Below are 70502 nucleotides of genomic sequence, written 5' to 3'. Positions count from 1 at the left end.
CCATCAGTGTCCTCAGGATTAGGAGGAGGGGCGGGGAAAATAAAGACAAGCAGGCCAGTGTCCAGGGAGCGCGTCCCGAGCAACGGAGTCAGGTTTCCCGGGCCTTGCTGGGCTCCCGCCTGGGGTGGGCTGTCGGCCAGGATGCGAGAAGGCATCTGGGCAAGAGCAAAGCCAACCAGCCCACAGCCAACCGTGGACAGGCACAGGTGCTGACAGAGACCAGTCTAAACTGCTGACTTGCAGATTCGTGAGCCAAAGAAACAGCGACTGTTGTGTCTAAGCCCCCACACGTTGGGATAGTCTGTTATGCAAAAATGGCTAACTGACACACTAAGAAATCCTCAGAGTCAAAGCAAGGCTTATCCTCCTCCCCGAAAAGAGGGGTGTGCAGTTGGAGTTAGAAATTCACTGCCCCTCAGACACTAGGCAGGCTCACAAGTGACTGAAGTGGCTCACATAAGGGCCTGTGAGGGTACTTAACCTATGAGAGGTGGCACACGAAGTGATGCTAACACGCGCCCTTTCTGAAGGGGTAGCTCGGACTCAGAACCAATCAACTGTGGCGAAATACAGGCCTCACGTGGTCAGAATGTCCAGTCTCTCGTAAGAAACTGAAAATTAGGCCACATTTTATGAGGGGAAAACTTTTAGTCCCATGTAAAAGAATAAAGTTAAGTCTCCTATCTCACGCCATATATAAAGTTTAACTCAAATGCATCAAAGGCATAAATACAAGAGTTAAAACCATTAACCTCTTAGAAGAAAACATATGGCTAAATTTTTATAACTGTATCTCACAAAGGATTCTTAGCTATAACAGCAAGAAAACAAGCAATAAAGTAAAAAAAAAAGGTAAACTGGACTTCATAAAAATTAAAACCTTTTTTGTTTCTAAGGGACATTAACAAGAAAGTTAAAGACACTGGTATGATGGGAGGTGTCGCAGATCATCCCTCTCCTAAGCGACTTGTATTCCGGAGATACACAGAACTCTTAAGACTCAACAATGAAGACAATCCAATAAATAAGCAAAGACTCTAAACAGGTATTTCTTCAAGAAGATATAAAAGAAAATAAACAATCAGCTAATAAGCACCTGAAAAGATGCTCAAGGTCATTCACCACCAGGGAAACGCAAGCAAAATCACATACAAAAGACTTCAACTTTCAGGTGGTATTTCCTTTAAGAAAAACCACAATTAGATTTTTAAATATTTAAGACATCATAGTACAGGTGGCATGTGGTTCGACCAAAAATTACGCAGCAAAGCTACAGAACCCTTTGGTTGGGACCAAGGTCTCTGCTCGTGTCCCCGCGTCCTCGCCTCCCACTCTGACGGTCCTCCAGCCCTGAAAGCTCGGTCGCTGTGCCTCCGGCCGCCATTACCTGCCCTGCGTGCAGCGCCAGTGACCGTGCTGGGCCCGCTGCGGGCTGGCTGTCTAGGCCACAGACCTCTCAGTGACATCCCATGAGTCCCGCATGTCTCCTCGCAGAATCCCAGCAGTAGCCCACTCCTCGCTGTCTTTGAGCCTCCCCGTTGCTTCACTGCAGACCCCTGCAGCCCTCCTCCTGCTCTGCACTGCGGGGCCCGGCGGGATGGGCTTTGTCAGACCTGCTCCCTCCATACATCCTCCCCAGCTCAGCAGGCTGCCCTGGCATCGGCCAGCACCCAGTCACTGGACTCCACCCTGGGCGTTAGCTTGCTCTCAGCGTCTCTTACTCCCACCCGGCAATGCCTGAATGTATTTTTCAAACCCACGCCACTCCTGCTTAAAGCAATTCAAACAGCTCCTTCCTTTCGACAAAGGATGACCCCCTTTAGCCTGGCCATGGGTAGCTGAAAAATGGCCCCAAAAGATATTCAGATCCTAGTTCTTGGAACCCGTGAATATTACCATAAATGGCAAAAGGGACTCTGTGGATGTGTTAATCACATCCCTTAATGGGTTTAAAACCCATTTAAAACCCTTAAGGGGTTTTAAAAATAGGGAGATTATCCTGGAATATCGAGGTGGTCCTTACATTCAATCACAAGTGTCCTTCTGAAGGGAAGGTATTGGGAGACTGAACTACAGGAGGCAGAAGATAATGTGACCACTAAAGCAAAATGAAGGTGGACAAAGGGCCGTGAGCCGAAAATGCAAAGTCTATGGCTCTGATAGGTGACAAAGGCAATGCAAGGCCAGCGGAGAGCCTGACAGGAAAGGCGCAGCCGCCCGCACCTGACCTCAGGCCCTGACCTCAGGGAAAGTGATTCCAGACTCCTGACCTCTGGAACCCCAAGAATCAACAGATTAATATAGATTTCAACCCTTCACATGCGTGATAATCTGTTGTGGCAGCCAAAGGATGCTAACACACTGGACCTCAAAGCCCTCTGCTTCCGGTCCTCGGCTCCCGTGGTGGCAGGCCTCCAAGATGGACCGCAGTGGTCCCCAGCCCCCGTGTAGCCTCCTCCTATACTGAGCAGATCTGACTTATGTAACTGATACGATAATTCAGAGAGTGAATTCTGAGCCCAGGTCACAAGACACTGTGGCTTCCACCGAGCCTTCTCTTGGGTCACTCCCTTTGTGGGAAGCTGGGCGCCATGTTTTAAGAGCGCCCAGACAGCTCCAGAGAGAGTCCCACATCAGAAGGGAGAGAGGCCTCCTGCCAACTGTCACGGATGAGCCGTCCTAGCAGTGGACCCTCCAGCCCCGGTCAAGTCTTAGGTGACAGCAGTCCAGGCTGACATCTTAACTGTCATGAACCCAGGCCAGATCCACCAGCAAAGTCACTACAGGATCCCTCTCATCGGAAACTGAGGTAGTATTTATTGTTGTTTTAGGCCACTGTGTTTCTCATTATTTGTTACCCAGCAACAGATAACAAACACACTCTCTCTCAAGCCTCTCACTGCTGACAGATTCTCTCCTTGACTGAACTTTAGTCTGGCTCACAACCCTCTTCCCAATAAGCTTTGACCTTTGGGCTTAGGTGTCCATTTCTGCATCATTCAGTTTTATCAAAAATCTGGTCCCATTGGTTTCTTGGGTCCCATTGGTCCCAAGAATCCTACCCTCCATAATCTGATCACTCTTGATATCTTTTCAAAGTCCTCATCCCCCACAGCCCTCCAAGCAACATCCCATCATTCGCCCTGATTCAGCAAGAACCGTTTTAGGTCGGTTTAGCAAGATATGCAGATGACACCAGTCTAATGGCAGAAAGTGAAGAGGAACTAAGGAGTCTCCTGATGAGGGTGAAAGAGGAGACTGAAAAAGCTGACTTCAAACTCAACATTCAGAAAACCAAGATCATGGCATCTGGTCCCATCACTTCATGGCAAACAGATGGGGAAACAATGGAAACGGTGACAAACTTTATTTTCTTGGGCTCCAAAATCACTGCAGAGGGTGACTGCAGCCATGAAATTTTTAAAAGATGCTTCCTCCCTCAAAGGAAAACTATGACAAACCTAGACAGCACATTAAAAAGCAGAGACATCACTTTACCAACCAAAGTCCATATAGTTAAGTGAAAGTATTAGTCACTCAGCCATGTCCAATTCTTTGTGATCCCATGGACTGTAGCCCACCAGGCTCCTCTGTCCGGAATTCTCTTGAATTCTCTCAAGAATTTCTCTTGCCTGGATCAGGCAAGAATACTGGACTGGGTTGCCGTTTCCTTCTCCAGGGGCTCTTCCCCACTCGGAGATGGAACCTGATCTCCTGCATTGCGAACAGACTCTTTACCAGTAGTCATGTATGGATATAAAGAAGGCTGAGCGCCAAAGAACTGATGCTTTCGAACTGCGGTGCTGGAGAAGACTCTTGAGAGTCCTGTGGACTGCAAGGAAACCTAACCAGTCACCCTAAAGGAAACCAACCCTGAATATTCATTGGAAGAACTGATACTGAAGCTCCCAATCCTTTGGCCACCTGATTCAAAGAGCCAACTCATTGGAAAAGACCCTGATGCTGGGAAAGATTGAAGACAGGAGGAAAAGGGGGTGACAGAGGATGAGATGGTTGGATGGCATCACCAACTCAATGGACATGAGTTTGAGCAAACTCTGGGAGATAGTGAAGGTCAGGGAAGCCTGGCATGCTGCAGTCCATGGGGTCGCAAAGAGTCAGACAACAACCAAAAATTACCTCTACCCCCACTATAAAAATACCACGTTTGCTTGTTGTATTCACAGTTGAGCGCAGTTCTATACTGAAGTCTCTTTCCCCCTATTGCAACTGTGCCCAAAGAAAACCTGTTTTTACTGCTTTAACTATGGCCCAGCTCTGATACTCTTTGACACTGCTCACTCTCTGCCCCTTCCCCAGGATCCACAGCAAAAGCAAACAAAAACGTGGTTGCATCTCCTACACATTTGCAACAGTCTCTGAACACTATGCACACCTAGGATTATCAACAGTCTCACTTGGCATACCAAATCTGAAATAAATGCAAAAGCCGGTAGGCAAGGACAGAAGGACAGAAAGTCTGGAACTTAAGGAATTATACATTTCTTTCGGTTCCTGCCACGTGGAGTCAGCACTGTATGGAGAACACGGGCAGCAGCCACTTTGTCTAGAAGGGCCGGAGCTTTCAAACAGGCGCCTTCCCAGATGCCATTGGAGACTGCTCTGAACTGAGTCCCCGACAGCCCGGCAGGGGTCAGACCCTGATAGTCGCTCGCGCCCCAATAACGCGGTGTGTCCTTACCCAGGAGGCGGTGCCCGGGGTTTCGGGGAGCGGGACTCTGGGTGGGTGTCGGCTGACTCCGCACGCTGAAGCATCTCTACTCCAGTTTCTAAGACCCATCCTCACGGTGGACGGCCTTCGGGGCGAGGGGCAGGGTATCGGCGGGGGGCCAGCCTGGTGCTCGGGAACGAACCCAAATCCTTTCCCTGAACGGAAAGGCCGGAGGACTCGCGGAGCACGCGCACTCGGGGACGGGAAAGCCCGGGTTCGAACCCAGACGCCACCCCTCACCAGCTGGGCATGTCAGCGTACCCCAACCTGGGCTCCAGTCTCCCCGTCTGCGCAGAGGATAAGGCCCGACCCTGCCCACCGTGCGCCGTGAGGGCTAAAGGGGTAATACCCGGCCCGAGGCCCGCTGCCAACGTTGTTTCTGTTACTATGACTGTTCCGCCGTACCTGGAGCCGTTCTGCCGGCGGCCCCGTAGCCATCGCCAGCGCCGCCGCTTCCTCCTCGGGGTCCATCCTAGGCTGACAGGTAGAGGACTGGTGCCCGAGGCGACCCTGAACACGAGAGCCGTCCCCGCCACAAGAACCGCAAGACTCACAGCCCGCTGGACAATGGCGGCCGCGCCGGGGACACCGCAACTACAAATCCCAGAAGACCGTGCGGCACGCCGCAGCCCCGGCCAATGAAAGCTTTCGTTCGTCAAGCCTTCAACCAATGGGAGCCCGCTGGCTTCGGGCCAATGGGAGCTTCCTCCCTGTTGCCCTGCGGCCAATGGGAGCCTCCATCCTCCGGCCTCCAGGCTCCGCAGGCGCGCACCGCGCAGAGCCGCGGGCCTGAGTGGGCGGGGTTTCTCTGCTCGTGGCTGCTGTGCTGCGGCTCGTCGTCGTGGGGGAGTCCTTCTCCCAGTCCAGCCGTTCCGCAGCCTTCGCCCCCGGGTCCCCGCCTCCAAATGCCAGTCTGTGCCCCGCGGCCCCTCTTCCAAATGCCAGTCGGCAACCTGGATTGCCACAGCCCTTGAAATCCGGGGTCTGCTCTTCCAAGCCGGAAACACGGAGGAGGAGGGCTGGGGCTTTCCTAGTTTCTTTCTGGATTGTATACTGTCGTTGTGCTCAAAATATTTCTATGCTTCAGAATAACACGAACGTTTAAACGTTTGTTACTGGAAACATTTTGAGGAGCAGTTACCCAGAGCGGGCACCGCTCGAGATCTGAAAGCTGATCTTGTTCTGTTTCTCGATTGGGGGTGTTCACTCCCTTGCCATGGGTCATATCCCGGAGTTTGTTAGAGTCTGTTAAAAAATTACTAGAAAAGAAGGAAAAAGCAGATGTTCACCAGGATGCAATCAAATAAGAATATTTACTTGACCATTTACTGTATGCTAGGAACCAGGCATACCAAGCAGAGGACAGAGACCAGGATGCAACCAAATAAGAGTATTTACTTGCCCATTTACTGTGTGCTAGAAGCCAGGCATAGCAAGCAGAGAACAGAGGTACTTGCCTGCCCTCACAGTGGTGCTGGTGTAGAGGGGAGCAATAAAGCACAAACATGGCAAAGGGGTGAACAGCCACGGTCACTGCGGGGATGGGGCAGGCGGCCTCCAAGGGACCTGAAGTTTCTGCACTCTCTCCCGCTCCTCTTTTCTGCCCTTGAATCTCCGCTCCTCCAGTGACCCCTCTGCTCTTTGCTGGGCATCCTCCCTGCAACCCTATCTGGGGCCCAAACCCAAAAGGTCTGCAGTACCAGGAGGAGCATGTGGTCAAGCATCTTCCTTCACCACAGAAGGTGCCTATGGAAAGCACAAATCAGGTAGCCTCCAAGGAGACCAAATCTGGCCTCTATCAGGAACCCGGCAACATTTCCTGGCAGTATCCCTTTCTCTACAGTCACGGACTGATGAAACATTAGATAGCATCACTGACTCAATGGACATGAATTTGAGCAAACGCTGGGAGATAGTGGAGGATGGAGGAGACTGCGGCGCTGCAATCCATGGGGTTGCAGAGTCGGACATGACTGGTGACTGACTTTTCTCCTGGTCCTGTTGAATCTTGGATATATGATGTTTTCCTGTTACTTTGATTGTTTCTTTTCTATTACTTGTAGTTTTGTTTTCTTTATTATAAGTGTTAGTCTCTCAGTCGTGTCCAACTCTTTGCCCCATGGGGACGGTAACCTGCCAGGCTCCTCTGTCCATGGAATTCTCCAGACAAGGATACTAGAGTGAGTAACCATTAATTTCCAGGGGATCTTCCTGATCCAGGAATCAAACCCAGGCCTCCTGCATAACAGGCAGGTTCTTTACCATGGGTTTTGTCTATTTAAGTAGTTCTCAAAGTGTGGACTAGGGACAACTTGGGAGATTCCTGAGATCCTGTCTATGAGTCAGTGAGTTCCAAACTAAGTTCGTGATAATACTTCCCCCCCATTCCCATTTCTCACGAATGTATGGTAGAGGTTTTTTTTAAGCTTCTGAATGAACAATATTGGGGCAGACTGAAGGTGTCAAACAAAGCTGGATACTGGTTAACTTGGTGAAAACAAATTTTATTCAGTAACTGCTGACAGAGGAGGCAATAACTGAGCTCCATTTGAATGTGTACGGAGGTGATTGGGCTTTTAAAAAAATAATAATTTTATTTATTTATTTGTTTATGGCTGTGCTGAGTCTTCCTTGCTGTGAGGGCTTTTCTATAGTTGCAGTGGGCAGGGGCTGCTCTTTGTTGGGTGAGCAAGGTCCTCATTGCCGTAGCTTCTCTTCTTCCAGAGCACATGCTTCAGGCGTGAGGGCTTCAGTAGTTGTGGCCACCAGGCTCTAGACTGCAGGTTCAGTAGTTGTGATGGGGGCTTAGTTACTCCACAGCATAGAGTATCTTCCCGGGCCAGGGACTGAACACGTGTTTCCCTCTTTGGCAGGCGGATTCTTTACCACTGAGCTACCAGGGAAGCCTGAGACTGGGCAGTTGAAAGGGAGAATGAGGGAATCAGAAGGGGGAGTGTGGGGGCTCACATGGAAAACCACAAAGGGTTGCTCAGTGTAAATGTGATTAGGTCAGCTGCATCAGATGCTGGGCATTCTTGAAGTTAGGATTCTGTCTGTTATGCCCAGAGTCCGAGTCCCCAAAACTGAGAGAATAAGACGTCCACAGCAATGCAAAAGCATAAAGGGGTTTTATTGCCAGCCTGAGCCAGGGCTCCCGTCTCATCCAGCGCAGTAGAGTCTTGATGAGAGCCCCCAGCCCAGATTTACAGCAGTATTTCTAAGTTTAGAACAAAGACAGGGAGTTGGCATGGGTTGATTGGCTGCAGGGGTTTCCTGGTATTTCCTGATTGGCCAGTCATCATCCCTCTGATTGGCCAGACTTATCATCTCTCTGATTGGCCAGAGTTACCATCTCTCTTATTGGCCAGAGTTACCATCCCCAGAAGCATGGCTCAGGGATTATTTTTGGCCTAGTGCACCTCTCTGAGCCTGTCATGGCTCTGGTGAGGTTGTAACACTGTCCTCCTGGAGCCTGGAGACAGAGGCCCCATCCTTCCTGGTGGTTGCATTTCTAAGGAGTGGCCTTCAGGTCCTTGAGAAAGACACTTCAGAGTTAAAGGAGATACAAATGCATTTCAAAGGGACAGAGAAAGGTTGAAAACTGCAAGCCGTTTTTCGTCAGTGCTCTAAGGTGACTCAGTGGTTAAGAATCTGCCTGCCAGCACAGGAGACACGAGTTTGACCCTTGGGTCAGGAAGATGCCCTGGAGTAGGAAATGGCAAACCACTCCAGTATTCTTGCCTGGGAAATCCCATGGACAGAGGAGACCGACGGGCTTCAGTCCAAAGGGTCACACACGGGCATGCCAGGTCAGGAGACTATTCTCAGGTGATGGCTGGGAAAAACACCGTAAATTCTCCTAGCAGAATTTCTTAAGACATAATAACGAGAGGTTGGGATCTCCCTAGCAATATAACCTTATGCCGCTGGAAGTCATGGTGGACTTTGGTCGTCTCTTAATACAGGCATTTGGACTGAGTTCTCTCTCCCTGCGCCCCTTGGCACTGCGAGGCTTGCGGGATTTTTAGTTCCCCGTTAGGGATCAAACCTGGGCCCTTGGCAGGGAGAGCATGGAGTCCTACCACTGCACTGCCAGGGAATTTCCTGGACTGAGTTCTTATTTGCTGAGGGTTCTGCAATCCTCAAAGGCATAAATCGTCGTGGAAATCCAGATGCCTTCAGTCAGGCCAAACATTAAAGAGATTGCAAAAATAAAAAGCAGTTTCCTACCTTGCTAGCTGGGTGACCTTAAGCAGGCTTTGCACCTCTCTGAGCCTCAGATACCTCAATTGGAATGTTAGCTACCTCAAAGGATTGTGATGAGGGCTAAACAAATTAATGATACATGCAAAGAACTTAACATAAGCCTAGCCCAAAGTCAGTGCTTGATATATAATACTTGCTCCTGGCCCAGAGCAGTTGATATGTAGTACTCCTGCTATGAGGTGTATGTGTGTGATACGTGAGGTGTGGTGGTGACTGGGATCCCTCACGCTGCCAGGTATAGGCTCCTGCCAAGAGGTGGCCAGACGGAGAATCCTCCAGTGTGGATGGATGAAGAGGCCATTTTCCAGAGGGGATGGCTGGATGGGGGCCTCAGTGTGCAGTGAGCACAAGGTGGTCCCTCCTCACTGACTCTGAGCCCAGCACTGTGCAGAGGGTTTCCACATGTGCAGGAGACACAGAAGCCACCCTTGCGTTATCTGCATCTCCCCCACCTCCAGCTAGAGGGCTTTTCCCACATGTCCCATGTCTGAGAACAGAACGGGGCATGGCTCGGTGACATGAGAGAAGCTTCATTTCTCCTCCAGAGATGAAGGGGAAAGATCACGGTGCGGCAGCACCCCTGCAGGTTCACTAAGAGTTCTGCTGATAAACTCAACCTGGACATCATTCAGAATGCTTAGTGTTAACATATATATTTGCATTTTATATTCAGGGTGTCTATAGGAGGAAAAAAGGGTGCTAAGCCTGGAGCAGTGCAAATGGGATTTACATCAATGTGATGGAGTAACTGCTGAGGAATGTCGGCTGGGGTCCAATCTGTTCCTGGAATCCAATCTCAAGCAGGAATTGTATGACCCACATGCTACATCCACGTGTGTAGATAGTTAAGTTCAGCTCAGTCACTCAGTCGTGTCTGACTCTTTGCTACCCCATGGACTGCAGCACGCCAGGCCTCCCTGTCCATCACCAACTCCCAGAGTTTACTCAAACTCATGTCCATTGAGTTGGTGATGCCATCCAACCATCTCATCCTCTGTCGCCCCTTCTCCTCCTGCCTTCAATCTTTCCCTGCATTAGGGTCTTTTCAAATGAGTCAGTTCTTCGCATCAGGTGGCCAAACTATTGGAGTTTCAGCTTCAATATCAATCTTTCCAATGAATATTCAGGACTGATTTCCTTTAGGATGGACTGGTTGAATCTCCTTGCAGTCCAAGGGACTCTCAAGAGTCTTTTCCAACACCACAGTTCAAAAGCATCAATTCCTTGGTGCTCAGCTTTCTGTGATTTTGGAGCCCCCCAAAATAGTTTCCCCATCTATTTTCCATGAAGTGATGGGACCAGATGCTGTGATCTTAGTTTTTCAATGTTGAGTTTTAAGCCAGGTTTTTCACTCTCTGAAACTTTCATCAAGAGGCTCTTTAGTTCTTCTTTACTTTCTACCATAAGCGTGGTGTCATCTGCATATCTGAGGTTGTTGATATTCCTCCCAGCAATCTTGATTCCAGTTTGTGATTCCTCCAGCCCAGTGTTTCTCATGATGTACTCTGCATAGAAGTTAAATAAGCAGGGTGACAATATACAGCCTTGATGTACTCCTTTTCCTATTTGGAACCAGTTTGTTGTTCCATGTCCAGTTCTAACTGTTGCTTCCTGACCTGCATACAGATTTCTCAAGAGGCAGGTTAGGTGGTCTGGTATTCCCATCTCTTGAAGAATTTTCCACAGTTTGTGGTGATCCACACAGTCAAAGGCTTTGGCATAGTCAATAAAGCAGAAATAGATGTTTTTCTGGAACTCTCTTGCTTTTTCAATGATCCAACGGATGTTGGCAATTTGATCTCTGGTTTCTCTGCCTTTTCTAAAACAAGTTCAGAGCTGCAGTTTAGTTTTGGTTGCACTGGGTCCTCAATGCTGTTTGCAAGTTTTTCTCTAGTTGAGGCAAGTGGGGCATACTCTCTAGTTGTGGTCCAGGGGGTTCTCACTGCGGTAGTTTCTCCTGTTGAGGAGCATGGCTCTAGGGTGCATGGGCTTAGCTGCCCTGCAGCATGTGGGATGTTCCTGGGTCAGGGATGGAATGCGTGTCTCCTGCATTGCAAGGTGGATTCTTAATTGGACCATCAGGGAAGCCCCCAGAGCTGCAGCTTAAACAGCTTAGTGGAACAGATACTATAAATACTGTTAGCTGTATTCATGTTTAAAGAGACAGAATGGCTTGAGAAAAATGGATTGACACAGCAGGCCTGAGGCTGCAAGTTTTAGGAGATCCTGTGTGCAAGCCTGAGCTTCCCAGGTGGTGCCAGTGATAAAGAACCCACCCTCCAATGCAGGAGATGTAAGAGATGTGGGTTCAATCCCTGGGTCGGGAAGATCCCTCGGAGGAGGGCATGGCAACCCACTCCAGTGTTCTTGCCTGGAGAATCCTGTGGACAGAGAAGCCTGGTGGGCTTCAGTCCAAAGAGTCGGACATAGCTGAGTGACTCAGCACACACGTGTGCAAGCCTGATCTCGGCTGGCATCCGGGAACTTGGCCTTTAGTGTTGTCTGTACTGTGCCTAGACTGTGGAGACAATTTCATTCACACTGAGCATCTGCTGGCCTCCTGGGGGTCTGGATTGTGGTACTTGCTGGGCAGGTGTCTGCTTGCCTGGTGCCTGCTGTGCTTTGTATGACCCCTCAGGGGAAGCACAGTGTTGAGAGCTGCACACAGATTCACCCAGACTTCGCCTGCCTTTTCCCTTATGATCCAACTGCCTGCATCCCTGTAACACCACTGCCGTAAATCTCAGCCATGAGCACAACTATATGCTGAGTCTCATGAATTCCTCTAGAAAGTCTCCTGATGTGGGAAAGGCCTTGCGAACCCACAACAGTTCCACTGCTGGCTGTATCGAAAACATATTCAGCAATATTTTGATATCTCTGTTTAAAAGCAGGAAGAATGAACTTCTGTTAGAAGGAGCCCCTGGGTCATATGTAACACAGGTGTGGCATTTTGGTTTATGTTAGTTTCTCAGTCGTGTCTGACTCTTTGCTGCCCCATGGACTGTAGTCTGCCAGGCTCCTCTGTCCATGGAACTCTCCAGGCAAGAATACTGAAGTGGGTTGCCGTTCCCTTCTTGAGGGGATCTTCCAAACAAGGGACTGAACCTGGGTCTCCTGTGTTTGTGTGCTCAGTCGCTAAGTCGTGTCCGACTCTGCAATCCATGGACTGTAGCCCACCAGGTTCAGACTACGTCCATGGGATTTCCTAGGCAAGAAAATTGGAGTGGGCTGCCATTCCCTCTTATATTTAGGGGATTAAAAAAAAATAAGCCACAAACATGTGAAACCAACAAAAATCAAATAGATACACGGATATACAATTGTGAGATTACTCTTTACAATGTTAAAATGGGTCCAGGGACCTCTCTGATGGTCCAGTGCCTAAGACTCTTAATGCAAAAGGCCTGGGTTCGATCCCTGGTTGGGGAACTAGATCCCATATGCCACAATTAAAATTTTGCATGCCACAACTTAGAAAAAATAAAGACCCCAAATGAATATCAAAGATCTCACCTGATAAAACTAAAATCTGGTTTTTAATTAACTAATTAAAAAGACTGGCCCAGCAAGCTGTTCATTCTAACAACTCCTTTCATGTGTATCTTATGTTATGTTCCAATTTGGAACCACTGGTCTCTGGGTATGAGAACCATTTGAGAAGAAAGGTATCAGGTTCCTATTTCAAGTGAGCCCGCTTCCTGGCCCTGGAAGTGTCTGCTGTATGAAAGGGTAAAACCCTTCCCAGAACAGGACCTGAAGCACTCATGTGTACACAGCAGCTGCTGTCCTTCCATTCCTTCCTGCCCCCTACAAGCATCCTTGTGTGATTCCCAGAGGGCGAGACAGAGGAGCTTGGTGTGCTAAAGACCATGCGGTCGCAAAGAGTGGGACAAGACTTAGAACTAAAGACTTAGCAAGGTGAGAAGGCAGAGATGAAAGCATCCGCAGATGGCTGGGGCTGGTTAATGGCACACTTGGCTTTGGGATGAAAAGGGGAAGAACTAACAATGATGATGAAGGTCCTTGGAGTGGCAAAAGAAGGAAGCCCTTGTTCTGAAGCACAATACAGCAGATTCTCTAGTCCCTCAGAATTGTTTTCCCCTTTGTCAGAACATAACTCATTCTCTACTCTATTTTTTTGCTGGCCCACAGCCAGATACTTCAGTTCAGTTCAGTTGCTCAGTCGTGTCCGACTCTTTGCGACCCCATGAATCGCAGCACACCAGGCCTCCCTGTCCATCACCATCTCCCGGAGTTTACTCAGACTCATGTCCATCGAGTCCGTGATGCCATCCAGCCATCTCATCCTCGGTCGTCCCTTTCTCCTCCTGCCCCCAATCCCTCCCAGGATCAGAGTCTTTTCCAATGAGTCAACTCTTTGCATGAGGTGGCCAAAGTACTGGAGTTTCAGCTTCAGCATCATTCCCTCCAAAGAAATCCCAGGGTTGATCTCCTTCAGAATGGACTGGTTGGATCTCCTTGCAGTCCAAGGGACTCTCAAGAGTCCTCTCCAACACCACAGTTTAAAAGCATCAATTCTTCGGGACTAAGCCTTCTTCACAGTCCAACTCTCACATCCATACATGACCACAGGAAAAACCATAGCCTTGACTAAATGGACCTTAGTTGACAAAGTAATGTCTCTGCTTTTGAATATACTATCTAGGTTGGTCATAACTTTTCTTCCAAGGAATAAGCGTCTTTTAATTTCATGGCTGCAGTCACCATCTGCGGTGATTTTCGAGCCCCCCAAAATAAAGTCTGACACTGTTTCCCCATCTATTTCCCATGAAGTGATGGGACCGGATGCCATGATCTTCGTTTTCTGAATGTTGAGCTTTAAGCCAACTTTTTCACTCTCCTCTTTCACTGCCAGATACTTGAGAGGAGAAAATCTGGAGTCTCATGGACCGCCCTTCAGTGAAGCTGACTTTCCTGCTCCACCTGTGAGTCGACAGCTCTGCTGGGGCGGCTGTGACCTCCACTGCTGCAGCCCCTCTTCACGAGTTCCTGACTGCAACCTTTCCCACTCTGCACCTCCAGGCGCTGTCACCTCACCAACCTGCAATTAACAGCCTCCCCTACTTGCTTCACCATTGTGGGTTTACATTTCAGCCTTTTTTATGGACGGCTTCCCAGGTGGCTCAGCAGTTATAAATAAATAAATAAATAAACAAACCTGCCTGCGAAAGCAGGAGCCATGGGTTTGATCCCTAGGTCAGGAAGATCCCCTGCAGAAGGAAATGGCAACTCACTCCAATAGTCTTGCCTGGAAAATCCCATGGACAGAGGAGCTTGGTGGGTTACAATCCACAGGGTTGCAGAGTCTGAAGCAACTAAGCCCACATATATATATTGTTTTTTAATATGTTGCTGAGTTGACCTTAATCAACCATCTGCGCACAAATTTTTATGTGCTGTAACATTTTGCATACATACTGTTTTTGGTCCTGTTTTCACTTCATTTGACATTTTTCATATTGCTCTGGACTCACTTAGTCAACCTAACTGAGCAAGAAAGTTAGAGCACAACAGAGGCCCTGAAAAACTGAGTCTACTTTTAACTAAAATAAAAAACATTTTACAAAACTTTCCATCCTTAGCACTCCTTCAATTTGTGTTTATTGCTGGCTTACACTGAGCATCAGTTCAGTCAGTTCAGTTGCTAAGTTGTGTCCCACTCTTTGTGACCGCATGAACTGCAGCACACCAGGCCTCCCTGTCCATCACCAACTCCTGCAGTTTACTCAAACTCATGTCCATCGAGTTGGTGATGCCATCCAGCCATCTCATCCTGTCGTCCCCTTCTCCTCTTGCCCTCAAATCCCTCCCAGCATCAGGGTCTTTTCCAATGAGTCAACTCTTCGCATGAGGTAGACAAAGTATTGGAGTTTCAGCCTCAGCATCAGTCCTTCCAATGAACACCCAGGATGGATCTCCTTTAGAATGGACTGGTTGGATCTCCTTGCAGTCCAAGGGACTCTCAAGTCTTCTCCAACACCACAGTTTAAAAGCATCAATTCTTTGGTGCTCAGCCTTCCTCACAGTCCAACTCTCACATCCATACATGACCACTGGAAAAACCACAGCCTTGACTAGATGGACCTTTGTTGGCAAAGTAATGTCTCTGCTTTTGAATATGCTATCTAGGTTGGTCATAACTTTCCTTCCCAGGAGTAAGCGTCTTTTAATTTCATGGCTGCAGTCACCATCTGAAGTGATTTTGGAACCCCCCAAAATAAAGTCTGACAGTTTCCACTGTTTCCCCATCTATTTCCCATGAAGTGATGGGACCAGATGCCATGATCTTAGCTTTCTGAATGTTGAGCTTTAAGCCAAAATTTTCACTCTCCTCTTTCACTTTCATCAAGAGGCTTTTTCGTTCCTCTTCACTTTCTGCCATAAGGGTGGTGTCATTGGCATATCTGAGGTTATTTATATTTCTCCCGGCAACTGAACATGGCTGGCCCCAAATTTCATCTCTAACACCATCTTCCTCATGTAATGGTTTCTTCTTAGGTGGACTATTTAGAGGTCTGTGTCAAGAATATTTTTCAGTTCACTACCGTTTCCGGGAATGTGTTACTGGGACAATGTCTGATTGAGATTGGTTGGTTGTTTGGACTACAAAAGATTATCTGGTGGGTACAGCTCCAGTCTGTGTTTTCTAATTCCTGCTGAGAGCTCTGGCAATGTTTTTCATCAGTGGTCATATTCATAGCTTCTCACCTAACTGCAGAAGTAAATATATTTTAGTGTCCAAACAAGTCCTTCATGCTGCTTTTGGAAACTGTGGGCTCCTGAGTTTTACTGCTAGAGATTCTGATTTAGTAAGCTGAGGGTAAGCTTGGTAATGTGCAGTTCAACACACACACTCCAAGCAATTCTGATACCTGCAGTCATTAGACTACAGTGACAGTCATACCTTGGTCATCTCATGTCTAGTAAAGAAAGTCTGGCAGTGAGCTTTTTCATCTTGACTATTCACAGGGTTTCTTCCCTACGAGTCTTCTCATGTTGAAAAAAAGACGTATTATAACTGAAAGCTTTCCCACACTCATTACATTCATAGGGTCTCTCCAGTATGGTTTCTCTGATGCCTAGTAAGTTGGCTAAAGGCCTTTTCACAATGTTTACATTCATAGGGTTTTTCCCCTGCGTGTGTTCTCTCATGTTTTGTAAGGGTTGATCGATCATTCGAGGTTTTCCCACAGTCAATGCACTCATAGGGCTTTTCTCCAGTATGTGTTCTCTGATGTTCAATAAGGTGTGATCTCTGACTAAAGGCTTTAACACATATGTTACACTGACTGGGCTTCTCTCCAATGTGCATTCTCTGATGCAGAGAGGAGCCCTTTGGCTGAGAGCGTTTCCACAGTGACTGCATTCATCAGGTTTCTCTCTAGCACATGTTCACTGATGCACAAGCTGATTCGCTGCTGAAAAGCCTTCCCACAGTTGTTACACTCATACAGTTTCTCTCCAGAATGAACTCTCTAAGGTGAAAGAAGGTAAGAGCTCCCAGTGAAGCCTCTCCCACACTGATGACATTCAAATGGTTTCTCTCCAGTATGAGTTCTCTGATGTTCAATAAGGTGAGAGATCCCAGTGTAGGCTTTATCACATTGATTGCATTTATATGGCTTCTCTCCAGTGTGAATTCACAGATGCCTAGTAAGTTGAGTGCTTCAAATGAAGGATTTACCACACTATATTCATATTCATAGGATTTCTCTCCGTGTGAGTCCATTTATGTGTGACAAAGTCACAGCTCTGACTGAAAGACTTTCCACAATGAGCGTACTCATAAGTTTTAAGGCAGTGTGAATTATTTGATGTACCAAAAGGTTAGAGTTCCACCTGAAAGATTTTCCACATTCACGACATGTATATGGTTTTTCTCCAGTGTGAGTTCATTGATGCCTAATGAGTTTGGAACTCTGGATGAAGGATTTTCCACATTGATTACATTCGTTGGGTTTTTCTCCCATGTGAGTTTTCTGGTGTACTACAAGGTCATAGCTCTGCCTGAAAGACTTTCCACATCAAGTACATTCATAGGGCTTTTCTCCAGTGTGTTCTCTGGTGTACAAGCTTAGAGCAACAGCTGAAAGATCTTGTACACTGTTTACATTCATATGGCTTCTTTCCAGTCTAAATGATGTCACAGTAAGTAAAAGATGAGGCCATGTGGGAGGCATCACAGTCGTCCTTATATGTGAGTAGTGCCTCTCCAGGATGACTTATTTCAGTCTGTTCAAGGCATTTGTCACAACTGAACTGACTCTCCAAATGCGTTGGCTTGTGTTCATTAAGAGACAAGCTATGATTAATGTTTCCATAGTTCTTACCATCTTTGCTGTTCTCTGCTGAAAAAATTCTATTAAGAAAACAAAAGGAGGTACCATAGTTGAAACATTCACTATTGACAGTATAATCATGAGGCTTTTTATTTCCTGTTTCAAAATCTGCAAGTTTATTCAAGTAAATAATCTGCCAGAAGGCTCTAGCACTTTGATGATCTTCACAGGGCTTCAGATCAGCCCAGTCTTTCTAATGATTAATGAAAACTGAGTTCAGTTTTAACTTTTTACCCTGTGAGTTGACCTCATGGAAATATGTTCTTGTAGGTAATGTCGGAGGTAGAAGGCTTAAACTCAGATAATTTCCCTAAGCTCAGGCTCACAACTCCCACCTTGAGTAAAACGTCTCTCTGAGGTGAGTACTGTTTGATTCAGAGTCCTACTGGTTCTTCCCTAGCTGGTCCTGCCAAAGGTGCATTTCTCCTAATGACACCAACCTGGGGCCCTTCTCCTGAACATGGTATTTCATTTCCATGTGATAAGATGGCCCTTCCACAGCAATATCCTCTTCAGACAGACTCTTTCAAGTGTAGTCTTCCAGTCTGAAAGAAATCCAAATGGCCTGAATTACTGGAAAAGCATTAGAAGGGGAGGGTGGGATAAAACAGACCACCAAGTATTAGAGATATATCTTTGGGTCTGTTTCTAATCTATGGACTGTAATTTCATGCAGAATGTGAAATGGAGGGATGGCTCAGCAAACAGGAAATCAGTGTGTGTGTGTGAGTCCCTCAGTCGTGTCTGACTCTTTGTGACCCCATGCACTGTGGCCCGCCAGGCTTCTCTGTCTATGGATTCTCCAGACAAGAATACTGGAATGGATAGCCATTCCCTTCTCCCTGGGATCTTCCCAACCCAGGGACTGAACCCAGGTCTCCTGCATTGCAAGCAGATTCTTTACAATCTGAGCCAACAGGGATGCCCAGGGATTATCTGGGTGGGCCCCAAATGTTACCACAACTGTCCTTATAAAAGGGAGGCAGAATGAGACTTGATACACACAAAGAAGACAATCTGACCACAGAGCAGAGGCGTGAAGGTGCTGGCCTGAAAGACTGAAGTGATGTGGCCACTGACCAAGGAATTCCCCTAGCCACTAGAACCTGGAAGAAAAAAAGGAACAGCTTTTCCAATGAAGTCTCCAGAGGGAGAATGGCCTGTGTGCACTGATTTCAGCCCAGTGATGCTGATTGTGACTTCTAGCCTCCAGAGCTGTGGGAGAATCAATCTGTGTTGTTTTACATTACCCAGCTGGTAATCTGTTAGAGAAGTCACAGGAAACAAGGTCCTAACATGTGCCTCGAACTTATCACTCACACTCAGTCTCTTTCCTGGTGCTGGATCTTAAAATGAGACCCCAAATACCAACGATGATTTAATATTCTTAATGGACCATTTCTACCATTGGTTCAGTCTGCCCACAGAGAAAAAGAAGGGTCTCTTTAACCATGCCAGAATTGATGCCACAGACTCCCCAGAAAATTACTGGGGTCCCTGAGGCAGTGTGCTTGGCCAGTGGACTCCACCAGCTGACAACTTCTGAGGTTCCACTTCCCTGGTGGTAAGCCAGGAATAAGAATGCTTAGCTAACAAGTGTTACTTTGAGGTGAAAATGAATCAGTTCGTGAGCCTCCCGCAGTGTCTGCTGTATAGGGCACCATGTTAGACATGGTTTTGCTGATGTCACCACCCCTGTTACTGTCATGAGAGGGATTCCTCCATCTGTTGAAGATACTGTGCTCAGTTTCTCAGTCAGGTCTGACTCTTTGAGACCCCATGGATTGCAGCCCATCAGGCTGTTCTGTCCATGGTATTTTCTAGGTAAGAATACTGGAGGGGATCCCCCTCCAGGGGATCTTCCCAACCCAGGGATCAAACTCGAGTCTCCTGCATTGCAGGAAGATTCTTTACTGTTGAGCCATCGGTAGTAGGCCTCTAATAAAGAGTGCAATGGGCTCCCAGTTCAGAGCACTCAACTGAGTCCTCCAAGATTCCCCCTTCCCTTGTCACTCTGCCCACACAACTGCCCTTTTTAGGTGGGTAGCCACCCACATCCAGTAATATTAAGGCCTCTCTCCAGGTTCCCATCCTTTTCTCCCATGCCTGCCAAGGAGACAAGCATCCTCCATTTGGCAAAGTATGACTTCCAGGAGGATGTTTTCCTTGTGCCAAACACAGACCTTCTTTCCCTCTTGGGGAAAGCCTTAATCTCTGCCCAACACTCCCATAAACACACTGTCCTCCTTCCCAAGACCCTGCTGTGTTCCCTTAGGGAACACAGAGATTCCCTTGGAATCTCTGATGAGAAGTTTTCAAATGAAACAAAAGCCTCATGAAGGGGAGTGAAAGAGTATCTGGGGATGAAGGGAAGGAGAAGAATCTTTGCATGGCTAAGCTATGTCTAAGATATGCCTGGCTGTTGAAAAAATGGGCCGAGGAGGTTAAAATTCTACAGCAGTATCTGCATCAGAATCTTGAAATAAGGAAGACAGGCTGTGTGGGTCAGCCAGAAAGTAACGTCTAGGGTAGAAGAAAGACACTGCTGTAAAATGAATTCAGAACGATGTCATTTGAGTGCCAAGGGTAAGTAAAAGTAGGTAAGACTTCCAAGAAAGAAACAAGAGAGGCTGCGGACATGACAGTTATAGGGCAAGAAGGAGCAGGAACACATGGGATAAATCAAACACCTCTAGGCTGGCAGAAGGTGGTGTGATGGACATACATGCTGCTTACTGTTAAGTGAAAGCAGCCTCTCAGAAAGGACCATGTATTGCATGATTCCAACTATAGGATATTCTAGAAAAGTAAACTTGTAGAGACAGTAAATTAATCAGTGGTTTCCAGGAGTTAGGGTGGAGGGAGGGATGAACAGGTGGAGCACAAAGGATTCTTAGGGCAGTGGAACTACTCTGTACACTACACCAGTGGATATATAACATCACATATTTGTCTAAACCCACAAAATGTACAACACCAGAGTGAATCTAATGTAAACTATTGACCTCTGATGGTAATAATTAATTGATGTAAGTTCATCAATTGTAACAAATGTAACACTGAATGCAAGATATTAATAATAGGGGAAACTGGATGGGAAGGGTTGGCATAGAGAAACCCTGTACTTTCTGTAAGGATGAAACTGGCTCTAAAAAATAAAGTTTATCAGTTAAAACAAAACCACAAAAAAATCAGAAGCAGCTCAATTAGTCGGGGAGATGACCATGTTCTAAAATAGACTGTAGTGATAAATACACAAGCTGCAGCTATATTAAGAAACTTTGCATGCTTTATACAGATGAACTGTATGGTATGAGAACTTTTAATATTTCCATATAGCTCCAAGAGAAAAAAAAAATCCAATTAGGCTGACATGCAGGGTAGGTGGTGGGCCTATGGGATGAGGGGAGGTGGGAAAGCAGGTCCAGGAATGGTAATTTAGTAGGAATCCTTCCGGAAGCCATGGATTCTTACCACACCTTGGGATCATTTCGAAGTTCTGAAAATGTCCAACATGGAAGATGGGTGGACACCCAAATGGCAGAGCAAAGACCAGCAGAAAGGGGAGGCCTGAGGAGCTGCCACCCTGGATGGAAGTTATGATGAGGGGTTTGAGGAAAACAGGAGGCATGAGGACCTGGGAATGAGACGCGGTAGCAGAGAAGTGAAGACCAAAGGGAGATGGGGACAGAAGTGAACTCGTGTGGGAGACACATGTTGACAACAGCAGCAAATGTCTTCTGTGGGTGGGCTGGGCAGAGACAGCCTGACATGGATGAGAACGTGGCTGCCACACTGGACATGAGGTGGCAGCAGAGAACACGTGAGCAAACTTTCTACAGGTGGTCTCTCTCTCCTTGGACTTTAACTGCTGGGCTGTTGGCTTGTTCTCACCTTGGGGAGGTCCCTGCCCCACTCTCCATTGGTCCTCCCCTTGCTCCAGGTAGGAGATCACATTTAGTTTCGAGAGCAGAAGTCCTGGTCAATGGAGGAAAAACAGAGGGCTTGGTCTTCTGCTGGGTGACAGGTCGAGCTCTCACCCCTGGGGTCAGATGTGGATGGACTAGGAGGGGCCCCCATCCTCCCGAGTAGACTCCCCACACCCTGAAACACAAGCCACAGACTTGCCCTGGAGGAGGGATAAGCAGCAATACCCAGACCTGCATCTCAAAGGGACCCACTTCCAGCACCTTCTGGGCCAGTCCAGGAGTGCCTGAAATGAGCTGTGCCTTGGGTCTGGCGATGGGCAGTGACTGCCTTAACTAGGGAGACCAAGTGACTACACGTCTTGAGAGCCACCTCAGGGTACACTGTCCTCTGGGCCAGGTCCAAATGTCCCCACTCCCCCCATGTGAAGGTCACAGCCATGTCCTTGAAGCTCACAGTTGGCTGAAACATCACTGGTGTTACCATGGAGCCCTGCTTTCTTAATGAGGAAGCTGGGGATAGGACAGCACAGGGGAGGGAGAACCTCTTGCTCAGATCAGACTCAGACCCAGGTTGAAGGTGTTTTCATTTTTCTCTGGGTATCTCCTCTACTGCTAGTTGCATCGGTGATCCTGATTTTCTGCTTTGGGAACAATGGGGACCTGTCTTGGAGATCTTCACCCCCAGCTTCTGTACAATATCAGATTGGAAATCAGGCAAAGAGGATGCTCTAAATCAGGGGTCAGCACAGCCATAAGACAAATCAGGGCTGTGGTGTGTTTCTAGGAAGCTAACGCCATGAGCTCAATTGCTTCCTCGTGAAACCACATGTGAGCCATCTAAGGGTGCCTTTGGCGCTTTATGGGCACACTCTCAGCTGCTCTCCTGAGTGGTCTCAGTAAGGGTCAATGGGCCAGAGTAGCTGACTGTTTCTGGAGGCTCAGCTCTATTCGCCCTCAAGGGTCCACTGAGCAAACACCATGAAGAAGTCTAAAGAGACCCGGCCCAGAAACCCAGGTTTGGGGAATGCCTGGCTCATTCATGTGGGAGCCCGTGTACTTCACCCCAAGGCACAGGGCAGCATTACAAGAACTCTCATGTGCGCTGACGTGAGGAGGTGGGTGTTATTCCTGGACGCATTCTACCATGGAGACTGCCATGGAGACTAAGGCAATGAGAACAAAGGTCTCCAACTCGCCTGGGATGGGATCTGCTGAAAATATGCCTCCATTTCCTCCTCATATCTGGAGATGCTGTTGTGAAGACAAAAGTCCTCAAAAAGCAGGGCTAGGGTTGGGGGAACAATTAGGGATTTAGCCCCTACCTCAGTGCCTCCACACTCCCAAGTCCACCCCCATGCCCAAAGGCAAGAGCAACCAGTGCCAGCTGAGGACTAACCCCTGGTGAGTGTAAGGCAGGGAGGTGGGGCTCTGACCACATGATCTCCCTGTTCAAGGCTCTGAGGTCAGCCAAGATGGCTAAGCTCTCTCACTGAAGAGGGCCAGTCTGCCTAGCTCTGGGCCTGGGCTGTCATAGGCTCAAGGTAAATGTCTTGAGGCATGTGCTGGGGTGTCTGAACCATGAACCCAAAGACACAACAGTACCTCAACACTCAAATAAAGGAGGGGCCAGTTTTTCCTATCATCTCAAGATACTAAATAGAGAGAAATGGAGGCAGTGTCAAAACAACTGATTGTACAATTTTTAAAAATATCTCAGTGAAACATCAGCCGGTTTCTAAAAATTGAGGTGGGGGAAGGGGACAAGGAGCATATGAAAATTCCCAGGAAGACAACTAAGGGTACTCTGTGACGGGGTATCAAACTTTTGGACCTGCTGTGATGCTGCCCAACTGGCCAGAAGCCATACCTATTATCCCCTGCTTCCCTTAATGCTGCCATTGCTCCCCATACTCTGCTTATCTTATCCCAAACCCTTCCCCATGTTTGACTCTCTCTCACTCTGTGTACTAAAAGCACACCCATGCTGCATGCTTGCAGCCATGCACACACACACACACACACAAACACACACACACACATGTGTACACCACACCTAAGAAGACTGCTCAAGGCTCTGTGTGAAGCTATCTTGTTCTGACATTCCTGTCCATTCATGGGCAATCTACAATGTGTGTTCGTTTTCACCCTCAGGTCCTCTTCTTCCTTGTTGGAGACATCCAGGGCGAGGGCTGGGAACACCTCCCCTCCACAGCCAGACTGCCTGCATTCAAAGTCCTACCTCCACCAGTTGCCTCTGGAGGACCCCGAACAGGCCTCCTCAGCCTCTTGGGGCCTCATCTGCAGAAGTCTGGGAGGAGAGCAGGCCTGCTTTCTGGTGCTGCTGTGATGATTACAAGAGTTGCATTTATAGAGTTTAACACTTGTGCTGACACACAGTAGAGGCCACAGCAGATTTAATTCTATTGGTTACACCTGGACATAAAACTCCTTTCCCTCATGCTCGACCTCTTTCTAGAGGCCTCTCTTTCTCCTTCTCTTTCTAGTTTCTTTTTTTCCTGCCAGTGAGGGGGTGGGGGTTTCAAGTACTGCCCCAGGCCTTATGCCCAGCCCAGACCTCCCTCCCAGGCTCCCTACCACTGCCATTCTCTCCTCCATATCCAGCTACGCCTCTAAACACTTGATGAAATAAAAAATCGTATTTCATGGCAAAACAAAAAAATTTAAACTCTTTCGTTGCTCATTTGGGCCTCCTCCCTCCCATTTAGTGTGCATGGTGCATCCACATTAACCATACCTGCTTAGGGGACAAACTTCCTTCTTTCTAAGGGGTCACAATGACCTACTATCCACTTTGTACTGCAGGGCTGGATTATATCAACTGTCAATTCCTCATCTGACACATGGCCCTTTGTCTCAAAAAGTATATAACTGTGCTTTGACCTCCAGGGTGGAACAATCCTCAGAGCTTTCTGAAAAGCTGCTTCCTGAGTTATGATCCAAGGCTTGAATAAAATGTCCCATTTCTCTCTTAGAGCAAATATTGATTAATGTCTTCGTCCACAGACTCAACACAGCTGATAGCGTCCAGGGTTCCCTCATCCCTTGCACTGCGGCCTCCATCCTGGCTCCTCACTAGAACCGGAAACTCAAGAGCCCTCCTCACACTTTCTACTCCCTCGGCACTGCCCCTCCACTGAGCCATTCACCGCCGGATTCTACTTACTGAGGCTCTGAAACCCAAACCCCAGCCCTCGCGCACCCGGCAATTCTATGGCCCGCTCTCCACACCTCCAGTCACGTTCACCTCTCCAGCCCCTTCTCCACCCAGGCCAGCATCACCAAACACGACCAACACGGGCCCCAACACCTAGGTCCGGGGTTTGCCGGTGCTTTTTGCTCTGCCAAGACTGCCTGTAATTCTCTGTCCACCAGGACAACATACACTTTCTCTTCAAGCTGAGTTCGAAACCCACGTACCAGTGGAAGAACTGTGTCCACGTACTGAACTCGGCAGGGCTGTGGGGCACAGGGGAGCCTCCGCGCTGGTTCCCCGGCCAGGTTCAGCTGAGCGCGCGACTATTGGCGGCACTTCCGGTAGGTGGCGGAAGTGCGCCCGCTGGGCGCGAGGAACTACAACTCCCAGAAAGTCGCGCGCCGGTGGCGGTTTTTCTCGCTCAGGTGGCAGTTTCTCCAGTTGCCGCAGCAGACGTTACACCTCGCGGCGGCAGCACAGTGGCTTTTGGCGTCTGGGTGTGGAAGTCGAGAGAGACCACCTGCCGAGGAGCACGGAAGACGTTTTCACAGAGCCCGCTAGAGCAGGGGAGTCGGCCACAGCGGGTGTTTGGCAAAGGCTCAAAGGCCGGCCGGCCAAGGGGAGGAGAGGGCCTCGGGTGGGCTCTGAGTGTGGAGTATGAAAGTTGGAGGCCGGCTAACTAGCAGTGCGTCTTCGTGTGTGATGGCTTAGGGAAGCTTGTTTGGCTTTCTCCAATTGGTCCTAAATAGGAAAAGGAGTGCGTCAAGGCTGTATATTGTCACCCTGCTTATTTAACTTCTATGCAGAGTACATCATAAGAAATGCTGGACTGGAAGAAACACTAGCTGGAATCAAGATTGCCGGGAGAAATATCAATAACCTCAGATATGCAGATGACACTACCCTTATGGCAGAAAGTGAAGAGGAACGAAAAAGCCTCTTGATGAAAGTGAAAGAGGAGAGTGAAAAAGTTGGCTTAAAGCTCAACATTCAGAAAACGAAGATCATGGCATCTCGTCCCATCACTTCATGGGAAATAGATGGGGAAACAGTGGAAACAGTGTCAGACTTTATTTTGGGGGGGGGGGCTCCCAAATCACTGCAGATGATGACTGCAGCCATGAAATTAAAAGACGCTTACTCCTTGGAAGGAAAGTTATGACCAACCTAGACAGCATATTCAAAAGTAGAGCCATTACTTTGCCAACAAAGGTCCATCTAGTCAAGGCTATGGTTTTTCCAGTGGTCAGGTATGGATGTGAGAGTTGGACTGTGAAGAAGGCTGAGCACCAAAGAATTGATGCTTTTGAACTGTGGTGTTGGAGAAGACTCGAGAGTCCCTTGGACTGCAAGGAGATAGAACCAGTCCATTCTGAAGGAGATCAGCCCTGGGGTTTCTTTGGAAGGAATGATGCTGAAGCTGAAACTCCAGTACTTTGGCCACCTGATGCAAACAGTTGACTCATTGGAAAAGACTGATGCTGGGAGGGGTTGGGGACAGGAGGAGAAGGGGACGACAGAGGATGAGATGGCTGGATGGCATCACAGACTCGATGGGCATGAGTCTGAGTGAACTCCAGGAGTTGGTGACGGACAGGGAGGCCTGGCGTGCTGCAGTTCATGGGGTCGCAAAGAGTCGGACACGACTGAGTGACTGAACTGAACTGAACTGAATTGGTCCTAGGTGGGACAGGGGCAAAAATAGGGAAACTGGCAGTGAGCAAGTCCTGACTGTTTTGGACCTGTTGCTACAGAGATTGTGGGTCAGAGAGTTCTGTTCTATGTGGTCTGACCATTGTGTGCATATTCAGCCTCACTGCCTTGTGGGGCTGAGACCACAGACCTGCTGTCCCGCCCTGGCTCCTCAAGGTGGGAGAGACCACAGGAAACCTTCCTAGGGTGGCCTTCTGGCCGGAAGTATTCTGGCTCTTCATGAAAGAGGTTATCTGTGATAAGCTCTTAACTGAATACTTTCAATATTTAGACATCACTTAAAACTTCACTAATTTATAATTTATGCAGAGTACTTTCATAGTTCCAACATGAAAACTACAGACACGAAAGTGTACTAAGAGAAGCCTAGCCTCTTTGGCTTCTCATCCCTGTATCCCTGTCCTCTCCCATTGGTAATTATAAGTTTTGGGTTATCCTTCCGTTTAAAAAGTATAAGCAATAGATTCTGTAAGTGTATCCATCACTCTTCCTTGGGTAAAAGCTTCGCCACTATGCATAGTGTTGAGACACACTTCATTGTTTTCCACCTAACCGTTTGGTGGGAGATTGTTCTGTGGCAACTGCCAGGGCACCATTGTGTGTTCGGACTGCAATTCCTTCCACCAGCCCGCTGCTGGTGACACATAAGCTGCATGGCTTTACGGACGGTGCTGCAATGGATATTCCTGTGCCAACATCATTTTGCATTTTTGCCAGTGTAAATTTAGAACAGATGTCTAGAAGTGGGATATTGGGTCAGACGTAAGTGTGTTTCTAATTTTGCCTAATTCTTTTTCTTTGGAGTAACACTTGTTTCAGCTCAGTTCAGTTCAGTCGCTCAGTCGTGTCCGACTCTTTGCGACCCCATGAATAGCAGCACGCCAGGCCTCCCTGTCCATCACCAACTCCTGGAGTTCACTCAAACTCATGTCCATAGAGTTGGTGATGCCATCCAGCCATCTCACCCTCTGTCATCCCCTTCTCCTCCTACCCCCAATCCCTCCCAGCATCAGAGTCTTCTCCAATGAGTCAACTCTTCGCATGAGGTGGCCAAAGTACTGGAGTTTCAGCTTTAGCATCAGTCCTTCCAATGAATACCCAGGATGGATCTCCTTTAGAATGGACTGGTTGGATCTCCTTGCCGTCCAAGGATTCTCAAGAGTCTTCTCCAACACCACAGTTCAAAAGCATCAATTCTTCGGCGCTCAGCCTTCTTCACAGTCCAAATTTCACATCCATACATGACCACTGGAAAAACCATAGCCTTGACTAGATGGACCTTTGTTGGCAAAGTAATGTCTCTGCTTTTGAATATACTATCTAGGTTCAGTATGTGAACCGTGAACTCCCTGATGTCCAAGCTGGTTTTAGAAAGGGCAGAGGAACCAGAGCCCTTATAAACTGAGAGGTGTTGAAAGAGGAGCCAGTAATAGTAGTAATAAGAATAGTAATAGCTTAAGAGTTTGCCAACTACCAGCCTGGTAAAGCACACATGTGTATTGATTCAGTAGTCCTCTTAGCAACCCTAAATTAACTTCTGCTTGGAACAGATAGGAAAACCGAGGCACAAAGAGGTTAAGTAATTAACTTGAGTGGCAAAGCTGGTAAGCAAAGCCCAAGATTTTGAACCCAGGTCATCTTGCTGCAGAGCTTCCCCCCCCGCCACAGCCCCTGCCCCTGCAAATATATGCCAGTTCTAGACCAGTCTGACTTGGAAATCTGAGATTCCCTCCATTCCTGGTTTGGTCTTGGCCATGTCTCCTCTTCTCTGAAAGATCAATTTTCTCATTGTGCCAGGGGAGCCCTCAAAGTTGGGGTGTAAAAGCTGAGTGTTGGTGTCACTGGCAGGGACCACTCTGCCTTATGTGATGAGTGGAGCCTGTAGGCAGAAACCCAGCACCCTACCCAGGAACAGATGGAACACTGCTGAACAGCTCTCCTACCAACCGGACCCTGCAGGCTTGGGTGTGCTTGTAATTCCAGGAACAATCATTGCTCTGTTGGGCAGCGCCTCACGCAACTCCAGGGGGTGCCCCTCCCATGCAGAACACTGCTCTCATCTCGTTCTTTCCTGTGGGGAGCCGCATTAGGCATTACTGACAAAATGGAGGCACGGCCCTAAATCCCCTCCCTTTGTTCCGTAGGCACGGACCCGGAATGAAGGAGTTAGGCTTTGTGATTCTGACTTGTTTTTTTCTTTCCTCGGCTGAGTTGACTGAAGAGAATATTAAGGTGTTTATTGTTTTTGAGAGGAGCATGAGAAGGCATAAAGCCTTCTGCAGCTGTGCTCAAAGAGTAATTCCTAAAGTTGATCAGTGTTTCAGGGTGAGCATGGAGGCCACGGCTTGAGACCATGGGAGGGATTGCTATCTGAAGCCTATTTGTGGGGAAAGTGTTTATGGCAAAGGAGTTTGCTGAATGTAGGGCTTAGGAATAATTTAAATAGAAACTAAAGATTTAAGGGACGCTGTAATGTTAGCATATTTTACTTAGCTTATAGAGATTAGGGACTTTAGAGATATTTATAGCTAGAAGCCCTTTCTTAGAAATAGTGAGCTTAGGATACTAGGGGCAAACAGGACACAGAAATATAAGAATTAAACTGAGGAATGTGGTGTGCAGCCCAGACATTAGCATGAGTTACAGTGTATTCACAAAGACACATGAGAAAAAGGAGATGAGAGAATTGCTGAGGAAGGAACTCCTTTTGAGGGGCAACAATGATTTTTGGAGAAAAAGAAATCTGGGTCAATGGGAACTAAAAATATCAAACCTCTGACCTAATGCTTTTATAAAAGTATATAAGAGAATCATAAGCTTGAAATAAACAGGCAGTCCAAAAAAAACTGAGAGGCTGCCTCAGTTTCTCGCTGACACCACTCACCCCTTCAGCTTGAATTTATGGCTGCTGGAGCTGGATTCTAGCACTTTCCCATTTTGTGAGTTTTTAGCTTTTCTTTCTTTTCGTGTCATGAAAGGAACTCCTGCCTTTGGCTGTTCCCACTGAAAAGGCAGCAGGGATATTCTCTGCCACTTGATAACGTGCTTTATCAGAGGATTACCTCTCAGAGGTAAGGAGACATGTCAGCCACCTGTTGCTGCATTCTGTGTGAGTAAATGCTAATTAACCTCTAAGTACGATCTCTAATTCTGTCTCATCACCAATGTGGTCCTGATGGTACACTTCTGTTAAGATGTTAACAGGGCTGCCTGTGAGAATGCCCACTCTGAGACCCAGCCCTGTATTCCTGGAAACAGCAGCAGTGGAAGAAGCCTCTGCTCTTGTGCTCCTGGAAATACTTCTTTGCTAGATGTCCTATTTAAATAGTTTGAAAGTGGGCACCTCACACCCACTTAACACCTAAGATGCACCTTGGAGTAGAGCCAAGTGAACCTGGCAGAGGGCTTCTTGTTGCTGAGGGCTTGATTTCAACAAACAGTAGGATCCAATAGGGAAGGAGCTTTTGGACCCATCACAGAGGTGGGAGCAAATGCCATTCTCTTTATGAAGTTACACTGTGGTGTCAGAATGGTCAGGCAGGCACTCTCATCTCTGAAGAGCTCTGGTTAATTTCTAATGTAGACACACACTGCACATTAGGGAGAGGAAGTGCAAACAATTTTAGTGTTAGCTTTTTCTTGTTCCTCCCTGAAATACAGAGTTTCTTTCGTTAAGTGAAAGCAGCAAACACTGACTACCAGGAAAACCATAGCCAGCTCGTGGAATGGATCCCAAGCTTGTTGCATGTCAGACACTCACACTCAGGAGATGGGCAGTGGTTGAAGCTGTTCCCTTCTGAGACAGGCTGGGACCTGACCCCTGGGATCCTTTGCTGCAGGGCCTGCACCTGGACAAATGGTCTCTTTCAGCAACAAAAAACTAAGAAGCTAAAAGGGACTAAAACTAGCTGTGTGCCTACACAGTTGGGGCACATTATCAACGACGAGATACAAAAAGACCAAAAGCTGAGCGGAAGCAGCGCGCTGGCATGCGCCCTGTGCACGGCGCCTCCCAGGGGCTGGGCAGACCGGCTAAGTGAGCCCTCCAGCCCGACTCCTGGGCACAGCCCTGCTCCCTCGCCACATAAGGAGCCAGCTGTCTCCTCCTCAGGAAGCCAGCAAAGGTAGCTGTTGCCTGTTTTCCCTCCCTGAGCAGCAGCACGAATCCCAATAAAGCCTTGCCTGAATTTTTTGTCTGGTCTCTTATCTGGAACTTTCTGTGATGAGATTCTTCAGTGGATTTCAAGTCCCCTCCAGAGGAACTACTGGATACTCTTAATGGTAAATCCCTGGAACCTAAGAATGATAGGAGGTGTGGTTGTCACACACTTTTTACTTCCCAGAAGCCAGGTACACTTAGCTTCTCAGTTCCTTATCCTGCTTCTTCCTGATATCCTCAAAGGAGGAGATAGTCCACACGATTCTATTTTTGTTCTGTTCTTTTTGAAATTTGTTAATTATCATAGGAGTGTTTAAATATTTTAAAATGGGACCAATCAACTATTTACCCATCCCACTTTTATTCTTGTCCATGTGCAAACATTTTTTTAAACGTTATGACAGCATAATCATGTACATAATGTCTTTTTCACTTCATATAATTACAGAATCTGCATAAACATTAGAAACTACAGACTCTGCATAAAACAGACTAGAAACTATGTAAATACCCCCAAATGGTAAAATATCTAAGTGAAAAAGAACATTGATACTATAAGTAAAAAACATTGACTCTACATTTCCATCAACTGTTTCAATCTTTAATCATCCAAGGAAACATTTACCCACATCAGTGCCTATTTTATTGTCCTTGTTCCTTCTCAAATCTAGGCCTCACTGCTATTAAGAACACTGTCTAATTGATCACCTTTAGTAGGATTTTCTTTTAAGGAGTCCTATAAAAGCAGAGGAGCAGAGATTGACCATATGTTATTACACTAAAAACTGTTCAGTTCAGTTCAGTCGCTCAGTCATGTTCGACTCTTTGCGACCCCATGAATCGCAGCACGCCAGGCCTCCCTGTCCATCACCAACTCCCAGAGTTCACTCAGACTCACGTCCATCAAGTCAGTGATGCCATCCAGCCATCTCATCCTCTGTCGTCCCCTTCTCCTCCTGCCCCCAATCCTTCGCAGCATCCGAGTCTTCTCCAATGAGTCAACTATTCGCATGAGGTGGCCAAAGTACTGGAGTTTCAGCTTTAGCATCAGTCCTTCCAAAGAAATCCCAGGGCTGATCTCCTTCAGAATGGACTGGTTGGATCTCCTTGCAGTCCAAGGGACTCTCAAGAGTCTTCTCCAACACCACAGTTCAAAAGCATCAATTCTTCGGCGCTCAGCCTTCTTCACAGTCCAACTCTCACATCCGTACATGACTACTGGGAAAACCATAGCCTTGACTAGACGGACCTTTGTTGGCAAAGTAATGTCTCTGCTTTTGAATATGCTATCTAGGTTGGTCATAACTTTTCTTCCAAGGAGTAAGCGTCTTTTAATTTCATGGCTGCAATCACCATCTGCAGTGATTTTGGAGCACAAAAAAATAAAGTCTGACACTGTTTCCACTGTTTCCCCATCTATTTCCCATGGAGTGATGGGACCGGATGCCTAATAGTTTTCTTCAAGGATGCAACAAGGGAAGAGCACCAAGTGAAAGCATTTCTTCACTGATTGTATGCATGAGGTTTTTTTCACTATGAATTCTCTGGTGTTCCATAAGTCAGATGGTCTGCTGAAGGCTTTTTCATGTTACATTCATGTGGTTTTTCCACCTATATATGAATTTTCTGATTCACAATAAGATAAAAATCTCCGTCTCAAGATTTCCCACGTTGGTTACATTTACAGAGATTCTCTCCAATATGGATTCTTTTATGTCCAATAAGGTGAGAAGACGGTAAAGCGTCTGTCCACAATGTGGGAGACCCAGGTTCGATTCCTGGGTCAGGAAGATCCCTTGGAGAAGGAAATGGCAATCCACTCCAGCACTATTGCCTGGAAAATCCGCTGGACAGAGAAGCCTGGTAGGCTACAGTCCATGGGGTCGCCAAGAGTTGGACACGACTGAGCGACTTCACTTTCCATTGGGAATACTGTTCCCATGACATTTATGAGGTTTTTCTCCAGTGTGAGTTCTCTGAAGTGACACTTCAAAGTGAGAACTCCAACTGAAGCCTTTCCCAACTGATTACACTTTCACATTGAAGAGAAAGGCTTCTTTCTCTTCAGTGTGAGTTCTTTGATGTGAAATTACATCAGAGCTCTGAAGGAAAGATTTCTTATATTAATTGTATTCATTAAGACTTCTCTCCATTCTTTGATAGACATTAAAATAAATGAATGAAAGACTTCCCACATTGACTGCAACAGAACAGTTTTTCTTCAGCATGAGTTTTCTGATGCCTAATTAGTTGAGAACTCCTGCAGAAAGCCTCCCACATTCATGGCATTCATGGAGCCTTTCTGTAGTACAAATTATGTAATGTCAACAGGTGGGAGCACCAGGTGGAAGACTTCCCACCATTGATCATATTAGTTCTTAGGTATGCGTTCTTTAATATGCAACCAGATGAGAACTCCACTTAATAGATTTACCACACTAATCTTGTCATAGTCTCCAGTATGAGTTAAGTCCAATAATTCTAGACATAGACACACACCTCCAATTTTTAGTGTCCTTTGAGGGATTGTTTCAAACTTGACACTAACCTCCAGTAGGTCTTGACATACACAAATATCATAGACAACACTGGAAGCGGCAATTGGGAATGAAGAGCAAGGAGAAGGAAGACCATATAATTTGGTGGATGAAGATCCTGAGGAATTGGTCATCCATTAGCTCATTCCATACTCTGAAAACCTCCACTCTCATACACCAAAGTCCTTATTTGACCCTTATTAGAGCCCTGAAAAATTGCTTTAATCCTTTATGTTTCACCCTTGCTGCTAAGTCACTTCAGTCGTGTCCGACTCTGTGCGACCCCATAGATGGCAGCCCACCAGGCTCCCCTGTTCCCGGGATTCTCCAGGCAAGAACACTGGAGTGGGTTGCCATTTCCTTCTCCAATGCATGAAAGTGAAAAGTGAAAGTGAAGTCACTCAGTCGTGTCCGACTCTTGGCGACCCCATGGACTGCAGCCCACCAGGCTCCTCCATCCATGGGATTTTCCAGGCAAGAGTACTGGAGTGGGATGCCATTGCCATCTCCTTTTCACCCTTACCTTCTTCTATTTTCCACTGGCCATATTTTTCCAATTACAATCTAAGCCCCTAGGGGCTGGAAGATGATTCTCACGTGGCCTTTGAATTCTTTTCTGAAAGCATTCAAGGCCTGCTTATTGAGCAAATAACTATGTGTAGATCTCTTGGCTCTGCTGCTCACCGGCTCTGTCCCCACAAATAGGAAGAAGACTGCCAGCCTGGGAAGGTTACTGTGCACACCAAGAAGATGCTGACTCCACATGGGAGCTCTCCTGGTTGTCTAGATGGTTGGTATTCATTAAATTCCAGCTCCAAAAGAACAGCTGTAATGGCGGTTGTTTCTGTGTTCTGTGATCTGTGGATATGAGGTAGAAGAAAACCAGATCTTGGCTTCTCCATTTTCTGCAGCCTTCAGCTGACACAATGTAATAAATCCTGCATCACTTTATGCCATGTTAAGTGTGAACTCTTACATTCACATCAGAGATGAGTTGTCTCTGGCCTTCTGAAGCAGTCAGCATAGGACATGAAGTTACCCACAGCCTGAAATCTTTCCCAACTGAGCCTTTATTACCTTCACGTTTCCTTCAGTGACAGAGTGGTGAGCACAGAGGCTCCTACCACGAGACTGGGGCACTGCTGGCCCTCCTGGTGGCATCAGCCACCATTCCCTGGTTGATCATCCTCTAGCTCACCATCCAGGCTGCTCATATAATCCTGACAGATGTCCATTCATCTGAAGGAGGCTCGTGCAACACCCGCCCTCCTATCTGCTGATCAGGCTCCCAGAGCATTTCCTTCACCTGCCTCCCCACACACTCCCCTTACGCACTCTGGGACAAATTCCCGAGTCCACCCAGGGCCCTTCCTTTTGTTTTAACATTGCTTCTTTTAACTAAGTCATTAGTGAAAAGATGTTTAAATAGGTGGGAAAAAAACACAGAGACCCTACTACAGAAATATATAGTTTATTTATCCATGTTCTCTTTCAACCCTTGTCCATATGCATAAACACTTTACCAGAAACATCAGTGCACAGACTTCTTGGTATCTGTTTTTTTAAACTTACATTATAAGCATTTTCAGGTTTCACTAGTTATCACTCTTAACAACCAATGAACAAACAAATTAGAACAGCAAATCAACTGAGCAAACACCCAGGAGCGAGCGATGTATTCACGAGCAGTGACTCCACACGGGTTTTCGTAAGTGCAGGGCGGTGTCCCTGGTCGTCCTTGGGTCTTGAGAATCTCATCACCAGAGACTTTCCATTCGCATCCGAATCCCAACCAGGTTTCCTCAGGTGACACTGCTGCAAAGGTGACGCCTCCTCACACGGCTTGAGGGCTGGGAGGCGGGCTATTTCTTCTTGCACTTCACCCTGCTGTGCGTCTTCTGGTGCCCGATCAGGTGCGAGCTCTGCGTGAAGGCCTTTCCGCACTTGCTGCAGGTGTAGGGGCGCTCGCCGGTGTGCGTCCTCTGGTGCCGGATGAGATGGGAGCTCTGGCGGAAGGCTTTGCCGCAGTCCGGGCACGGGTAGGGCTTGGCCCCGGTGTGGGTCCGCAGGTGCTGGGAGATGGCCGAGCGGTCGTTGAACGTCCTCCCGCAGTCGTGACACACGAAGGGTCTCTCCCCGGTGTGCACCCTCTGGTGCTGCCTGAGGGAGGAGCTCTGCACGAACGCCTTCCCGCAGTCCCGACACACGTAGGGCTTCTCTCCCGTGTGGATCTTCTTGTGCACCGAGAAGTACCTGGGGTTCCGGAACGTCTTCCCGCACTCGCTGCAGCGGCACACCTGGCTCCCCTTGTGGATCCGCGTGAAGGTGACCTGCGGGGCGGCCCGGGGGCAGGGCCTGCCGCCCGCGTCGCCGCCGCGCTTCGGGGGCAGCGTCGCGCGCGCGCCGCGCGTCCCGGTCTTGAGCCAGGGCTCGCGCTTGCGCAGGCGCTTTCGGGGGGCCGCCTTCCGCAGGGGCCCGCGGCCGCGGCCCGGGCCTGCGCTCGCCGGGGGTCGGGGGCTGTCCCCGGGCGGCTGCGGCCGGAGGGTGTTTTCCGAAGCGTGGGCCACCGGTTTCAGCGCCGCGTCCCAGACCCCCGGAGCCGCGGCCTGCAGAGCCTCTGCGGAGGTGGAGGGCCGGGCGGCAGCGGCCGAGGCCCCGTCCTCCTCCTTCAGGGCGCAGGCGGGCCCCTCCTCAGGAGGCCCGGGCTGCGGTGTGAACTGCTTGCTGTCCAGGGTCGTCTCCCACCCTGAAAGAAACCCAGACGTGTGGACCGCGCTGAGAGAAAGTGCTGAAAAGGGGGGATAGTGCGACACAATCAGATATCCAGAAGCTTCCTGCCGCCCCACGTGCAGCCGCGCAGGCTGCGGAGGGAGGCGGAAGCACTGAAGCAGCAGAGCTCGCAGAGGGCTGGGCGGCTGCGTTCTCATATCCCCTCGGGGTTTGGACAGCAAATCAGTCCTTCGCTGGACCCGAGGCTGGCCCTCTAGGTCTACAGCGTCAGCTGAAGGCCTGGAGGCTGCAGGGCAGTCTCGAAGGCACACATAGGCCTTGCGCGGGGCCCAGAGGAGGTATAAGCCTGGAATTAGAGCCTCTGGGGCATCCCAGTCCTGGGGACGGTGGCGGGGCCTTACCCACAGACACCAGGTGTCCGAAGGTCTCCAACATCACGTCGTGGTAGTCAGTCCGCTGCGTTGGGTCCAGCAGCCCCCACTCCTCCGTGCTGAAGTCCACAGCCACGTCCAGGAAGGTCACTGGATCCTGCAACATCACACACCTGTCTCAGCAGGAAGGTCAGAGTCCTTGGCAGGTACAGAAGAGAGGCTGGCGGGGACATTCCGGCAGAGCTCACTGTGCTGGCACTCCCCAGCTTTGCGGGTTTACTGGGAAGCACTGCCTGAGGCCTGTAAGACGTCCAGTGAGTGTGCGCTGATGAAACCAGAGTCTGGGGCCAGACTGGAGTTCCTTCATAAGGACTGCAAGTGCCACAGACTGCTCCCTCTTTCCCCGTGACTTCCCACAGGGGACTACCCCTCGGGTTGCCTCGGGGTGGGGGGGCGGGGGGGGGCGGGGCAGCAGACCAGCTGCAGTATGGTCAGCCCTTTCGAGATGCCGACCAGGACTCTGGGAGTAAGAGGGCTTCCGCTGCCCTATGTCTGGGAAGCACTCTGCCCACGATGGGCAGAGCCTGCTTGAGAAGCAAGAGGCTGGAGCACCTGAATACAGCCATACCTGCCTGTACGAAGCCTGAAGCCTGCCTCAGACCACTCGTTACACGAGACCACTTCTGTGCTCAAGCCAGGTGTCAGCCCTGACCAAGGCCATATACACACCATCACTGGCCACTTTCTGGGCCTCAACAGTCAGTAAAACAGGACCAGTCCTATTTTGTCTACACCCTGGCTCTGGTTATTTTGAAGCAAATACCAGGCTTTGTTTTAGGTATAAACACCCAAGTCTGTGTTTCCAGAGAATGAAGTCTCTTGTTTTAACTGAGATCAGCAGTCATCTGCATGCAGGGCTCAAGGCTGCCTGCCTCTCACTTGGCCCCTCTTCCCCTTCCGTCCAGATTTCCTGACTCTGGGTCACTGTGCCCCATCATGGTCTCCAGCGACACTATGGACACCGGAGGGCAGGCCTGCCGGGGAAGTCAGGAGCAGAGGAGGAAAGCGCGACTCTCCCCACTCACCTCAGGCAGTGCCTTCGCGGGCCAGGTAGCCGTGTCCTTCTGCTGAGCTGCGGGAGGGAGCGCGCCGGGGGGGCCCTGGGTGGGCAGTGCTGGGAAGAGACGTCAGCACAGGGTTAGCAGGGCAAGGGCAGCCCACCTCTGGCTCTGGGACTTCTGGGGCCAGCACACACCCGCAGCTCATCCCATCAGTGCCCCCTTTGACCTGTGCCCAAACCCCACTTTTGTGACCACAGGGCACCGGCGTCCCTCCTGCTGGCCCCTCTCCCTGCCGCTCCAAGGACTGTTCTGGAGCCAGGCCCTCCACTGAGGCAGCCGAGTCACCGCCACACCACCTCAGCAGCTGGCTTCTCACCTTCTCAAACACAGAGACCCACTGCTGGCCTCTGAGTCTCCCTCCCACCCTCCCCCACCCCCCATGTAGGGTGGGAGTTTCTCTGGCTGCCAGGACCAGACTCACTCCCTCAAACACACCTTGATGCAATTTTTCCAAGTTTCTTCCACCTTAGAAAACAGCTCTGCCCAGCTCTGTGATGCTTTGACGTGACTCTCCCCCATGTGTCCCCACATGGTCCTTACGCTTGTATAATGATGATGCGATCCCGCCGCTCCCCCCACCACTATCAAGGGGACACGTGATATGACCCAGGCTGGGCCACCAGGCTGTCGCTTCCTCCTGGCCAAAATGACTGCATCAGGGACAAACCCTGGCCCCCAGCCAGTGAGAGCCAAAGAGGCAACTGCTGGAACATATAGGAAAGAGAAATCCCATGCTGGGAGCCCTACATGGAAACAGTGTGCATTTGAGTGCAGCTACCAGAGGGATGATCCAGCAGAGGGCAAGCTCTGGAGACGTCTGGGACCGCTGGGTCTAGCCACGCGTGAACCTGAATCACTCTGGAAATATTCAGTGAATTGTATTTCTCCCTTGAACCACTCTGCAAGGGTTCATAGTGGTCACACCCAAGTTCAACAGATATGCTGACCAAAAATGCAGGGTTCCTTGGACAGCCTATTCCATCGTCCTCTGTAATACTAATTGGTTTCGTTCGCCCCCGTGGTGTGACATGGACTCACTGACTTTCATCTTATGAGCTTGACAGCCGTCTTCCTGGCACCTGTATTAGTTCCCTGGTGTAACAAGCTGCCATGTCAGTGGCTCAAAATAACACAAATTTGCTGTGTGACAGTTACGGAGATCAGAAGTTTGACACAAACTCAAGGGGCTAAAATCAAAGTGCTCCCAGGGCTGTATTGCTTCTGGAGACTTAGGAGAATGTATTCCTTGCTCCTTCCAGTTCCCGGACGCTCGCTGCTCATGACACTTTCCTTGCAGCACCCCTGCTTCAGCTGTCACCCCTCCTACTCTGACTCGGACCCTCCTGCCTGTCTTCATAAGGATCCTCGCAATGACCTTGGGTCCTTCCAAACAGTCCAGGCTAACCTGTCCATCTCTAGCTCCTTAGCGTTATCACACATGTGAGTCCCTTGTCCCTTTCGCCATTTGAGGTTCAAGGGGTTCCAATGTGGAGATCTTTGGGACCCTCAGCCTGCTGGCCACAGCACCCCAGACTCGGTACCCATGGAGAGACCACTCCTGCGGCTGCCAGCCCCGCTCCCTGCCCACACCTGCTTCTCCAGGAAGCCCTGTTCTCTGGATGCCACTCTCCAGGCTCAGATTCCCTCCCTCCTCCTCAAGCATCAAAGTCAATCAGTCAATCATTCACTCCCTCAAGAAGCATCTTTCAAGTACTGGTCACGGACATAGAAAATGGAGGTGAGCAGACAGGTGCGTGTGCTCTGTAGAACTCAGCCTATGAAAATCAAGGCTCATCAAGGCTGGATCCCCAGTACATCCCAAGCTCGTACCACCTCCCTGGCCCACCGCTACTGTCACCACTCTAGCCCACTGCTGTCAGATGCATGCTTATTTGTCAGACTCCCGTCTTTCTTGCTAGTTTGGAGGCTTGTTGACCTCACGAGCCCATGAGTCCTGTCTGTCTCAGTCATCACCTTATTCACAGCCCCCAGTGAGTGTGTGATGTTAGAAGCCCTGCCAGAAATACGTATACATACACCTGTGTGACGGAAATGGATGCAGCAGGGATCCCAGAAGGATAAAAAATAAAGCACATTATCTGCGGGCCTCCCTCAGAAATGTGTGGAGAGCTCATTAAAGAAGGCAGTGCCAGGGTGGGAGGGAGGTTCTAGAGGGAGGGGACATATGTATACTTATGGCTGATTTACATTGTCGTACAGCAGAAACTAACATAATTATCTTCCAATTTTAAAAAAAGGGACGCAGTGCCAGGCCCCACCCCAGAGTTTCAGCAGCTTTGAGGTAGGGCCTGAGGCCTTCCATTTCCACAAACAGGTCCAAGGATGAGGCCATTCTCAAAATTCTTTGATCTAGTGGTAGTGACAGGTATGTCAGCAAGGAAACATCTAAAGTAGGAGTCCCCAGTCCCTGGGTTGCAGACAGGTACCAGCCCAAGGCCCGTTAGGAACCAGGCCACGCAGCAGGAGGTGAGTGGCGGGTAAGACAGCAAAGCTCCATTGGCTGATCCCCATGGTTTCGATTACAGCCCAAACCACACCCTCCACATCTGTCTATGGAAAAACTGTCTTTCACAACATTCCTTGGTGCCAAAAAGGTTGGGGACGGATGATCTAAAACTCTGATTCCCCAAATGGGGTTGGGGAAGGGGAGCAAGCAGATGCCCTTGCCCTAGATGGAGTGGGCACCACCCTTCTGCCACCCGTCAGGAAGCCTGGGTTCCTTTGCTCCCACCCTCAAGACACCCTCCCAGGAGCAGCCATCTCCCCACCCTTCCGTGGAACTCACTTCCCTCCTCAGAGATCCAGGTCGCGTCCTCCACCAGGGCCACCGCCTGCCGGCAGTCCCCCGGGTGCTGCGACTCCACCCACTGCCGCAGCTTCTCGGGCAGCGCGCCCAGGAACCGCTCCAGCACCAGCAGCTCCAGCATCTGCTCCTTGGAGTGCGCCTCAGGCCGCAGCCACTGGCGGCAGAGCTCCCGGAGCCGGGCCAGCGCCTCGTGGGGACCAGCCACCTCCTCAAAGTGGAACCCCCGGAACCTCTGCCGAGCCATCTCAGGATCAGCTGTAGGCTTATCCAGATGTTGAGGGGGCTCCCTGAGAACCTCTGGGCTCAGGCCCTCATCTTCAGCATACAGGGCCCGGATCTGGGCATTCCGGGGAGCAGCCACCTCCTGGTTCAGGGTGAGGACTTCAACCACCTCGATCTTCATCAGGGGATTCCCGGCAGGAAAAGGATCCAACTGAGGGTCCAGCTGAGCCTCAGGACGCTCTGAAAGTTGAAAACGATGGGCGAAAAAACACACGAAAAGTTTCGCAATGTTTTTAGCCACCAGGAAAATACAAGTCAAAAACCACTGTGAAATATCACTTCCCAGTCTCTAGGATGGTGACTGTCAAGGATGAGTGGTAAGAACTGTTGGTGAGGATGTGCACGCTGGTAGTAGGACTACAGAATGCTACACTGCTTTGCAGAACAGTCTGGTAGCTCCTCAACAAGTTACACAGAGAGTGGTATCATGATACACGGGTTTCGATCCAAAAGAATTAAAAACACATGTCAACACAAAAACTTGTATAAGAATGTTCACAGCAGCATTATTCATAATTGCCAAAAAAGGAAAACAACTTAAACGTCCATCAAATGATAAATGAATACACAAAATCAGATCTATCCATACAATACATTTGTCTTTGGCAATAAAAAGGAATGAAGTTTTGATCATACCACAGCATGAATGAACCTTGACAACATTATGCTAAGTGAAAGAAACCAGACACAAAAGGCCACATATGTATGGTTCTATTTATATGAAATGTCCAAAATTAACAAATATAGAGAGACAGAGAGTAGAGTGGTTTCCAGGAGATAGGAGAGTTGAGGGGGTTGGGGGGTGACGGCTTCTTTATGATATAGAAACTGTTTTGAAATGAGATCATACTGATGGTTGCACAACCTTGTGAATATAATAAAAACCACTGAACTTTACTTTCAAAGGGTGAACTTTATGATATATAAATTGTATCTCAACACAGAATAACAACAACCACCAAAAAAAACCCAAGAGACAAGAACCATGTTGCTATATATGCCTGCAGCCATGAGGTGAACTGAACCTGATCCCACCTCCATGGGGGCCAAGAATGAAAATATCCGGGAAAGGCAGGGATGCTGGGTCTTGGAATAGAGTCCAGAGAGCATTTGCGAAACAAAACTCCAGGATGGCCTTGAAATGCTAAGGAACTTGCACAAAGCAACAGGAAACAAGAAAGTTCTCGACAACTCCAAGAAGAAACGCAAATTCTGAATGACTTAAAGATTCAAAAAATAAATTTAAAAAGGTAAAATTATGATTTACTTCCATTTAGACTTGTTTTATAAAGACAGAAATGGCATGGCTGATATCAAAAGCAAACCTGTACTTTCACCGTTGCTATTGTAAGTATTATAAGTGGTTAAGCACAGCTCTACTTGGAAAGGAATTTATAGCATGAACTCAAAGCCTGACAATGGATGCCTAGGAACTTTACCAGACGACTCTGCTTATATCAGGGAGCCATCCAGAGATGAAGACACAACTTCTGTGATACCAAGAGAATGGACACACAGACAAAGGCCAGCCAAAATGAAAGTGAAAGTGAAGTCACTCAGTCATGTTTGACTCTTTGGGACCCCATGGACTGAAGCCTGCCAGCCTCCTCCATCCACGGATTTTCCAGGCAAGAATACTGGAGTGGGTTGCCATTTCCTTCTCCAGGGGATCTTCCAGGCCCAGTGATCAAACCTGGGTCTCTGGCAAGAGCCACCAGGCTCAGTGGTAAAGAGTCCGAGTCCCCCTGCCAATGCAAGAGACATGGGATCCATCCCTGATCCAGGAAGACCCCACAGGCTGTGGAGCAGCTAAGCCTCTGTCACAGACAATCAGCCTGTGCTCTAGAGCCAGCAGCCGCAGCTACGGAGCCTGTGTCCTACAGCCGCAGCTCCACAATGAGAAGCCCGAGCACCGCACCAGAGAGCAGACCCAGCTCTTCGCCTCTAAAGAAAGGCCAGAGCAGCAACAGCGAAATAAAAGCATTATAAAAAAAAAAAAGCTGGCTGAGGGGCCCAGTGGACAAAGCATTTACCTCAACTGGACTCATCAGCACAGCCATCCCAGCCAAGTCGGTAGGCAGAAAGGCCCCAGCAGGGCGGCTCCTGTTCCAGCCTGGAGACAGATTTTGGCCAAATGGAGCCCACGCTGAGCCTCTGATCTGCCTCAGAACAGCTGTACCAGCGCCTACCCCACTTGCTATACCTCAGTGCGGCCCAGGGTTCCCAAGATCCCCACCAGGCAACTGATCTGAGTACACAAAGAGTTCACAATGGACGCCTAGGAACTTTACCATACTAACCTACTTATGAGCAGGGAGCCAGCCAGAGATGAAGACATGACTTCTGTGATACCCACAGAATGAATACACAGATAAAGGAAAGCCAGTATAAGCCAACAGAACTCCCAACTACAACTTCTGTGGCAACAAGCCCAGCTCTCAGGACTTGGTTGATAACTTCCAGTTTTTCTTTCTGACCCCCAAGCCAATAATCTCCAATCAGAACCTTCTCTTTTTTTCACCATGATCTTCCCCCTCCCAATCTGCTTGACTCTCAGTTCAGTTAGTAAAGAATCTTCCAGCAATGCAGGAGACCCCGATTCAATTCCTGGGTCAGGAATATCCCCTGAAGAAGGGATAGGCTACCCACTCCAGTATTCTTGGGCTTCCCTTGTGGCTCAGCTGGTAAAGAATCCACCTGCAATGCGGGAGACCTGGGTTCAATCCCTGGGTTAGGAAGATTCCCCTGGAGAAAGGAAAGGCTGCTGCTGCTACTGCTGCTAAGTCGCTTCAGTCGTGATGGACTCTGTGCGACCCCAGAGACAGCAGCCCACCAGGCTCCCCCATCCCTGGGATTCTCCAGGCAAGAACACTGGAGTGGGTTTCCATTTCCTTCTCCAATGTATGAAAGTGAAAAGTGAAAGTGAAGTCGCTCAGTCGTGTCCGACGCTTAGCGATCCCACGGACTGCAGCCCACCAGGCTCCTCCATCCATGGGATTTTCCAGGCAAGAGTACTGGAGTGGGGTGCCGTTGCCTTCTCCGAATGAAAGGCTACCCACTCCAGTATTCTGACCTAGAGATTTCCATGGACTGTGTAGTCCATGGGGTGGCAAAGAGTCGGACACGACTGAGCAACTTTCACTTCACTTCACTTCAAACACAAAGGATGGTGGTTGACCTCCCCTGCTAGGTTCGGCTCTTGAGTAATAGCCTCTGCATGTCCTCTTTTGAGCGGGCTTTCTTTCCACAACACTCACTTCCTGAGCAATGTGGTAAATGATGGAGTAAAACTGGAAGACACAGGAGTATTCAAACACAGGTCAAGAAAACTGTGAAAGATCCCCACGTGAGCATTATAAAATTAGTACACTGATTTGAGGGGGACCAAGACAACACTGGAATGTTCCTGTCACATGCAGTAAAAAGTAGAACAGGAAATTACTGTTAAAAACGACTTCCCTACCGAGTTTATGCTTAACCTCTCTTACCAAAACCGTATTCCCCTTCTTGTCCCCTCTAACTTCAATTCCGTGCTAACTGAACATCAATCAACCAGTGTCAGATGACCAAAACTGCTGTGATCAATAGCATCGTACTTTAATACAAATTGAAGCTGTCTGTCCAGGGCAAGATGAGCTAACAGATCCTGGAGCCATGGATCACCTGGCCAGAGACGTCATGTGAGTCATCTCAAGCTGCAACGCTATGGAGCCCACCAGGCTCCTCTGTCCATGTGGGTTCTCCAGGCAAGAATACTGGAGTGGGTTGCCAGAAAACAGGATTAAGAAATGTCAAAAAAACAATGATTAACCCCAGCCTCTGCAATCTTTCCCTTTAAAACACTCCTAGGATTTGTCTCCACAAAAGTTAGAACTGGACAGGGAACAACAGACTGGTTCCAAAGAGGAAAAGGAGTACGTCAAGGCTGTATATTGTCGCCCTGCTTATTTCACTTCTATGCAGAGTACATCATGAGAAACGCTGGGCTGGAAGAAGCACAAGCTGGAATCAAGATTGCCGGGAGAAATATCAATAACCTCAACTATGCAGATGACACCACTCTTATGGCAGAAAGTGAAGAGGAACTAAAAAGCCTCTTGATGAAAGTGAAAGAGGAGAGTGAAAATTTTGGCTTAAAGCTCAACATTCAGAAAATGAAGATCATGGCATCTGGTCCCATCACTTCATGGGAAAAAAATGGGGAAACAGTGGAAACAGTGTCAGACTTTATTTTTTTGGGGCTCCAAAATCACTTCAGATGGTGACTGCAGCCATGAAATTAAAAGACGCTTACTCCTTGGAAGGAAAGTTATGACCAACCTACATAGCATATTCAAAAGCAGAGACATTACTTTGCCAACAAAGGTCCCTCTAGTCAAGGCTGTGGTTTTTCCAGTGGTCATGTATGGATGTCAGAGTTGGACTGTGAAGAAGGCTGAGCGCCAAAGAATTGATGCTTTTGAACTGTGGTGTTGGAGAAGACTCTTGAGAGTCCCTTGGACTGCAAGGAGATAGAACCAGTCCATTCTGAAGGAGATCAGCCCTGGGATTTCTTTGGAAGGAATGATGCTGAAGCTGAAACTCTAGTACTTTGGCCACCTCATGCGAAGAGTTGACTCGTTGGAAAAGACTGATGCTGGGAGGGATTGGGGTCAGGAGGAGAAGGGGACGACAGAGGATGAGATGGCTGGATGATATCACTGACTCGATGGACGTGAGTCTGAGTGAACTCCGGGAGTTGGTGATGGACAGGGAGGCCTGGCATGCTGCGATTCCTGGGGTCGCAGAGTCGGACACGACTGAGCGACTGAACTGAACTGAACTGAATAAACCTTTACTTTGCTGCCAACTCCCGCTGTTGGAGTTTGGCTTTCTACGCCTGGCGCACACGAGGTCAGTTATATTACTGTGGAGTAACTGCAGCTGCTTAAAAAAAAAAAATCTGAAAGCGACTAGGAGTAGCGGCTGCTTGTTCGCCGTCTCCGTGCTTTCCCTTGCAGTCTGTGGCCACCCAAGCACCTGCCGCGTATGTCGCCGCGCACTTAGCAACGGCGGCCGCGGAGCTGGTTTTGGCAGAGCCCGTGGCCACACCAGACGACTGTGTACGAAGTGCGCCTGGCCCCTCCTCCCAAGGGTGAAGAGTTTAGAGGCCTACGCTCCCCCCACATCCGCACCGGCTCCTCTCCCAGTTCTAGGAGCTTAGAACCGCGACTTCCGGCCTGGACGGAAATGCGTCTCGCTCCCGCCGTACTACAACTCCCAGGAGCCTCCAAGTCGAGGGACTTCCGGCGCCGCCATACTGAGGCTTTGGGGTCCTCTGAGGCCTTTGGCAGGATTGCGGCTCACTCGCCTGTCACCTCCTCCTCTCGCTTTCCCTTTCCCGGCCTCCCTGGGTCAGTGCGGCGGAGCCTCCATACACACCTTCCCGAGCTGCAAGTCTGTCTTGTTGGGTGACGCTGGGTGTCGGGAGCGCGGCCACTTTCCTCGAGAGTAACGAGCACCTGGATCCCCGATCCATTTTCCTTCCCCGCCCCTACACGCTTTCCCTGCCTCCTTAGGGCTTTTTTGTCTGCCTTTCTCCGAATTTTCTGACTACACACCTCCACTCGGCAGCGGCCTCCACGGACCTCACGGGTTTTGCCCATTGCTGGCGCGTGATCCGACGAGTCAGCTCGGGGTCAGAAGTCGCCCAGTGCCAGCTGGGGCCGCCCATCCAGACTCGCCTTGGGCGCGCCAGGGTTGAAAAACAGCTCCTGCGCCACGCTGTCACCTAATGGCCGCTGCCCGGTCACTCCTTTCCTACTTTTAAAGGACTTTTTCCTTGATGAAAATTATGACAGACATTCGACCTTCCATTTCCAAACCCTTCCCCCAACTTCCTCTCAAATAAGGCTTTGAGTTAGTTTCATGTGGATGCTTGCCTGCCTTAGTTCAAACCTGCGTTATCTTTAGCATTTATTTAGTTCCCTTCCTGTTCCTCAGGATTTCTGGAGGCTTATTCCCGCCTCGATAAACATGAGTTTGAGTAAGCTCTGGGAGTTGGTGATGGACAGGGAAGCCTGGCGTGCTGTAGTCCATGGGGTCGCAGAGAGTCGGACCCGACTGAACTGAACTGATTCCCACCTCCCCGCCCAGTTATTCTTGACTTGAAGAGTTTTCTCTTTCAATTACAGCTCTTAAGGCTTGGAATTTCTCTCTGAGGATAACAAGGTGGGCCTCCCTAGGGGCTCCGTGCTGGGCCACCAGCACCATTTTGAGCAATAATCATGCCTTAATTCTCCAGATTGCCTAATAGCTTTTTAATTTATGAAATTCCCGTGTTTTATTCCTTGGTTAATCAGAGGAATTTTTATTCAGTGCTTTCTCCCTTAAAAACAAGTGTTTGGTTTTTTTCTATCCTACTTTATTCCCTCTAACCCCACCACTTCTTTAATCTGGGTCATATATTTACTCCTCCTTACCGTTGTGGGCACCAAGGTGTTTTACTTTTTTGCTGAGTCCAGTGTACCCGCCCTCCCTGCTGTAGCAACCCTTCAGGTGGACACTGGTTACGCAGTTATCATAAACACCTACTGGATGCTGTGCAGTACCTGAAATGGCCGTGGGTAAGTGTCACTCCAGGCACCTCAGTCCTCTGTCTCATCTCAGGAACAACTCCCCAGTCCCTCTAAAGGTAACCCTCAATGCTGTCTGTATTGGCCCCACTTGACAGAAAATGAAAGCTCTGTGTACTAGCTAGCAAGCCTGAACCTTGATCCACACTTCACTCAGGCGGGGCTGACTAACCTACCCACCTGCCTTGGGAGCTGCATAAAATGATTTCTCAGCACAAATCCCAAGTGCTGGCTTTCAACCCACCAGCTGAAAAACCCGGGGGGTGGAGGGTGGGGTAGGATTGGGGGAATTTAGTTCCCCCACCTGCAATTCCTTATCTAGCTAGGGGGCTATTTTACAAATTCACTGAGCCTTTGGGCAAGGGGCTTAATCCTTCTGGGTCTCAGTTTCCCCACCCTAAGTGAATAGGGACCTCCAGGCAGGTACTGAGTTGTAAAGGCTGATGGGAGCTGTTTTCTTCTCTCATGCTCTCTCTGCTACCTTCAGGTAAGCTGTCTCTCTCACAGTGCCCAGTTTTATAGTGAAAGCTTTGCTACCAGACCACAAAAATAATAGTAACTAATTACAATGTCCTTCTACCAGCTTGTTGGCGGGGCAGGGGCAGCTCTCCTCATCCTTGTTGCACCCTCCCTTTGTCTAGGATGCCCTCAGCTCACCCTGTCTCATCCTTTCCCCATTTCTTACTCCTCAGCTCTGGACATCTTGCTACATCACCTTCTAAACGTGTCTCCCCTCACTGGCCTGCTGAGGCTGCTAACTGGGTCTCACGCATTGGAAACTCCTAAGCCAAGCCCGGAGGAGGATGTGCCAAAGCTGTTGATGATTACACAGTGAGTAACAGCAGCTACCATTTCATGAAGCCCTCCAAGGACCTGCCTGGGCTTTTAAAACACCACAGCCCCATTAAGCAAGTGACCAACTTTTACACAGATCCACGCTGGGAGAGGCTAAGAATCTGCAGAAGGGAGCACCTGGGAACCAAACCCTGTTCTTTTATGCCTTTTATACCACTTCACATAGCTACAATCTTTTCCTTGAATGTGCCCAAGAGTGTCTCATCCAGAAGTCACTGCACTTGCTGCCTGCCTGCCCGGTGATGTCTTTCCTAACATCTCTGCTTCTCCTTCCCCATCCAGCTCTCAGGTCAGATGTCATCTCGGAGCTATCTTCCCACCCAGTTCTAAACTAATATTGCCCACCCGTGCTTCTCCACTCCTGTATCTTCCCCATATATAGACTCTACTGTTTCATTTTTCTTCATACCATTGATTGCCATCTTTAAGTATCTGGCTCATTAATTTCTCTCTCCAGCCTGTCTAGAATAGCACTGCTCAGTGGAACATTCTTTGGAGAAGGGAATATTCCAGATCTGCACTGTCCAACATAGTAGCCATTAGCTGCAAGTGACCAGTGAACATTTGAAAGGCCAGCACAATTGAGGAACTGAACTGGTAAGTTTGTTTTAGTAGGTTTACATTTACTCATCAACACAGGCTAGTAGCTTCTCTGGAATGAGTGTAAGCCCAGTGAGAGGGGGCCTTTCCACCCTGTTTATCATGGTGACCCTTCCCTATAACAGCACTTGGCATTTTGGCAGGTGTTCAGGCAGTATTTGTTGATACAGCACAGCTTCTAAGTGCTTTGATGAACAGTGCACCAAGACATTTGGGCCTTTCAAAGGCTTATGCTTGTCCATATTTCAGATTTCAGGAAATCTCATTGGCACTGAAATTGTGTCCATCTGTAAGTTATGGGAAGATAGCTGCTGCTGCAATGTTCCCATCTTTCACTTGGAAGCCTAAGCATGTCATGGGGTAAGAGGACCCTGGTTTAAACCCCCACCTGCTTCTTCCCAGACAGCCCAGGTCAGGGACTTGCCTTCATGCTCCCACAGCATGAATGGGGACGTGGAGTTTCTCTGGGGCTGCTAGCTGGAATAATTATAGGACTTAAGAAAGCGACTTCATGCACTTCTAGCCTTTTAACCCCTCAAAAGAAGTCAGTGTTTTTACATACTTAAGTCTTACATGGCCCTCTAACATAACCTTCTCCAAATAGAGCCTGCTCATTCCTTACCAATTTATTCTTAGGTTCCATTTCAAAAAAGTATCAATAACAAAGTCTTTCCTCTCTGTTGAAGTGGTTATTCCTGCTTTAAGCCACAGGTATTAAGTTTCTGTATTTTATACTCTGTTGCAGCTGCTCAACTCTTATAACTATTTCAGAGGATAAGTTTTTTTTTTAAACACATTATCTAAAAATAGATAAAACAGGTGTTCGTTATTACAAGCTACAGATATTTTCTCCTTTTCAATATTTTCCTCATTTTGTGCTTTAGTGAGAACAGTGCTGTGTACAGGTTGCAGAAAGGACCCGTTTAACAAAGCACTTAGTGTTCTGTCATTGAGTAGCTTATGTTCTTTGGAAACCTATCTTTTAATAGGAAGCTAGAAAATATTTACTGCCTGGGTTAATACAGAGATGCAACTATTTATCTACTTTGTTCTTAAGAAAAAGTTGGTTTTAACATTTCTCTTGGGCCAACTTTACACTTTTCCAGAAATCTTTCCATCTTATTGTTTGTTCATTCCTGTACTTAACAAATACTTACTGAGCACCTATGCTGTGTCAGGAGCTGGTGACGCAGCAGGAAGATGACAGTCTTCCATTTTATGAGCATAGTTACTTGCAGGACCTCTGAGAGTGGAAGGTCACCCTCCCACCCAATTTCCTTCTCTGGACACAATCACATCCTATAGTTTCTCTATTCTCCCAATGGTAACAATTGGCATATTAATACCTGGTGTATGTTTGCAAGTATATTTTTAAATGAAAAAAAAAAAAAAAAAAAAAGACATTGGTATCCTGGACGTCTGTACATCTTTATATACGTTAAGGTGGACTTCCCTGGTGGCTCAGATGGTGAATCTGCCTGCAATGCAGGAGACCCAGGTTTGATGCCTGGGTTGGCAAGATCCCCTGTTGAAAGGAATGGCTACCTGCTCCAGTATTCTTGGCTGGAGAATTCCACGGACAGAGGAGCCTGGCAGGCTACAGTCCATGGGTTGCAGAGTCGGACAAGACTGAGTGACTAACACTTTCACTTAACACGGTCACGTTAAACATAGATAGGTATCTATGTTACAGGTATATATTTTTAAGAAACACAAATACCTCATGGTGATTGTTTCATATCAGTACATAAAGCTGGCTTATTCTTCATTCTTTGGCCATACCACATGGCAAGGGGATCTTAGTTCCCCAACCAGGGACTGAACCCACACCTCTTGCAGTGGAAGAGCTGAGTCTTAAGCACTGGACCACCAGGAAGTCCCAAGCAGGCTTATTCTTTGACAGTTGTTTAAAACACTATAATGGGAACATGTATGGTTGAATATCTGTGTAGTTTCCTTTCTCTGTATAGGTTTCTAATTTGCCATTTATTTACCCTTACCTATCCAGAAAATGGGCTCTTTTTCTCTTCTTCATTTCTGACTTACTACTGCTTTTATCTTATTTTTCCTCAGGACTCTCAGAAGTTTTTTTCCTCCTCAAAAAAGGTTTGAGTCCAATGCTTGCTTCATTTACTTTCCTTCTTTTTCAGTTAATAGTTAAAGCACTTCAGGTCATGAAATTACTCCAGAGACTGTACCTAGACGCTAGGGAAAGTGGTCCTCAGATAAGAGGATTAAGGTTACATGGGTCCTAGAGAGCAAATGGATGGTAACAGAGAACATGGAGTATTCTTGAATAAAGACTGCACAGTATGTGAGCACACCCTGATAGGCTGGATTCCTGCCAAAACGTGTTTGATAGCCATTCAAGGTTATAGACTTTTGACCTTGTCCCCAGGAGTGCAACCATTTCAAAGTTCTTTGTAGCACTATTTTAAGATTTCTTTTATCATCCTCTTGGAGCCTGGCCTAGTCTTCAGACTTTCCTGTTTGAAGATATCGTCGTCTCTTGTAATTTTTCTAACTGTTTATTCACTCAACAGTTTCCTGAGCTGTAACGTCAGTTATTTCCTAGCCACTGGGGACATGCGAAGGAGACTGAAGTAAGGATGGCTGGCTCACTCATGCTACTTAACATTTGTTCTAGATGCTCAGATAGATAATAGAACCCAGATTGGAGAAACAGAACCTATTTTACTATATATTCATACAGTTGACCCTTCACATCTGTCTGTACTTCACAATTTTATTGTATTTTTTAAAGTAACATGGAGTGCTTCACGAATGGCCTGTTATCCTTGCACAGGGGCCATGCTAATCCTCTCTGTGTTGTTCCAATTTCAGTGTGCATGCTGCCGGAGCAAGCACTATACCGCACCATTTCTATAAGGGCCTTGAGCGTCTAGATTTTGGTATCTGTAGGAGCCCTAAAACAATCCCCCATGGATATCAAGGGATAGTCCTAATGTGATAAGGTTTTAGGGTTTGTCTTTCTTATGACAATCTGGTGTAAAAACAGAATGAGACGTTTCATTTCTGTTATTCAGGGTGGGTCTCTTTGGTCTGTTTCTCTGTTGTTCTGTCAAACAAGGGGAGAGCTAAGATGAACGACCTGCCTGCACAGATTACACTGAGAATCTGCTCTCATATGAGTCCTCTGATGCTGAACACGGTGAGGACTCCTACTGAAGGGCTTCTGGTCAGTGGGTTCTGTGACTCCTCATGCTTAACACTGATTACATTCTGAGACACTCTTCAGTATCTACTTCTGTGATACTGAAAACAGCTGTTTATGAAACCTCTCCACAGCAACCATTTCTCTGTGATTTCAGAGTTCTCAGATACAATGACTTGATGTAAGAACTTTTCCAAACGGAATACAACTGGAATTTTTTGTCTAGTATGAATTCTCTCAAATCAGGCTATAAGTGTTTCCTGCTATGATTCCTGGATTTCTTCCATTTGAGTTCTCATATTGAAAAACACGTGATGAAAAGGACTTCCTCCATTTGAGGTTTTTCCATGTGAGTCTCCTCTGTGAGCTGAGCTAAAACTAGGCTTTCTCACACTAAACATATTTACTCTTGTTCCTAAAAGAATTATCCTTTGTATAAAACAAATGATTTCCTATGTCCCCCACATGTGGGTTTTATAGCCCATGTGAGTCCTCTCAGGCTACACAAAAAATCTTGAGAAGAATTTCCTTCTATTCCTCCCAACAATACAATCTTCTTGTACTAGCCTTTGTTTTTCCTACTAATGTCTATACTAATTTGAGTTGCCACATTCATATTTGCAGGGCTCTTCTGCTTAAATTCTTGACAAATCAAAAAAAATGTAACTGTCCTGCAGGCTTTCCTACAATCATGACCTTCAAAATAGTGTCTTTATTCCATTGCATTGTCCCTAATGTTTGATCTATATAGATTATGTCTCAAGATATTCCACCCAAGCCACACATATGGTAGGTAATACTTTCCTGAAAGAACATTGAGAAGGCTTAAGATGTGAGTGCCATCAAATATTTCTCCACACTTCTTACCTTCACAGCATCTTTTCAAACTAGTGCCTTCTTGAAGATTAATTCCATGTCTTAAGCATTTACCCAGGTTCCTTTCTACTTCGGCCACTGTCTGTGCTGCCATTTTTGCTGTCATGGAGGGCTAAGACACGTGCAGACTGGGCTGTATTCATGAGGCCTAGCTTTTGTTCAGTTTGTTCTCTGCCTTGAGGAGAGGCACAGCTCCATCAGTGCTGGGAGAAAGGGACCACTGAAGGAGACGGTTCTCTTAACAGTAAGCAGGCCATTCCAAACACCTAAGACTCCCATGTTTCCATGCACTGCCTGGACCTCAGACAGGGGCATGCCACTGGCTTCACAGACCTTTACTTGGGTGTTTCTAAGTCGCCTCCTATTCATACTCCATTAATAGAACCAGTCAGGACATGGTACAGTTGCAAAAACATGTGAATTTAGGTGGAAGCTCTTAGGTAGTTCTTTGTACAATTGTTCCATTTGCTTAAAATTATTTCAACGTAAAAATAAAAGCCAAAGAAAACCTATTTCCACCCTTCAAAAGTCTTGGCCTTTACCAGACTTCCATGTCACTGACCAATGCCAAAAATGCCAGAGTAGTAATACCTCTGTTTTTAGTTCAGTCGCTTAGTTGTGTCCGACTGTGACCCCATCGACTGCAGCACTCCAGGCTTCCCTGTCCATCACCAATTCCTGGAGCTTACTCAGACTCATGTCCATTGAATCGGTGATGCCATCCAACCATCTCATCTCTGTTACTGCATTTTAAAAATGAGATACTGATACATTTTAAAAGTGTGCATGAAAGATGCGTATAAAGACATACATTAGAAAGAATAGTCATAAGAAATCCCCTGAAGCCTTCACCTGTGAGCAGTTCTTTGCAGCTTCCTTTCCTGTGCCCTCCTGGTCAGTTACTCAACCGGCCCCATTGGATCCACCTCACAAGAAGAGGAGCCAGCTTCTCCCAGCCCTGTTGCTATTCTCTTGGGGGCAGATATTAACCACCTCTTCCCTATGTACTACTACCGCAGTCCCCCGCCTGCTCACATCTGTGCCCTTCTGTCCTCAGCGGTAAAAAGCACAACACACACCTACTCAAGGAAGATGAAACCCTCCTGACAGTGGAGGCCCCAAACTTAACTTGCCTATCAGTACACCTCAGTTACTTCCTTCCAGCCTAATAAGTGACTTTCCGTTCCCAGAATGTGCCACCCTTGCCCCATTCTCAGGGGAACCCCCACTGGCGTTTCTGCACCAGGAAGCTCTTCACCTCTATTCCTGCCCATCTGCCGACTTTCTGTTCTATAGGCGCTGGCTTAAAGTCTTGGCCCTGCAGTGTCCCCTGACCCCACCGCTAGAGTAATTCCCTGTTGCTCCCTGCTCTACACCATGCTCTTTTCCTTCTCTGTCCACACCACTAGTTACCTGGCGTGGCCCAGTTACATCTGTGCAGCGTGTTGGTAGACGGTGCTCCTCTGTGAGACGGAGGAGTCTACAATCACAGGGATTACACTAGGTCTTTGGCTTACTACCAAGTACATACTTTCTCTTTTTTATATTGCATAGGACACAAGGGGCCTTCTACAAATATTTCTGAGGTCAAGGGGAGACAGTGGAGGAAAAAACATCGCATTAAGGATTCTTTGGAACGCAGCATAAATATGTTAGGCACCTATCACCCCAGGCCTAGCTTGTGATACAGGATCTTTCGTTCTAGGACACCACCCCTGAATCTCCCATCCCCTGGGAAGCCAGCTTTTCTGACACTGCACGTAACCATAAGTGCCCAATGCCCCCCATGGCAGCTAGATTTAGGAAACTTGCCAGATCATCCAGAGATGCATGGCTAGAAGGTCATCATCACCAAAGCTGCAGGCCAGGTACAGATTTCACAGCTGGACACTGAAAGTTCCAGGCAGTTTCAGAGCCACTTGCATTAAAGCGCAGAGAACAAAGCGGGAACACAAGAAGCTCTGCTGACAAAGGCCACACACACTGATGCAGAGGGGCCCAAAACGGCAAACACAACACCATCCACCTCCCCAACATAATTCATGAACACTGATGCAGAAATCCTAAAACAGCTCACAGACATCAGGACATTACTACAGGGCACATCTATAAGTATTAACTGTTCAGAAAAGCTCCATCATCACCTTGGAGGGCTTTGGAGGGGGAAAATTGGGGCTCTTACTAATTTTCATTTACTAGAAAGGGTGAGATGACTGTTCCTTTATCCAGATAAAAAGTGATATGAATCAAAGCAGAATCCAGAAACTGTCCCTGTCAAGTCAGAGACCAGATACTTAAAATCATCACATTCTCAGCCCAGTGTTTTGGAAGTAGTAGCTGTGAGGAATACAATTACCTCCTCACCTACCTTGAATGCAAAAGAAGTAAAATACTACTACTGTATACTTGCCAATAATATGACTCTGTACTGAGGAAATTAGTGATGACGTAACAAAACTGTTACAAATAAGAATTTAGCAGCAGGATAGGTTCATCTGCAGCAGCTACGCAGGACTGCAAGGGAGGGGTAACCTGAGCAGATAAGATAGCAACTGGAAGGCATGCCCAACCGCAGGTGGAAAGCCTGACTAGCGCGGTGAGGGGAGTGGATCCCTCCTTGTACACCTGTGGCAGAACTTGACTGAGACCAGTTCTGATCAAATTTCTGGATGAAGTTAAATGTAATATACATTCTAACAGCATTTTCTCAATGAATCCTGACAAGCTGATGGTAGGTATTCATCTGGTTGAGAACAGATAACAGGTTTTTTTAATTAAAAAAAAAAACAGAGGGCCTACCGTTTATCCAAGATTGTTATAAAGCTACAGTAAGTACAGTAATACGGTGTTTACTAAGATACTGACAGAGATCAAGGGACCATAAGGGGCCAAGAAGGCCTGCACGCAACAGTGACTATGCGAGATGATAAAAATGGTGTTTCAATAATCAGAAAATGGCACTGAAAAAACTTGTGCCCCACACCAATTACATAAGGAACCCAGTACATGAAACAGCTTAACAAAACCCAAAAGTACCAGAATAAAGTATTTGTACAATCTGCCCATGTATGGCATGAATAAAGACAGATCTGAAAGGAAAAAAAAAATCTGAAATCATAAAACTTCTTTATGGAGACTAAAGGTCGGAGATACATATTGGACTGTTATCTGCAGTGTTATTATGCATAATATATGGTAGAGTCCTCCCCAGCGCCACACACAAAAGACAAACAACAGAAGGAAAAAAAAGGAAAATAGAAAAACTCACAAAAGCAAAAGTACAAATAATCTGTAAACTTAGAAACCAAACTGAATATATCTTTTCCTATCAGATCTGTAAACCTTAAAAACAGGACTATAAGTCACCAATCTATCTTACGCAGCTATATGTATTTTAAAGGAACTTAAGACAGCAACTTGTTGCTACCAAATTTTTTCACTTACATCTTGGTTGATTTTACATTCTATTTCTAGAAATGCTATCTACACAAAAAACCCAAATTGTATGCAAGGATTTTTTTTGCAACAACTTGAATGTCCATCAAGAGAAGTCAAAGTCAAAAGTCTACACTGCATTTGTGAATGAATGATGCAAACCTGTCTCCACTGAGTATGGTCACACCCCCCAAAACATAAACTTACATAAATGTAAACATTAAATCTGGCCAAAGCCACACACCAGTTACCAGAGATTACCAAAGGGAAGGGCAATAGACCATGAGTGAAGCAGGGTGAGGACGCCCCTCCTGCCAACCTGGCACCAGCAAGAGGTTCCCATTCAGCCAAGCAGTGCCCCCGACTGAAGCCGAGGAAGATGCAGAGCTTGATTCAGTGTGTTTGCAGCTGCTCCTCCCAACACCCCGCTAGGGGTTTGCCCCCGTCCACCTCCTTTGCTGACACTAGTTCCTGCTAACCAGGACTCCCACACCAGGACTCCCGTGTGCCTGGTTCTCACCTGAAAAGGTGTCTTGAATTCCTCTCTCCACCGACCAGAGCTCTTCCTCTTCCTCTAACTGAGATACCACATCTGGCTTGGAAAGCTGATGTTCTGCCCAAGGGAAAAGAGACAGTGCTTGGGGGTCTGTGTTCGGGAGAAAGCACTTTCCTGCTGTAGCAGTTCTGTCCCTGCGTTCTCCCTGGTAGACACGCCTTCTGGTCGAGGGCAGTGTTGCTAACTCCACCCATCCCCTGCGCCAGCTGCTTCCTTTTCTGGATTCTCTTGACTGTAAAGGAGGTAGTGGGACTTGGTTCTGGTCAGTAAAACACTAAGGGAAGTCTGTCAGCTGGGGGCTTATGGCATTTTTGTTTGTTTGTAGTGTGCCAGCTATAGAAAGAGAACTAATCAGGGCTGCCCTGGCGTTACTTTCTGCCTTAAACTTGGATGGACATAATGCTTGGCATCAGTCAGGCACATACCAACCTAAGAATGAAAGCTTCACACTAACCATGCAGATGGGAGGGGGCAAGGCCTTTGATGATGCACCTGAGCTGTCAGACACTGACACCACGTCCTGGAATTCTTGTTACAAAAACAGGAAGCATCCATCAGCAGTTGGAAACATCCCCCATAGGCCCACATCCCTGGTATTGAACACCTCTGAGGGGTGGACTTGGTAAAGTTTCAAAAGTTGTATGTAAAGTTGCCCTTTCCCTCAGGCTCCAGGGCCTTGATCCTTGAACTCAGATCCCTGCAGGCTGAGCCAAAGCAGACACACACTTGAAAGGCACCACATTCGGGCTGCAAAGCACAAATCTTTATTGACGCAGAGGCCGGCCTTACCCACTGAGACCAGGTTCCTGTAGTTCTCCAGCGTCACCTCCCTGTACAGGGACTTCTGTTCGAGGTCCAGCTGGCCCCACTCATCTGGGGTAAAACCCAAGGCCACATCTTCAAAGGTCACTGGTTCCTAAAACCCACAGGTGCCTGTTCAGCCAGGGCCTGTTGTCACCCGTGCTGACAGGAGGAGGAGGAGGGTGACTGAGCACATGTAGGCACAATTAACAAGGTGACTCGAGCATTCCAGATACATCAGGAGTTCCTGAATTTGAAAACCCAAACCCAAGCTTGATCTTATCAGGTCACAGCAAGTAGGGCAGCCCATGAGGTCAGAAAACATTGTTCATTCTCTGAAAACCTTTCCACTTCTTACTAACCTGAGGATTCCAACAGTGATATCAGGTGTATCCTTTCTCCTACGGAATTCCGTGAGCTAAATCACCCCACTTCAGCCTTTAGCCCCCATCCACTGGCTATTCTGCTGCTCCTTCACCTGTCAGGGGCTCACCCCCACCTCTCTTCACCCAGTGACTAAGCTTTAATTCTAAAGTACCACTGAACCCTAAGTGAAGCCTGATTCCTGCTTACACCTGCCAGTGGCTTTTCCCCCGTTCCGTTTAAAAGATAAATTAGAATCCCCTGCTATTTGTCCTCTATTCTATTTGCTCCCTTGGAAAGCTAAGCAACTTGCTATCCCTCCACCCACTAGGGTCTCTCCTCCTCCTACAGTCACTCCTCCTCCTACAGTCCCCCATCCCTTACCTAGATGCTAGGGGACCTGGGGGTATCCCAGGAAACGCGTGTGCCTGCATCACCCCTCCACCCCCGCTCCCAAATCCAGCGGTAGACTCTGAAACTTATCAAGAAACCTCTACTCACACGGAACCAATCCGTCGGAAGCCCGGAGGCCATAACTTCCTCTTCCTCAACGAGTCCCGTGGGAGTAGGCAGAGTCCTAAGAAGGTCGAATTTGGGAGGTGGAAGGGGCGTGAGGGTTAGACCAAGGCCCCCGACCCCTCGGCCCAATCAACAGGAAATGACAGGTCTAACTCCAACCTCGGAAAATGCTCTGAAAAGTCGTCTCCACCTGTTCTCGAACAGCCAGAGGGGCAACTTCCCAACCTCCTCACCCAGATGGAGCCGGCCCCTTACCCAGCTCGCAAGCGCCCGGATGGGGTGGGCCCGCCTCGCGCCCCTATGGGCCTCAAGTCCCCGATTCTCAACTGCCCTAAAGGCCCCACAGCGGAAGGACGGCAGACGACGCTGGCTCTGGGCTCCTGCGATTGAAGGGTTGGGGCCGCAACTGGGCGCTCCCCGCGGAGCAGCCCTGGAACACAGCCCCCGACGGGCGCAGGTTTCGCGCCACACTCACCCTGCGCGCGCGCGCCGTACAATGGCGCCTGTCAGCCCCCGGCTAACTGCGTCAGTGCGTCCACTTGGACTACAACTCCCAGAGCCCCCCGCGGCGCGGCGCACCCCGCGTTGTGGGCGGCGGACATCTTGGCGGCCAACTCCGGCGGTAGGCGAAGCCCGGGTCGCGGAAAGAGCGCCCTCGGTGATCCCGCTGGACAGGAGGAGGCCTTCGAGGGGCAAGTCGGGCCGCTGGTGGGTCCCAGCACCTGCATGGGCGGCAACGCAGGCTGAGAGGGAGCCTCGCCAAGCCCCGAGGGCTGCAACGCGTGGGACGAATGGGAAATGGAGAAAGGGAAGACGGGAGGGGCGGGGCCGGGAGTGCTGAGGGGCGGGGCGACTCCTCACACCAAACGTGGAGCGAGGAGGGACGGGCCGGAAGTGCCTTGAGGCGGCGGTGAAGTTGGTCCCCCTAGGCTCCGCAGTCAGGAGTTGGCCTGCAGTGCAAAAGACACCGGAGAAGGCAATGGCACCCCACTCCAGTGCTCTTGCCTGGGAAATCCCATGGATGGAGGAGCCTGGTGGGCTGCAGTCCACGGGGTCGCGAAGAGTCGGGCACGACTGAGCGACTTCACTTTCACTTTTCACTTTCGTGCATTGGAGGAGATGGCAACCCACTCCAGTGTTCTTGCCTGGAGAATCCCAGGGACAGGAGCCTGGTGGGCTGCCGTCTATGGGGTCACACAGAGTCGGACACGACGGACGCGACTTAGCAGTAGCAGCAGCAGCAAAAGACACAGAATACGCGGGTTCGATCCCTCGGTCGGCAAAATCGCCTGGAGCGGAAAATGGCAGCTCACTCCAGTATTCTTGCCTGAAAATTTCCATGGACAGAGGAGCCTGATGGACTTCAGGCCAAAGGTTCCGATACAGTTGAGCACAAAGTCCTGCCAAATTTTGGGGAAGAAGATACTAAGTGTGTATTCACATCTAAGGGACAGGAAAAGAGGTCGGGTTGGGACGGTGGGACGTGTTCTGAAGGGGTGACTGAAATCCTCCCGAGCTCCTGGGAGGAAAAGAAGTAAGGGCCTGCTGTGAACTGTGCGGGTGTGAAAGTGTTAGTCGCTCGTCGTGTCCAGCTCTTTTGACCCCATGGACGGTAGGACGGTAGCCCGCCAGGCTTCTCTGTCCGTGGGATTTCCCAGGGAAGAATACCGGAGTGGGTTGCCATTCCCTTCTCCAGGGGATCATCCCGACCCAGAGATGGAATCCGGGTAGACTCTTTATGGTTTGAGCCACCAGGGAAATGTGCAGAAGGTGAGGTTAGATGGCCTCCAGGCCCGGGGAGGAGAATGGGGTCGGGGCTGACTGTCCACTCAAGTTGTGGGAAGGGCAGAGCAAGTGGAACCAAGGCAGGAGAGTGGGGGGAGGGTTGTTCACGGGCAAATCAGAGCTGGACGGAAGTTAAGGCGGTGATAGGTTTTCTTCAATGAACTTGCAACGGGGGAAGGGGGAGACTCCAGTGTAGAACAGCTCAGTTCTGAATACAACTAGAGTAAGTGGCGATTTATGGCCTAGGAGTAAGGGGAAAGGTACCAGTAGATAGAAAATTAGGAGAAGGAGACATCGTGTCTGGGGGATTCTAGCTGGACAAAGCTAATAGACTGTTTTAAGGAAGGCAGGCCAGGGTGATGATGTATCACCTGGGGGAGAGAGTAGGGGTGAGGAATTTGATCAGATATCAAGAGTAGGGGAGTCTTCATAAACTGACTTAGGATTCTTGCTCAAGTGGGATTCTATGAGAAAGTACAGGTATGGGCCTTACTGGGGAGAAGGTTCAGAGTAACCTTGCTAACTGGCTAAGCAGAGAATCAGGGAGTTGGTGTGGTGTGGGCTGGACAGGAAGGCTCCTCTGCCCTGGGTCCTCATCTGTGAGCCCGGTGCCCATGTCTAGGAAATGGAAGAAGTCTTTCCCTGCCCAGGACCTGGTGTGTGCCCCTCTTCCTTGAGCCCAGTCCACTCTCATCTTTCTTTGGAGCCCAGGACAAAACAGTCTCATGGCTCCCTCCGAGTCCAGTATCTGGTGTCCTTCCATCTTCCTGAGGTTCCAGGGCCCAGGCTCTGATGTCCTCTCTCCTCCTTGATGCTTGGGACTCTGCTCCTGAGGCCCAGGGCCCAGTGCACGCTCTCTCCACTTCCTAGCAGGCTCAGCAGCCTTGTGCCTCCATGTGAGTCGTCCTGTCCACTGCATGCTATGCTTATTCCAGCAGTTTACACGTCTGTGGCCACCATGGAGAGTACTCACACGTGGGCCGCACATTGTTCATCTTACTGCAGTTGAGACGGTGTGTCTGTTGACTTGGGCCTGTTAGCCCTGAGTCACTAACCATGCGTTTCCCTGAATTTTTCTTGGCTGTTATAGGTAAAACAGCATCCCCATTCATTAAATAATTCACGCCTCTTTCTCATATTTTCACTTAAAAACAATGGTGTTCTGTAGCAGGGCAAGGCGATTAGCCATATTGTTTTCTTCTGGTTATGGCTAGGGGTCCTTCTAGTAGTTCACTGTCAGTTTGATGGAGGTTTTACCATCTTAAGGAAACGGGCCTTCTTGGAAGTTCTTTCAGTTCTCTCTGTTTGTATACTATGGAGTAAAAACATGATTTTAGGTTAAAAGGTGATCTTAAGTATATTATTTAAGATTGACTCATGAAACTCACTTTAGTAGAACTTTTAATAATAAATTGCATGCTCTTTTTCCCAGTTAGCAAATTAAGAATGCTATTTAATTTGCTGTAGCTTGATTACATTAAAAAACATTTCTGGGGGGGTTTCCTGGTGGTTCAGTGGTTAAGAATCTGCCTGCCAATGCAGGGGACGCAGGTTTGATCCCTGGTTTGGGAAGATCCCAAGTGCTGCAGGGAAACAGCCCATGTGCCACACTACTGACACACTACTGACGCCTGCTTGCCTAGCGCCTGTGCTCCACAACAAGAGAAGACACTGACTGCAGTGAGAAGCCGACTCATTGCACCTGGAGAAAGCCTGTGCACAGCAGCAAAGACCCAGTGCAGCCAAAGATAAATAAGTAAATAAACACATTGTTGGATGAATGTTAACTGTTATGTACGTAAAATGTCAAAAATGTTACGCATCCTACCTAGATGTCCATCAGCAGACGAATGGATAAGAAAGCTGTGGTACATATACACAGTGGAATATTACTCAGCTATTAAAAGGAATGCATTTGAATCAGTTCTAATGAGGTGGATGAAACGGGAGCCTATTATACAGAGTGAAGTAAGTCAGAAAGAAAAACACCAATACAATATATTAATGCATACATATGGAATTTAGAAAGATGGTAACGATGACCCTATATGCGAGACAGTGAAAGAGACACAGATGTAAAGAGCAGACTTTTGGACTCTGTGGGAGAAGGCGAGGGTGGGATGATTTGAGAGAATAGCACTGAAACATGTATATTACCATATGTGAAATAGATCGCCAGTCCAGGTTCGATGCATGAGACAGGGTGCTCAGGGCTGATACACTGGGATGACCCTGAGGGATGGGATGGGGAAGGAGGTGGGAGCGGGGTTCAGGATGGGAAACGTGTGCTCACATAGCTGATTCATGTCAAGGTACGGCAAAACCCACCACAATATTGTAAAGTAATTAGCCTCCAATTAAATAAATTTAAAAAAAAGTTATGTATCCTGTTTGTATACAGGGCCCCAATCCCTTGTTCAAAACCTTCAGAGCCGGAAGTATTTTGGAATTAATAAGCATTTGAATCCACATGTGACATGCCACATGTGACATCCCCCACAGGTCTGGGGCAGCATCTGGGTGTATCTGTAGCAAAATATATAAGGGGTCACAGTAAATTGGAGAAAAACTGTAAATAGCTGTGTTGTGCTCAGTCACTTCAGTCATGTTTGACTCTTTGTGACCGTATGGACTGTAACCCACCAGGCTCCTTTGTCCATGGGGTTCTCCAGGCAAGAATACTGGAGAGAAGTTGATGGTTCCTCCTCCAGGGGATCATCCCAACCCAGGGATCAAACCTGTGTCTCCTGCATTGCAGGCAGATTCTTTACCCTCTGAGCCACCTGGGAAACCCTACACAGCCTTGTTATTTCAGCTAAATTTTGCAGATGCATAATAGGGGAAGAAACTTTCTTCATTAGAAAAGGTTTTAGAATTGCAGAAAAGGCATTGTGGATCATTTATGAAAATGGCTAGATTAGCAATAATAGTTTCATTCAATTGCAGGGTTTAATTTGCACTTCATCTCTCTTTGTATACTCTATATAGTTTAACAAGCATGTTTATTGAGATACTGAATTGTTGAAATAGTATTCTTTCATATGCTTTTAAAATCAACAGTGCACTACTGGGTGAATAAGAGATATGAAACTATATATTGACCAAATCACTGTAGCACCTGGTGGCATTCAGTCCACTCAACAGTGGACCTGTGATTTGGTCTCCACTCATCATTGTCTTAGTTCATCACACAGAGCATGTCAGATTGTTTCATGTGAAGGGGAACATGAGTTTAAAACTCATTTAAAAAGAGAAGAGGAAGAAAGATGTACATTTTTGTCTTTAAAACATGAGCCTCTAGGACACTTCTCCGAACTCCTCAGAGCTTGAGAACTTCAGCTTGGAGAAGCAAGGAATACATCAGTCAGCACATTACCTGTAAATTATTAGCGTCACAGCTGGTTCCCCAAACAGACTGGGGTCGTGACTACTGCGCATCTGTTCTATGCCCGTTCTCCCCAAGATAAAGGGTGAGTTCAAAATCAAGATGATCCAGACTGGGTGTAGCACACGGAGGAAAGGTAAAGAATCTGAGCTCTGAGCAGAGACAGACCACATGCAGCTTCCAGAAGTGATCTGTTTCAAAGAGGAGTGTGGGAAGTCCACGGAAACTGGACAAACCAGTAAGTCGGGTTTGGAGTAGGGTGTGTTTGGCCATAAATAACTGAAAATCCAGCTATCATAAACACAGTTTCCTCACAAATGAACGTCCTGGGACCGGCTAAGCTGCCAGTGTCGCCCAGGACCACACTCCCACTTTCCTGCTGCTCCTAGTGCGGGAGTGTGTCACCCTTCCTGGCCACTGGAGGGTAGACAAAGGGGAGGCCAGCAACCTGCTTACTGCTAGTCCTTTGGTTATTCAGTTTCTCAGTCGTGTCCCACTCTGGCAACCCCATGGACTGCAGCATACCAGGCTCCTCTGTGCATCGCCAGCTCCCGGAGCTTGCTCAAGCTCATGTCCATCGAGTCAGTGATACCATCCAACCATCTCATCCTCTGTCGTCCCCTTCTCCTCCTGCTGTCAATCTTTCCCAGCATCAGGGTCTTTTCCAGGGAGTCGGCTTTTTGCATGAGGTGGCCAAAATATTGGAGCTTCGGCTTCAGGATCGGTCCTTCTAAAGAATATTCAGGGTTGATTTCCTTCAAGATTGACTGGTTTGATCTTGCAGTCCAAGGGACTCTCTCAAGAGTCATCTCCAGCACCACAGTTTGAAATCATCAATTCTTCAGCACTCAGCCTTCTTTATGGTTCTGAATGCCACCAATTTCTACATTTCTCTTAGGAAATTGACCTTTTCCTCTCCAGTGAAAACTGACCTTTCTTCATTCTCTTGCCGGTTCACTCTTCTGTTCAATAACCATGGACTGATGTGCACATCCAAAACAGAAGACCATATCTGCTCTCAGCAACCTTAAGTTTAAGATTTCCGGGTGTTCTTACTATCACAAGTAAGATAGGAAACAGACCTAAGGGCTATAACTATTGGAAAAGAAAATATAAAAATGCCTTTACAAATAGGTAACAATAGAATACTTGGGCTTCCCACGTAACACTGGTAAAGAATCTGCCAGCCAATGTAGGAGATGTAAGAGGCTTGGGTTCGATCTCTGGATCAGGAAGATCCCTTGGAGGAAGAAATGGCAACATTCTAGTATTCTTGGCCTGGAAAATTCCACAGACAGAGGAGCCCAGCGGGCTACAGTCCAAGGGGCTGCGAAGAGTCAGACACAACTGAGCATCTGAGCACATTATCGTATGCACAAAATCCAATTGGAGATTAAAAAAACAAGATGGCAGTAAACAAGGCAATAAGAAATAAAGGTATGTGAATCAACACGCATGTAACATACAAAATCTTTACAAACAAATACGCTGAAAAGGAGATCCACAGATGAAGCATAAAGACAAATGTCTGGGATTAATTTGTTGGGAAATGCAAGGAATCTACAGAAAGAGACGTTTCTGGAAAGAATTACAAGTAAAATTGTATAAATGAAGATGAATATCATGCTCCAGGTTGGGAAGGCCGACTATAAATCGCAGACCGTCACTGGGCTCAATACAAGAGCAAGTGGGATTACAGGACCACAGTGGGTGCTCTGGGCGCCTGGCTCCTGGACTAGGCTCTATGCTTCTTTCCTCTTGAAAATGTGATGAAACTCACCACCATCCTCACTGGGAAACTACTTGGATTCAAACTCATTTTCTCTAAGAAATGCCCCCAGAAAGTACAAGTGCCAAAAAATTCTTTTCTTTCCTGTAAATTTAGACTTCAAAGCCATCAACGGCATGCAGTAATAATCATATAACTTTTCTCATGTGTGTGGTGGTGGCTGCAGGGGTTTCATCTTGTTCAGCAAGTTGGCACAATTTTTTTAAATTGAAGTGTATGGCTTTTTTCCAGCACTTTTTTTTTTTTTTTTCATCCAGAGAGGACTTCTGTAACCCACTATGAAGACTCAAGGGGATACTGCGCCCATGTCTGTGTGTGTAACTTGATGAATCCACCATAGGCCCTTGGTCCCATGTATTATCACATCATATCCTTGGAGCCTGCAATGTCTATTTGTGTCCTCTGTGGCCCCTTGGCAGTGCCTCTGAGACTGCAGCTGAGGTAGCTTGGCCCATCTTGCTTACCACAGTGAGTCTCTGCTCCTTGTGGTGTGTCCACCTCCTGAGAAAGGACTCCGAGTCAGGTAAGCAGGGGTCAGCCTGAGCCTGTACAACCTGATTACCTGGGATGACTTCTTCTAGGAGTCCCTAAGGGGCTTCCCAGGTGGTGCTAGTGGTAAAGAATCCACTTGCCAGAGCTGGAGATGTAAGAGATACGGGTTCGATCCCTGGGTCGGGAAGATCCCCTGGCATGGGAAATGGCAACTCATTCTTGCCTGGGAAATTCCCTGGACAGATGAGTTTGGCGGACTAGTCCATGGGGCTGCAAAGGGTCGGACACAACAGAGCACAGCAGTGCAAGCCAAGTCTGTCGCTAAACTGGCTCAGCATGACTAAATGAGATTGGAGAGCAGCAGTTGGTTGGGAACAAGAAAGAGTTATTGTGCAAGATGGGGTTTTTTTTGGCCACAAGTTGCAGAATGTGCCATCATACATTATCTTACATCGCATGCAGCCCAGAGACAAGAGCTCCCAGGGTGGGTTGCAGGCACTGTCCATCGCCTGCTCATCAGTCCTCAGTATATTGTCTTGGTTTTTCTGGAGGTTCCTGTTCTCATGGTCTCAAGGTGGTGGTGGTTTCATGCATCGCTTGAAGCCATACAACATTTGGCTGAAGATATTGGCACCAGGGAGTGTTTGTTTCCTTTGACACTAACAAATTGCCACAAATTTTGTGGCTTGAAACAGCAAAAATGTATCATCCCACAGCTGTGAAGATCAGAAGGGAAAATAGACCTTTCCAAGCAAAATAAACATGTTGGCAATGCTGCCTTCTTTGGAGTCTCTAGGGGAGAACCAGCTTCTTCGCCTTTTCCAGCTTCTAAAGACTTGCTGCCAGTGGTGTCAGTTCAGTACAGTTCAGTCGCTCAATTGTGTCCGACTCTTTGCGACCCCATGAATCGCAGCATGCCAGGCCTCCCTGTCCATCACCAACTCCCAGAGTTCACTCAGACTCACGTCCATCGAGTCGGTGATGCCATCCAGCCATCTCATCCTCTGTCGTCCCCTTCTCCTCCTGCCCCCAATCCCTCCCAGCATCAAAGTCTTTTCCAGTGAGTCAACTCTTTGCATGAGGTGGCCAAAGTACTGGAGTTTCAGCTTTAGCATCATTCCTTCCAAAGAAATGCCAGGGCTGATCTCCTTCAGAATGGACTGGTTGGATCTCCTTGCCATCCAAGGGACTCTCAAGAGTCTTTTCCAACACCACAGTTCAAAAGCATCAATTCTTCGGCACTCAGCCTTCTTCACAGTCCAACTCTCACATCCATACATGACCACTGGGAAAACCATAGCCCTGACTAGATGGACCTTAGTCAGCAAAGTAATGTCTCTGCTTTTGAATATGCTATCTAGGTTGGTCATAACTTTCCTTCCAAGGAGTAAGCGTCTTTTAATTTCATGGCTGCAATCACCATCTGCAGTGATTTTGGAGCCCCAAAAAATAAAGTCTGACACTGTTTCCACTGTTTCCCCATCTATTTCCCATGAAGTGATGGGACTGGATGCCATGATCTTAGCTTTCTGAATGTTGAGCTTTAAGCCAACTTTTTCACTCTCCTCTTTCACTTTCATCAAGAGGCTTTTGAGTTCCTCTTCACTTTCTGCCATAAGGGTGGTGTCATCTGCATATCTGAGGTGATTGATATTTCTCCCGGCAATCTTGATTCCAGCTTGTGTTTCTTCCAGTCCAGCGTTTCTCATGATGTACTCTGCATATAAGTTAAATAAGCAGGGTGACAATATACAGCCTTGACGTACTCCTTTTCCTATTTGGAACCAGTCTGTTGTTCCATGTCCAGTTCTAGCTGTTGCTTCCTGGCCTGCATACAGATTTCTTAAGAGGCAGGTTAGGTGGTCTGGTATTCCCAACTCTTTCAGACTTTTCCACAGTGTATTGTGATCCACACAGTCAAAGGCTTTGGCATAGTCAATAAAGCAGAAATAGATGTTTTTCTGGAACTCTCTTGCTTTTTCCATGATCCAGCGGATGTTGGCAATTTGATCTCTGGTTCCTCTGCCTTTTCAAAAACCAGCTTGAACATCAGGAAGTTCATGGTTCACGTATTGCTGAAGCCTAGCTTGGAGAATTTTGAGCATTACTTACTAGCGTGTGAGATGAGTGCAATTGTGCGGTAGTTTGAGCATTCTTTGGTATTGCCTTTCTTTGGAATTGGAATGAAAACTGACCTTTTCCAGTCCTGTGGCCACTGCTGAGTTTTCCAAATATGCTGGCATATTGAGTACAGCACTTTCACAGCATCATCTTTCAGGATTTGAAACAGCTCAACTGGAATTCCATCACCTCCACCTGCTTTGTTCATAGTGATGCTTCCTACGGCCCACTTGACTTCGCATTCCAGAATGTCTGGCCCTCGATGAGTGATCACACCATCGTGATTATCCGGGTCGTGAAGATCTTTTTTGTACAGTTCTTCTGTGTATTCTTGGCATCTCTTCTCAATATCTTCTGCTTCTGTTAGGCCCCTACCATTTCAGTCCTTTATCGAGCCCATCTTTGCATGAAATGTTCCCTTGGTATCTCTAATTTTCTTGAAGAGATCTCTAGTCTTTCCCATTCTGTTCTTTTCCTCTATTTCTTTGCGTTGATCGCTGAGGAAGCTTTCTCATCTCTCCTTGCTCTTCTTTGGAACTCTGCATTCAGATGCTTCTATCTTTCCTTTTCTCCTTGGCTTTTCGCCTCTCTTTTCACAGCTATTTGTAAGTGGTGTAGCATCTGTAAGTCTCTCTCTGACTCTGACCTCTGCTTCATCATCACATCGCCTCCACTGACTCTGATTCTCCTGCTTCTTTTCTTTCTTTCTCTCTTTTTTTTGAAGATAATTGGAGGGTTCTTTCTTTTTTTCTGTATTTGCTGCATTGGGTCTTAGTTGCCACGTGCGGGATCTTCCTGCCATCATTCAGCATCTTTCACTGCAGCGTACAGATTCTCAACTGTGGCACGCAGGCACTGGAGCATGCGGCTTCAGGAGCTGTGATTTGTCGGCTTCGTTGCTCCGCGGCGTGTGCGATCTTATTCCCCAACCAAGGATCAAATCTGCATTCCCTGCATTGACAGGCAGATTCTTAACCACTAGACCACCAGGGAAGCCCCTCTCCTGCTGCTTCTTAAACAAGGACAACTGGGATTACATCGGCCCCAAGATAATCTCATCTCAAGGCCATAAAATTTAATTGCACCTGCAAAGCGCTCTTTGCCCTGTAATGTAACAGTCACTGGCTCCAGCTATTTAGGGTGTGAACAGTTTTGAGGAGCTATTCCCTGCCGACCACAAGGAAGGAATTCATTATCTTCTCGAGCCCTCTTTCCATAGACTTTCTCAGGCCCCGTTGGCTAGGGTTGATGCACGTATCCATGTCCTGCCTCTGATAAAAGCTGGAAAAGGGTGGCTCATGTGTTGGCATCTGGAGCTGACCTCTTCTCAGCAGTGGGCACAAAAGTCAGCTTGGAGGAAACTCATCTGCCCCAGAACCCTCTCCTCCAGTTGGGTTGTAGGGCCCCTGGAGAGCAGCTGGTGCTGGAAAATGCCCGACTTGCTAGCAGCAGAAATCTGGACCACATCTTGTCCATTGTAAATAATGCTGCAATGAACATGAGGGGTGCATGTGTCTTTTCAAATTAGTGTTTTTATTTTCTTCGGATAAATACCCAGGAATAGACTTGCTGGAACATATGGTATTTCGATTATTTTTTATTTATTTTTTTTGTCCATGCCAAGTGGCTTATGGGATATTAGTTTCCCAACCAGGATTAAACCCGGGCCATGGCAGTGAAAGCGCTGAATCCTAACCAGTGGACCTCCAGGAAGTCCCCTGATTTAATTTTCCGAGGCACCGTCATACTGTTTTCCACAGTGCCTGCACTGATTTACATCCCCAGCCATGGTGGATGAGTGTTCCCTTTTCTCTGCGTCTTTGCCAACACTTACTATTTGCTGTCTTTCTGATAACAGTCATTCTGACAAGTGTGAGATGACATCTTGTGCTCTGCTTTTCACTTCCCTGGTGACTCATGATGCTGAACATCTTTTCAGGTGCCTGTTAACCGTCTGTTTGTCTTTGGATAAATGTCTATTCAAATTCTCTGCCCTTTTTAGTTTGTCTTTTCCTTTTAAAAATTGTGTTTATTTACTTGTTTTTGGCTGCACTGGGTCTTCTCTGGGGCCCAAGGGCTTCTCTCTCGTGTGGCCTGTGGGCTGCAGAGCACATGGGTATGTCTGTTTAGTCCTGCCTGGACGCTGGCTGTGCCCCTGGAAACACGAAGATGCAGGCAACTCTTTATGATTCCTCTCTTAAACTTAGTAGTAGAATGCCAAATGTGAAACAGTCGTGAGTTAGTATAAAACAGTGTAATTTGTCCGATGTGACAGGACTATGCAGGAAAGAAATGGATGGCATATTTTTCAGCCCTCTTCTGTGAGTAGCATAAAATTGCACGTATATTAAATCCCTGTGATGCTGAAGGATCCGTGGTCTCCGCCTGACACTCAATGGGATGGCTCCCTGGCTTTCATATGATACAAAAACGGGTGTCGCCACTGGTAACGTTTCCATTTTATTACCGATCGCGTCATTTCCATGAGGCATTGTCCCTGAGGCCTAGACCCTAAGGCCCACTAAATGATGTTTCTGCAGCAAATCGAGGGCATATATGGAGCATAACTGCTCAGACTGCACCGTCCGTGCCTACGGGGAGCTACAAGCGCACAGTCGCATTACAGTCAGGGCTTCCGTTGTGGCTCAGCGGTAGAGAACCCACCAGCCAGTGCAGGAGACGCGGGTTTGATCCCTGGGTCAGGAAGATCCCCTGGAGGAGAAAATGGCAACTGGCTCCAGTATTCTTGCCTGGAGAATCAAATGGACAGAGGAGCCTGGCTGCAATCCATGGGTCACAAAGAGTTGAACGTGGCTTAGTGATTAAACAACAACAGCCTATTTGTGGGTCAAAGATAACTCGTGGATTCTGCCTCCTTTTTAGTTTCTTTAT

At 47.9% G+C, this 70502-nt stretch overlaps 3 protein-coding genes, 1 long non-coding RNA gene and 1 pseudogene across 11 annotated transcripts in view; 1 reads left to right on the top strand and 4 right to left on the bottom strand.

The window, feature by feature from the left end:
- Positions 1-5325, bottom strand: part of ZNF8 (zinc finger protein 8) — a 13131-nt gene extending 7806 nt beyond the window's left edge. Inside the window, exon 1 of one of the 2 annotated variants that reach the window (XM_018063544.1) lies at positions 5138-5325. In XM_018063544.1, coding sequence (XP_017919033.1) covers positions 5138-5203 — 66 coding nt within the window. In that variant the 5' untranslated portion in view covers positions 5204-5325. The other variant, XM_018063543.1, reaches the window with a different exon arrangement.
- Positions 16046-16662, bottom strand: LOC108638105 (annotated as a pseudogene).
- LOC102183000 (zinc finger protein 544) lies at positions 16661-18083 on the bottom strand. The gene is given in 4 exon segments (XM_018063552.1): positions 16661-16818; positions 16821-17080; positions 17082-17381; positions 17802-18083. Coding segments are annotated over 4 exon segments (714 nt in total). The 5' UTR covers positions 17840-18083; the 3' UTR covers positions 16661-16702.
- On the bottom strand, positions 34369-58868 carry ZNF274 (zinc finger protein 274). 5 transcript variants are annotated; one of them, XM_018063530.1, is made up of 8 exons: positions 58618-58868; positions 58021-58096; positions 57145-57271; positions 56320-56412; positions 39942-40424; positions 37100-37188; positions 36045-36171; positions 34369-35659 (listed from the first exon to the last, which is right to left on the bottom strand). In XM_018063530.1, the coding sequence occupies exons 1-8, from the start codon at positions 58764-58766 to the stop codon at positions 34776-34778; spliced, it is 2028 nt and encodes a 675-aa protein (XP_017919019.1). In that variant the 5' UTR covers positions 58767-58868; the 3' UTR covers positions 34369-34775. The 5 variants fall into 5 exon arrangements, with proteins under 5 accessions (XP_017919019.1, XP_017919020.1, XP_017919021.1 ...); XM_018063531.1 differs by having other exon boundaries at positions 58514-58866; XM_018063532.1 differs by lacking the exon at positions 58618-58868 and adding an exon at positions 58294-58507.
- On the top strand, positions 45331-61725 carry LOC106503176. Of its 3 annotated transcripts, none has more exons than XR_001919609.1 (3): positions 45331-45637; positions 46771-46849; positions 47551-49684. It is a non-coding gene; the product is annotated as an uncharacterized LOC106503176 (long non-coding RNA). The 3 variants fall into 3 exon arrangements; XR_001919611.1 differs by lacking the exon at positions 45331-45637 and adding an exon at positions 61366-61725 and having other exon boundaries at positions 46142-46849; positions 47551-48310; XR_001919610.1 differs by lacking the exon at positions 45331-45637 and having other exon boundaries at positions 46142-46849; positions 47551-47689; positions 48171-49684.

The sequence above is a fragment of the Capra hircus genome, chromosome 18 (genome assembly GCF_001704415.2).
Source record: "Capra hircus breed San Clemente chromosome 18, ASM170441v1, whole genome shotgun sequence".
NCBI classification, from domain to species: Eukaryota; Metazoa; Chordata; class Mammalia; order Artiodactyla; family Bovidae; genus Capra; species Capra hircus.
Note: the sequence above shows the minus strand (reverse complement) of the source record. Positions and strands in the feature narration are given on the sequence as shown.

Excerpts from the sequence above, each read along its gene's own strand:
- ZNF274 (XM_018063530.1), bottom strand. The coding sequence starts at position 58,766 with ATGCAGGTGCTGGGACCCACCAGCGGCCCGACTTGCCCCTCGAAGGCC. Across the intron at positions 40,425-56,319 it reads AATTCAAGACACCTTTTCAG|AGCGTCCTGAGGCTCAGCTG; the intron begins GTGAGAACCAGG and ends TTCAACTTTCAG. Across the intron at positions 37,189-39,941 it reads CTGGATCTCTGAGGAGGGAA|CACTGCCCACCCAGGGCCCC; the intron begins GTGAGTTCCACG and ends GTCTCTTCCCAG.